The following is a 72089-nucleotide window of genomic DNA, read 5'->3' as shown; positions in this document are numbered from 1 at the left end:
TATACAAAAGAAATGTAAGTAAATGGAAGCAGATCATCTGAGCTAAGCCTAAGGGCCACAGCCACTGAAGCAGAGGTAGATCACCTCATGGCATTGGTTGGCACTTGGAAGGCCATGTTTTCCACGTGAATGCAAGATATTCATGAATTTGGGAGACAGAAATACTATAATACTTCATAATGAATAGGTTATTAACATGCTTTGTACAGATGTTTGAGTTCCCATGGCTTATGCATCCATCACATGGGCTACCCTAATAATTTTCCCCTCTGAAAAGGTAACATAATTATTTTGATAAACCTTATGTAAACTAATAGCTGTGGTACTTCACCTTATATTTTAGGTCTTTGAGGGCATCAATTGCTTTAGCACTATCAGCAAATCTGCCAAGAATTTCATTAGATTTGACAGGGTCATCCCATAGGTTGCAATCAAATAATATTTCTCCTGCTTGATCCGTCTCACTTCCTTGAGCTCTATTGCTATTGGTGCTGATATCTCAGCTCAGAGAACAGCATCTTCAATCTTCTTTTTCAGTGAAAAGAAACCGAAGTAAATTCACCACAACTCTTGACTAGAAGTTATAAATGCAAAGTAGGACTCTACGATACAACCATTGTTATAGACTCATAACATTTGCAATTTATATATTCTTCTGTAATAAGATTTTGCATGCACTAATGAGCAATAATTATCAGCTAAAGTCAATGATACACTAAACTAGCACGTGCCTTAACAACCTGCTTTCAAGTTCCCTTTTCTGTTTCTCCAAACACATTCAAAAAAGAAAGGAGTAACTTGTTCATAAATGTGGAAACATATTGGTGAGCTAGGCTATGGTACCATGTCATAAGAAACTAGTTCAATCTGAATTTTGTAGCATGCTCAAGCATATGCTGATGAAAACACATTAAGATTTTAGACGCATGCATTAATCTCTCAAATTCATTCAGAAAAATTCTTCTGTTTAACAAGAACAATAAATAAACGAAGTCATTTTGCCTACACACAAATATATAAAGACGGCAATTTTGGCTTATAAATCAAGTAAAGCAATTACACTGCCTATTTTTAATTTTTTTTTAAATACTTTAAGAAATTCAATTTGAAAATTTAACTTATAAAACAGAAGGCAATTCTAAAATTAGTCGCATAGTCTATTTGTATTTTTTTTATCATACAAAGGTACTTCTGTCAAAAATCCAACTCAAAGGTGGACTTAAATTAGATGAAAAAATTTTCAACAATTTTCTCTTTCCAGTTACCTTTAGCTTTCTCAGGAACCAATCGGCCGGCAAAGGTACTAACTGAGAATCATTGTCAAACAGTTGGCATCAGTTGGCATCTTAACAAAAAGTCAAAAACCCATCTCACTTACGCTACAATTAGCCAAACCCATATCAAATTTGAAGTCCCACTATGATATTAACTGCTCTCAAAACAAAGAAAGGCAAAAAGAAACAAGTGTTAATACATTCAAGTATACAGAGAAAGGCAAAAGGCAGAAAGGAAACACACCTGGTTGTTTGTAGACCTTGTTCTCGTCATCCATGGAATGAGAAGGGCGAATTCTCGAGTATACAAGAAGCTTAGCATGGGATTTATTGGTATTTCTGGTAGAAGATTGCCATTTTAAGCAAGTACAAGCTGCTCTACTTAGGAATGCGGGTTCTGCCAGCATTTCCCACTGTGCTCTGCTGCCTTATCCTCCCACGATGCTGTGCGCAAGTGGTCTACCCCACAGCCTTTGCTCTCGCTGTGCTGCCCTGCTGCTTTCCTTTTAGCACCTGAGGTTGCTCACAATTTTCTTTAGTCCGCTGGACTTTGTGAATTTTTTGATATTTGGCGTGTTTTTTTTTTTTTTTTCAAATTCTAAATTTTTTTAATCTTCAATATAAATTATATATATATATATATATATATATATATATATATATATATATATATATATATATGTTAGAATTTTTTTAAAATTATAATTTTATTAATAAAATTTAAAAAAAACTTAATAGATTATATTTAAATTAAGCTCATATAAGTAAGTCTCCCTCGTATATCTAACTTAAAACCCAAAATATTAAGTAAAAAAATCTAAAAGAACATCAAACAAATAAATATTACATAAAAAATTTGAAAGCTCAGATCAAAAAGTGAGACTAGTATAAAATATAGCTATCCTAATCAAAGAATGAGATGTTATATTAGCTTGTTACCTGATTCAAGTTAAGGTCCAATCAGACCTTCTATCTTAAGATAAAAGTTGTTTACAATTATAATTATAGACCAATCATTATAAATTAAATGAATAACATCCACCATAACTTTAGTATACATATCAATAACAACATTACCAATATTGCTATTTTTCAACCAAAGAAGAGCCTCTCTAAGAGCAAGAGCTTCAGCTAAACTTGGTAAGAAAATAGTACCTTAGAATCCTGTTAAACCTGATATGAAGGAACTGTTTGAATCACGCAAAACAGCAGTATAAGATGTGCAATAATTCTTCTTATGAATCGGCGCATCAACATTGCACTTGAAACATCCCTCCTCCAAAGGCTTACTCCACACTACATGTTGTGCAAACATTGGACCAAGAGAGGCATTGGTGGTAGCATGAGTTAACTGCCATTTATCCAGCAATTGCAACCCACCCTACGCAATGTGTCACCCCACAAATTTTCACTCCCGTAGAGGTCCAATTTTTTTCGCAAGGTGGCCTGCAGAGGGAGGTTCAGTGGGCGTAAGTCCTTGCGGGGCAAAGGGGATGGTACGCATTGTGTGGCAGGCAATGCGGGCGGAAAATGAGGTTTACCGGCTAAACAGGCCCATCGGGTGAGCTGGAGAGCAATTCGGCAAGTGCTGGCCGAAATGAGGTTCAAGCTGCCAAGCCGGGCCCAAAATGAGGTTCGTGGCGTGCTGGAGGCTCTTTGGCGCTGCGGGCATCTTTGGGAGCTCCGCGGGCCAAAACGAGGTTCATAGGCCTGGCGGTGGGCACGAAGGCCTGCAGGGCGCGCGAGCTGCGAGGGACAGCGCCGAAATTTGGTTCGGGCGCGCGCACGGGAGCGCGGAGCACAGCGCGCGGGAGTCTGGCCGAAACGAGGTTCTTCTGGCGGGGCGCGCGCGCGGAGCGCGGGAGCAGCGCGCGGGCTGCGGGACGAAACGAGGTTCACCCGCGAAGCTTCTGGAAGCGCCTGGAAGGCGCGCGGAGCGTCTGGGGCGCGCGGGAAGCGTCTGGGCGCGCTGTACGGGCCCGTAGGCAGGCCAAAACGAGGTTCACTGCTGGAAATTTCCAGAACAGCCCAGAATCGCCCAGAAACGCCAGAATTGGGCAGAAACGCCCAGAATGGTCCAGAAACTGCCCAGAACGTGCCCAGCTGCTGCAGAAGGCTTTTTGGGATATTTTTGAGGGAAATGTGCTAGAAACTTCCTCCACTAGCACCAGAATTTTCCCAAGGCAAAATCCCAACCCTCCATCCAAAATTGGTGATCCCAAGGCACATCTTAGCCATCCAATTGGAGGAGCAATTTCAGCCACAAGTTTGGGCAGCCACCACACTATAAATAGGGGGTCTTGGCACACATTTGGGACATCCAAGAAGACACCAACCAAGCATAGAGAGTTCCACAATCCTCCTTGTACACTTAGCCAAATTTTAGCTCACTTGTGAAGTTTTAGGCTTGTAATTGCCATTCTTCTTGAGTTATAAAATTACCTTCCTTTTGCCCAAATTCTTCCCATTGTTATCTTTGTTTCCTTTTGTACCTACTCACTTTGGGCATACTTTTGCCACCCTTATTAGTCTATTACTTAGACTAAGTGTGTTGGAAGGCTGACTTAGTCTTGGGGGAAGACTAAGGCCGCACGGGTTGCTTGAGTTTGGGGTTGATCAACTCTCAGTCCGTGACAAGTGGTATCAGAGCTTTGGTTGCTCTAAGGGGTGATCATGTCAGATCCTAGTGAGATTGTTCCAGGTACAAGTTGTGCTCCTACGGTTGTGGAGCAAGGCAGCAGGAGAAGGAGGGGCAAGTCCAGAGATCCCAGCCGAGCCAGGGAGGAGCTTGGGGACCTTGAGACACGGCTTGCCAAGGTAGAGCTACACTTGATCGATGGAGATGAGAAGATTGAGGAGTTAGACACCCGCATGGAGGAACTCGATAGAGGGATGGAAGAGTTCCGAGAAGAGATGCAAGGGGCCCTCAACCAAGCCATCGACAAGATAATGGGAGAAGGTGAGTCTCTCAAAATTTCCTTCTCTAATGAGGTTGCTGCTTTAAGGGAAGAAAATAGGTTCCTACGGGAGGAACTTGATAGGGTGATGGGGAAGGTCAAGGACATGGAGGAGCAAATGTCCTTGGTCCGAATGGCTATACTGCAAGGTAGTGTTGTGGGTGCTGCCACTACCTCAATTGCTCCCACGGCTAGGGTGGAGGTACCTAAGCCGAATGCGTTCCATGGAGGAAGGAATGCAAAGGAGATTGATAATTTCCTGTGGAGTTTGGAGCAATACTTTAGGGCGCTTGGGATTACGGAGGATGCCAGGAAGATCGATCATGCCCCACTATACCTGGCAGACACCGCAATGGTCTGGTGGCGCAGGAGGCTACTAGACATTGAAAGAGGTACGTCTTTAAAAGAGAGTTAAAGAAGCAATTTTATCCGGAGAATGCTGCACACGAGGCAAGAGCCAAGCTGAGGCGTCTATCACACAAGGGCAGTATTCGGGAGTATGTGAAGGAGTTCATGGAGACCCTATTGGAGATCCCGGACTACCCAGATACGGAAGCTCTCTTTGCCTTCACTGATGGCCTGCAGAATTGGGCAAGGTTGGAGATCGAGCGGCGTGGAGCACGAGACTTAGCCACTGCTGTCTCCATTGCTGAGTCCCTCATAGAGCTCCATAGGCGTGAAAGGAACCCAAGTCCACGAAAGGAGAGGAACGAGGGAAGCTCCAGCCATGGCAAAGATGGAAGCTACAAACCGTACAAGCCGAGGGAAGGGCACCACAAGGTTCAGAAGGAAGACCAAGGTATGCAACGCCCTCCTCTTTCGTGCTTTCTTTGTGATGGACCCCATAGAGCCCGGGAGTGTCCGAAGAAGAGCAGACTCTCGGCATTGATTGAGGAGAGGGAGGAGGACCCTCGTCCCCAAAGAGAGGCAACTATAGGCTCTTTGCAGTTATGCGCCTTGAAGGTAGAGGGGCAGAAAACTGAGAAAGCTAGCAAGGGGCTGCCTTTTGTCCAAATGAAGGTAGGAGGACAGGAGGTGCTAGCACTGATGGACACAGGGGCGTCGAACAACTTCCTGAGGGAGGAAGAAGCCAAGAGGTTGGGTATCCCATATGAGAGAGAGATGGGATGGTTGAAGGCGGTCAACTCCACACCCAACTTGGTGCATGGCGTAGCCCGAAATGTCAAGGTACGCATCGGTGACTGGAAAGGTACCTTAGACTTCTTTGTTGTGTCCATGGATGAGTATCAGTGCGTGCTTGGGGTCGACTTCGTGGATCGGGTCAAGGCGATCCCAATGCTGTTTGCCAACAGCATATGTATCACAGAGGGAGGTGGTACATACATGGTTCCTGTGTTGCGGGGGAAGCCCTCACCGTCGAAGACCCTTGCAACCATGCACATGGAGGTGCAGAAGCCATCATCAACCACTACTGCTGTCGTCCAGGGGAAGGAGCAGCATGGTAAGGGAGGAGGTACTCCCAAGAGTGGATCAAAGGAGTGTAAGGAGGGAAACACTCCTAAGTTGCTAAAGGGGCATCCACCAAGGAGGAAGGTGGACTGTGCACGAGGGAAGTCAGTGGCCAGAAGTCCAGGGGATGTGGCATCGCCAAGGCAGGGGAGTCCGAGGCAAAATCGCTCACGGAGGAGCAGATGGAGGTGCAAAGCCGAAGGGAGAGCTGGTGCACCGAGCCACAAGGACGAGGAAGGCACTGAAGCACAGTTGGAGCAAGCCCGAGGCAACCAAGTCGAGCATGGACGGAGACATGGGAGGAAGTCCAAACGACGAGGGCGTCGTTGGGATTGAGTGGGGGAGAATGTCACCCCACAAATTTTCACTCCCGTAGAGGTCCAATTTTTTTCGCAAGGTGGCCTACAGAGGGAGGTTCAGTGGGCGTAAGTCCTTGCGGGGCAAAGGGGTGGTACGCATTGTGTGGCAGGCAATGCGGGCGGAAATTGAGGTTTTTCGGCTAAACAGGCTCATCGGGTGAGCTGGGGAGCAATTTGGCAAGTGCAGGCCGAAATGAGGTTCAAGCTGCCAAGCCGGGCCCAAAATGAGGTTCGTGGCATCTTTGGAGGCCTCATGGCGCTGCGGGCATGCGGAGCTCCGCGGGCCAAAACGAGGTTCATAGGCTGGCGGCGCGAAGGCAGCGAGCGCGAGAAGCGCCGAAATGAGGTTGAGCGCGCGGGAGCGCCAAGCAGTCTTGAGTCCGCCAACGAGGTTCTTCTGGCGGGGCGCGCGCGGGCTGCGGGACGAAACGAGGTTCACCCGCGAAGCTTCTGGAAGCGCCTGGAAGGCGCGCGGAGCGTCTGGGGCGCGCGGGAAGCGTCTGGGGCGCGCGGGAAGCGCCTGGGCGCGCTGTACGGGCCCGTAGGCAGGCCAAAACGAGGTTCACTGCTGGAAATTTCCAGAACAGCCCAGAATCGCCCAGAAACGCGAGTGGCGCGAACGCCCGATGGTCGATCGCGCGGCGTGCCGGTGCTGCAGAAAGCTTTTTGGGATATTTTTGAGGGAAATGTGCTAGAAACTTCCTCCACTAGCACCAGAATTTTCCCAAGGCAAAATCCCAACCCTCCATCCAAAATTGGTGATCCCAAGGCACATCTTAGCCATCCAATTGGAGGAGCAATTTCAGCCACAAGTTTGGGCAGCCACCACACTATAAATAGGGGGTCTTGGCACACATTTGGGACATCCAAGAAGACACCAACCAAGCATAGAGAGTCCCACAAACATCCTTGTACACTTAGCCAAATTTTAGCTCACTTGTGAAGTTTTAGGCTTGTAATTGCCATTCTTCTTGAGTTATAAAATTACCTTCCTTTTGCCCAAATTCTTCCCACTTTTATCTTGTGTTTCCTTTTGTACCTACTCACTTTGGGCATACTTTTGCCACCCTTATTAGTCTATTACTTAGACTAAGTGTGTTGGAAGGCTGACTTAGTCTTGGGGGAAGACTAAGGCCGCACGGGTTGCTTGAGTTTGGCGTGGATAGACTCTCAGTCCGTGACAAATGTCACTTGCTATCAAAGACTTAGCTTGCCAAACCATTATATTTCTATGGTTGCTCATGCTCCATAATATGGAACAAATCTTCTCTATGATACTACCATCAACACCTCCAACAATTATTAGCAACAGGACAATATAAGAAAACATGAAGATCATTCTCAACACAACCACAAATAGAGCAATGCACATTAATATCAATGGCTTTACTCCTTAAATTTACTCTTATAGAAAGAACACCTCTTAAAGCCCTCCAAAGAAAATTTTTAACTTTAGGTGGTACATGAAGCTTCCAAATCTTTTTCCACTCACCTGGAACAACATAATTGGATAATTCTCCATTAGAATTAATAGCAACATGGTATCCTGATTTCACACTGTATTTACTTGACTTGGTGAAATGCCATATTCTCATACCCACACGTCTAGACAAACTTAGAGGCTTACAAATAATATTATGAACATGTTGGGGAAGAAACAGTTCAGACAACAAATCCACATTCCAACTCAACCCATCTTCATTAATTAAAGTTGAAACCTTAAAATCATCTAGGTAATCAATATGAGTAGCAACATAAAAATCGTTATCATTTTTAACCCACAGATCACCCCAAACATTGATACTAGAGCCATCCCCAACTCTCCACCTAACATAATTAGATAGCAAATCCTTAGTCTGTAATAAGTTTTTCCACACATAACTTAGGCTATAGCTCACTCTGCACTAAGAAAATCCTATTAAAAAAGCATTAGGGTCAGTAATAATTCTTCAACTCTGCCGACCAAGCATAGCTAAGTTAAAATAGTGCAGGTTACGGAAAATCCATACCTCCAAACTCTTTTCTTAAATACATTTTGTCTCATAATAACCAATGAATTTTCTTGTGCTCATCCTCCACCAGAAAAAAGTTCACCATCCTCTGCAATTCTTCACATAAAGAAATGGGGATGGAGAACACAAAAAATGGCTTATAAAAATAAAGCCCTTAGCTTAATAATAAATTGCTCTATAACATATTAAAAGACTATTTAAAAAATAATAAAAATAATTTATTAATTATTTTATTTTAAAAATTTAAAATTAATTAAATAATATATATCTTTTTGTCATTTATCAAATAAAAAATTACATAATTACTATTAAAAAATTTATAAATTTAAGTTATATTATTAAAACAAAATTATGATTTTTGCTCTTAAAATTAATAATTAATAAATTGACACATAAATTTTGATAATTTTGATCATATTCATTGATAAAATTTTGGTGCCTTTCTATTCTTAATGGTAATTGGAAAATTTTAACATATAAATTTTTACTACTCCATAATACATTTTAGATCTTTTTTCTCCAAAAAAAATCATGGTTTTTTTTTTCTAATTTTTCTTTTAAAATTATTTCAATTGCTTTGTTATTTTCAACATATTTGAAATAAATTTGTTATTTAATATTTTTAATATTGATCTTATTCCACACTCAAAATTTAATTATTAAATTTTTAGTTTCACTAAATATTATCAAGTTTAATTATTAGAATATAATTGACAAAATTAATAAAATTGAGAATGCATATTTAACCTTTTATCATTAAAGATTCTTTGGTAATTCGAATATTTTTATTATTAGATAAATACTTAACAACTAATTATTCATCAATTACAATGTGTAAAAATTAGGCTTAATAGTAAAAAATTTAAATTTTTTCAAATTTTTACAATTAAAATAATTTTTTAACTTTTTACGGTTTTATCTTAATTTTAAATTAAAGTTTAAACTAATTTAAAATCTAATTTAATGTTGAGATACAAATATAATTAATCTTCAAAATTAAATTAAAATGATAAAAAATAATTATAATAATAAAAATTCAAAAAAGTAAAATTTGTAAAATTAACTCTAAAAATTATATAAAATTGAAATTATACCTAGTGATATAAAATAATGTTTCATGTGATAAAATTTCATATAAAAAATATTCCTATAATATAAAATTTAAAATAAATACTAAATTATATTATTGAAATAAAATAATAAATATCACGACTCAACCTATGGGCCGGACCGGCACTGGGACCTGGGCCAGCCTAAAGCCCCTGAGGCCTGTAGTAAGCCTAACTATTCCTTAACCCAACTCTAAGGCCCATTTGGGCCCAATTTCAAGAATTCAACCGGACAGAGTCCGGCCATAAAATGGACCTTTCAACGGGGAGTTTTTGACTCACCCGACCTGTAAACACAATATATAATCAATTGGGGAGCTCAGCTCACCCTCCACATACTCAAATGTCATAAAAATAAATGGGAGCTCAGCTCCCTCATCCAGTCCCTCAAACATACATAAAACAATAAGTTTACAGGTCCAACATGGTAATTATATTACAACTCAAATCAAATGAACATTTCTGACACATGCGGAAATTTTAAAAGTTAACAAAATTATACAAACATTAATAAATGACCTGCGAGGGAGAAAAGCAGGTTAACCTCAAAAATATCCTCCTGTGGCCTGGAAAAATATTGAACAGGAGTGAGCGTTCTATTCAGAGAGTAAAATATCAATTTTAACCATAATCTCTATAACTATCTAAAGCTAATGCACCCTGTAGAATGAAATGCAACATTAGCAATATTTTTATATCATGACAGTAAAAAGGTAATTTAGAGCACTCACACACCCAGTAATATCAATCATAATATATGGGAGCTGATCCCCTATACAGCTCTCTTAAATCCAACCTGTTCCAGTGAAGAACTCAAGCCAGACTTTCGCTTAATAAACCAAATCGAGGTCCCAGCAAAGAACTCAAGCCTTGACTACCCCGAAGGACCGGGTCCCAGCGAAGATGTCAAGCCGTGACTACCCGTCCTATCCATAGCCAACACCACATCACACGCACGCCAATGCACGTACACTGCTCCAAATTACCACAACAACATCCATGGCACTTTAACAGTTATGAATACAACATAAAACGTGCCTAGAGTTTAACTACATAGATATATACATATAAGTGATGCATGGGCATGCTTAAACATATAATAATAGTGAAATTACAATTAAAATTAATATTTTACTCACAGACTTGACAGCGGTCATTGAGGCGGCTGGGCGGAGGAAGAAGGCTGTCCTGGCTCACCTGACAATTTTATTATAATTATTTAATACAATTGACTCAATACAAACCAAGAAAAGAACAAATACATCCTAAGTCATGCCGAAAATCCGACAGAGTCTCCCCTATACCTATGACCTACCCAACCTACAAAAGGGCTCAAAACGCACTTCTATATTCACAATTCATACACTCACAACTCAATCATATCACACAGCCCCTCCTGGGCCCATCCAAACAGTCCTCAATCACAATATGTAAATTTACAGTTTAGTCCTTATAATTGATCATTTTTGCAAAACTGCCCCAAATAAGCTCTAAAAATTCTAAAACTTTGCCCCGCGGTCCTTAGCAATATTACTAGGCTATTGCAAAAAGAATCAAAATTTTCTGAACTACCACGAATATTTTATAGATTTTTAATCCCATTTAAGCACTAGAAAATTACGAAAAAGTAAGGTTCGGGTTTACCTATGCCGATTCTAACTCCGGGGACGCACTCAGGACGTCTGACAATGGTGGGGTAGCCAAAACCTCGATCCAATTCGGAGACTTTTCCGGTAGCTGGTCTGTCTGGCCAGAAATTCACACACTTGGACAACTATCCAATTTCCGGAAATCGAAGATACCTACACGAAGCCCACAACACGGGGGTTAGTACATAAATTTTACGAAATTTTCTAACCTCATTTAATGCTCAGAGAAACACTGCGAAGTTCCGTGGGACCCACCGAAAAACGGTGTCGGAAAATTTTGAAATTTATATCTTCGTGAAGCTCTCGACGAGTGGAGCGCTCTGGTACTCTCAGTTTTCTCGTGGGGTTCACGGTTTGCGAGAAATCTAGCCCAAAATCAAAATGGGCTAAAACTTTCCGAACAAAAATTGGACAAATCGCTTGATGGATTTTAGTGTTCTTGATGTCTACGGAAAGCTCTTGAGGTGTAGATGGGTTTAGACACAAGACCCGGCCTAATCGGTGGCCGGATTTCGATCGGAAAGACGAAGCGGCGCGCTTGCGCGTCGCGTCGCTTCGTGCGACCCTTGCCGCGTACGTGGTGAGCTAGGGTGGTGGGCGGTGGCCGTGCAGTCGGGTGGCGGGAGGCGGTGGCCGTGGGGTGGGAGGAGAGAGAAAACGGGAGAGAGAGAGAGAGAGAGAGAAAGATAGAGAGAGGAAGGAGAACGCGCGCGGGAGAGGAGAAGAAGAAGAAAGGAGCCGGCCCGATTTGGCTGGTTCGATCCAGTCCTGTTCGATTCAGGATACAAAATTTTAAATTTTTACTCTGCCTTAGGAACGAAAACGAGGCCCAAAAATTCTGAAAAAATTTTAGAAAACTCAGAAAAATTTGTAGACTCCAAATATATATTTAGTTTTGCCACGTGGTCTTTAAATTAATTTTTAAAAATTATCAAAGTTTTTATTTTCGGAAATTCGAACCCGATTTCTAAAATCCAAAAAAATTTCAAATAATTTCCTAAAATTCAAATAAAATAAAACATCAATATTTACCCAAAAAAATAAATTTAAAAATTAGGGGTGTTACATTCTCCCCTCCCCCCCCCCCCTTACAGAAAATTCGTCTTTGAATTTTACACAAGGCAGAATAAAGTACAGGATTACACATTGAACAGATAATGGTACTTGCTACGCATGTCCCGTTCTGACTCCTAGGTGCACTCTTCCACTGATTGGCTCCTCCACAAAACCTTAACCATAGGGATTCGTTTTGATCTTAGCTGTCTCTCTTTGGTAGTCCACTATGGCTACAGGTTATTCCTCAAACGTTAAGTTCTCTTTTAGCTCTATTACATCCGGCTGTAGTACATGAGAAGGATCTAGAATGTATTTCCTGAGCATGAAGATGTGAAACACATGATGAACATGAGAAAGGTTGGGTGATAGCTCCAACCGGTAGGCAACTGCTCCAACTCTATCAATAACCTCAAAAGGTCCAATATACCGAGGTGCCAACTTGCCCTTCTTTCCAAATCTCATGACTCCCTTCATTGGAGAAACTTTCAGGAATACGTAGTCGCCTACTGCAAACTCCACATCCCTTTGTCTGGGGTCTGCATAACTTTTCTGCCTACTGAAAGCTGTTTTCAATCGTTCCCTGATTAAAGAAACCATCTCTGAAGTGTACTGCACTAGGTCTACATCATGCACCTTCGCTTCTCCCATTTCCATCCAACACAGAAGAGACCTACACTTTCTTCCATATAGTGCCTCATAGGGTGCCATCCCTATGCTGGAGTGATAACTATTGTTGTAGGCAAACTCCACCAAAGCTAACTGATCATCCCATTGACCTCCAAAATCCAAATCACTCATGGGAAGCATGTCTTCCAGTGTTTGGATTGTCCTTTCGGACTGTCCGTCTGTCTGAGGGTGGAAAGCAGTACTAAAGTTCAACTGTGTGCCAAGTGCCTCCTGCAACTTCCTCCAAAATCGAGAAGTGAACTGGGGCCCTCTGTCAGATATTATGGAAGCAGGAACTCCATGCAATCTGACTATTTCTCGAATGTAGAGTCGAGCGTACTGTGCCACAGAATATATAGTCTTCATAGGCAAGAAGTGAGCTAATTTAGTTAGGCGGTCTACAATTACCTATATCGAATCATATCCTCGCGTGGTACGAGGAAACCCAATCACAAAATCCATAGTAATCATTTCCCACTTCCATTCTGGGATAGGGAGCTCTTGCAACTTCCCTGACGGCTCTGGTGTTCAGACTTCACCTTCTGACAAGTCAAGCACTTAGACACAAAGTCTGCTATGTCTCTCTTCATGCCATTCCACCAATAGTTATCTTTCACATCATGGTACATCTTGGTGGAGCTTGGGTGGACACTATACAGTGTATAGTGTGCCTCTCGCATGATTTCATTTCTAAGATTGTCCACATTGGGCACACATATCCTAGAATCTTGCACTAGGGCGCCATCATTGGCAAATCCAAACTCACCACCTTCACCTTACTGTACTCTTTCTATGATCTTCATCAATTGTCGATCTCTGTGCTGGGAAACTCTAACTCTGTCTCGCAAGTCTAGCCTCAATGAAAAATGAGCCAACAATACCCCCTAATATGAAAGATCTAGGATTAAAACTTGATCCATCAACTCATGTACTTCCTGAATCAACAGTCTCTTCTCTGCTGAAATGTGCGCCCAGCTGCCAGAAGATTTCCTGCTCAAAGCATCAGCTACTACATTGGCCTTCTCAGGGTGGTACTGGATGGTGCAATCATAGTCCTTCAGAAGCTCCATACATCTCCTCTGTCTCAAGTTTAAATCCCTCTGTTGGAAGATGTACTTCAAACTCTTGTGGTCGGTGTATATCTCGCACACTTCACCATTCAGGTAGTGTCTCTAGATTTGTAGTGCAAAGACTACAGCCGCCATTTCTAAATCATGGGTGGGGTAGTTCTGCTCATGCCTCTTCAGCTGCCTTGAAACATAAGCCACTACTTTTCCATTCTGCATCAAAACACACCCTAAGCCAACTCTGGAGGCGTCACAGTACACGGTATATCCATCACTACTCATAGGTAGTGTCAACACAGGGGTGGTGGTTAGACACTCCTTAAGCTTCTGGAAACTCTCTTCACAGTCATCTGTCCAAATGAATAGAACATTCTTCCGAGTCAACTTAGTTAGGGGAGCTGCTATTCTGGAAAAATCCTGCACAAAACGCCTATAGTAGCCAGCTAGGCCCAGAAAACTTCGCATCTCAGTGACTGTTGTAGGGCTAAGCCAATCAGTTATAGCTTCAATTTTCTTGGGATCCACTTGAATATCTTCACTAGAAACTACGTGTCCCAAGAATGAGATGCTTTCTAGCCAAAATTTACATTTTGAAAATTTGGCATATAGCTGGTGCTCCCTCAAAGTCTGCAACACCATCCTCAAGTGCCACACGTGTTCTTCCTCGGTCTGAGAGTATACCAAAATGTCATCCATGAATACGATGACAAAACGGTCCAAAAATGGCTTGAACACCCGGTTCATCAAGTCCATGAAGGCTGCTGGTGCATTAGTGAGTCCAAAAGACATTACCAAGAACTCATAATGACCATATCTTGTCCTGAATATCGTTTTGGACACATCCTCATTCCTGATTCTTAACTGATGGTAGCCTGATCGCAGGTCTATCTTGGAAAAGAATCTAGCCCCTTGGAGCTGATCAAACAGATCATCGATCCGAGGAATTGGATACTTGTTCTTCACAGTTACCTTGTTCAGCTATCTATAGTCAATACACAACCTCAATGACCCATCCTTCTTTCTCACAAATAGAACAGGAGCGCCCCAGGGTGAAGTGCTCAGACGTATGAAACCCTTGTCCAAAAGCTCCTGTAGTTGCCCCTTTAACTCTTTCAATTCTGCTGGTGCCATCCTGTAAGGCGACATTGATATGGGGTTTGTACCCAGCACAATATCAATGCAAAACTCTATTTCCCTTCCTGGTGGCAACCCTGGAAGCTCCTCAGGGAAAACATCCATGAATTCTCTGACAACGGGAACATTTTTCATGTTAACACATTCTACAGATGCATCTCTCACCAATGCCAAATACCCTTGACATCCACTCCTCAACATTTTTCTAGCACTAATTGCTAACACCAAATTATATGGAGCTACGCTCCTGTCACCATCAAAACTAAACTCTTCCACACCAGGTATGTGAAAATACACCTTTTTGTTCTTACAATCTAAAGTGGCATAATGAGTTTCCAACCAATCCATCCAAGATTACATCGAAATCTATTACTGGTAGAGGAACCAAGTCTGCTGGGAGGATCTTTCCATCCACTACCACAGGGCTACCTGGAAAAACCATATCTACATCTATGCTGTCACTAAGTGGGGTAGCTACAGACAAAGGGCATTCTAAAGTTGTAGGGTTTCTACCCAACCTCATGGCAAACACAGGGGAGACAAATGAGTGCGTAGCACCCGGATCTATTAAAACACAAGCCTCATAGGAACAGACTAGAAGAATACCTGCCACAACTGCATTGGAAGCCTGAGCATCCTGGTGGGTCAGGGTGAAAACCCGAGCTTGACCCCTACCCTGAGTGGCGTAACCACGATCTTGACTTCTACCTCCTGATCTGCCTCCAAATCCACGTCCCCCTTGTCATCGCCACATCGTTGGATCGGCCCACTGCCATGCTAGAAGCACCAGGATACAACTGACGAGGAACATTTGTAACAGAACCTTGTGACCCCATCTGTGGCTCGCTGAACACGGGGCATTCCCTAGCAAAGTGACCTGGTTGGCCACACCTGAAGCATACTCCTGAGCCCATGATACAAGGTCCTGAATGTCCTCTTCCACACTATGCACAAGGTGCAAAGGAGGATCCTGAACCAGACCCAGAACTGCTGTACCCCGAACTATGATCACTGCTGGATCCGTACCCTGGCCTGAACCCTCGAGGTTTGTGTCTAAAACTACTCTTCTTGTTCCTTCTTCTCCCTCTGTAATTACTCTGGCCAGCACTATCCGGAGCACCCATGTGGGGAACACCTGAAGAACTCTCTGCTCTATTTTTCTTTGCCCTTTCGCTGTCATCCACAGCATAGCTAATCTCAATCTATCTGGCTCGATCAACCACCACATCAAAAGACTGATCCGCCATCATGGCCAGGTTTGCATACCTCCTGTCAAGCCCCTTTAGGAACCTCTTCACCTTTATATTTTCTGTAGCTACTGCGGTAGGAGCATACCTACTCAGTTCCAGAAATTCTGAAGCATATTCATCTACAGACCTGCCATTCTGCCTTAAGGCCTCAAAGGCCCACTGCTTTTGATCTTTGAAACTTTTTGGTACAAACCGGTTGATGAACAGTTCCACAAACTGAGTCCACGACAAGCCCTCCATCTGAGGTAATATATAGTCATTTATCCATTGTCTAGGCATAGGCCCCATGACATGCTGCATACACTATATAAGTCTTCTATCAGTCAACTGTAACTCTGTTCCTGCCTGTCTGCAGGAATCCAAAAACTAATATGCATCGTCTGACACATCATAAGTACCAGGCACCAACTTCATAAAATTGATTATCTGTTTGTAAGGTTCCCCTCTTGGTGCGGTGGACTGCTGCTGCTGTGGAGGGTGGACCATATACTGTGTCATCATATCGATGGTTCTCTGCAAACCAGCTAGAGTAGCTGCCATTGGGTCCATGGGACCCTGTGCCATAAAAGACTGATCCTGTACGGGTGGCAACTGCTCTTCTACTTGAGCAGCTCTAGGCCTCCTACCCCGCCTCCTTGGGGTAGGCACCTCATCTTGTGCCGACACCTCGTCAGGCACATCTGGTTTTGGTGCAGTAGCAGCTCTCCTGCTTCTACGCATTTTCCTGAAATTTAGCAGCATTAGCCCACAAAATTCAAAACAGCATGTTACATAGCTCTATAGACTCATATTACTCACAATATATGAAGCAGAAACTAGAAGCAAAGATGATAATGCAAGACGAATGTGGACTCTATTTTCCGCATGTGACTCCTATTAGACTCTTCCCAACACTTTAGACAATTATTCCCTATGAATCTGGAGCCTAAGCTCTGATACCACATTTGTCACGTCCCAACCTATGGGCCGGACCAGCACTAGGACCTGGGCCAACCTAAAGCCCCCGAGGCCCGTAGTAAGTCTAACTATTCCTTAACCCAACTCTAAGGCCCATTTGGGCCCAATTTCAAGAATTCAACCGGACAGAGTCTAGCCATAAAATGGACCTTTCAACGGGGAGTTTTTGACTCACCCGACCTGTAAACACAATATATAATCAATTGGAGAGCTCAGCTCACCCTCCACATACTCAAATGTCATAAAAATAAATGGGAGCTCAGCTCCCTCATCCAGTCCATCAAACATACATAAAACAATAAGTTTACAGGTCCAACATGGTAATTATATTACAACCCAAATCAAATGAACATTTCTGACACATGCGGAAATTCTAGAAGTTAACAGAATTATACAAACATTAATAAACGACCTGCGAGGGAGAAAAAGCAGGTTAACCTCAAAAATATCCTCCTGTGGCCTGCAAAAATATTGAACAGGAGTGAGCGTTCGACTCAGAGAGTAAAATATCAATTTTAACCATAATCTCTATAACTATCAAAGCTAATGCACCTTGTAGAATGAAATGCAACATCAACAATATTTTCACATCATGACAGCAAAAAGGTAATTTGGAGCACTCACACACCCAGTAATATCAATCATAATATATGGGAGCTGATCCCCTATACAGCTCTCTTAAATCCAACCTGTATCAGCGAAGAACTCAAGTCGGACTTTCGCTTAATAAACCAAATCGGGGTCCTAGCAAAGAACTCAAGCCATGACTACCCCGAAGGATCGGGTCCCAGCGAAGATCTCAAGCCATGACTACCCGTCCTATCCATAGCCAACACCACATCACACGCACGCCAATGCACGCACACTGCTCCAAATTACCACAACAACATCCATGGCACTTTAACAGTTGTGAATGCAACATAAAATGTGCCTAGAGTTTAACTACATAGATATATACATATAAGTGATACATGGGAATGCTTGAACATATAATAATAGTGAAATTACAATTAAAATTAATATTTTACTCACAGACTTGACAGCGATCACTGAGGTGGCTGGGCGGAGGAAGAAGGCTGTCTCGGCTCACCTGACAATTTTATTACAATTATTTAATACAATTGACTCAATACAAACCAAGAAAAGAACAAATACGTCCTAAGTCGTGCCAAAAATCCGGCAGAGTCTCCCCTATACCTAGGACCTACCCAACCTGCAAAAGGGCTCAAAACGCACTTCTATATTCACAATTCATACACTCACAACTCAATCATATCACACAGCCCCTCTTGGGCCCATCCAAACAGTCCTCAATCACAATATGTAAATTTACAGTTTAGTCCTTATAATTGATCATTTTTGCAAAACTGCCCCAAATAAGCTCTAAAAATTCTAAAACATTGCCCCGTGGTCCTTAGCAATATTACTAGGCTATTGCAAAAAGAATCATAATTTTCTGAGCTACCACAAATATTTTATAGACTTTTAATCCCATTTAAGCACTAGAAAATTACGAAAAAGTAAGGTTCGGGTTTACCTATGCCGATTCCGACTCCAGGGATGCGCTCGGGACTCTAACAATGGTGGGGTAGCCAAAACCTCGATCCAATTCGGAGACTTTTTCCGGTAGTCGGTCTGTCTAGCCAGAAATTCACAGACCCGGACAACTGTCCAATTTCCGTGAATTGAAGATACCTACACGAAGCCCACAACACGGGGGTTAGTACATAAATTTTACGAAATTTTCTAAGCTCATTTAATACTCGGAAAAATACTGCGAAGTGCCGTGGGACCCACCGAAAAATGGTATCGAAAAATTTTGAAATTTATATCTCCGCGAAGCTCTCGACGAGTAGAGCGCTCTGGTACTCTCGGTTTTCTCATGGGGTTCACGGTTTGCGAGAAATCTAGTACAAAAGTCAAAATGGGCTAAAACTTCCTGAATAAAAATTGGACAAACCGCTTGATGGATTTTGGTGTTCTTGGTGTCTATGAAAAACTCTCGAGGTGTAGATGGGTTTAGACACAAGACCTGGGCCAATCGGTGGTCGGATTTCGGCCGGGAAGACGAAGCTGCGACGCTTGCGGCGCTGCAGGCGGCAGTCGGCAGTCGGCGAGCTGAGGCGGATGAGGAGGTGCGCCAGTATGGGAGTGGCGGGTCAGGGAGGAGAGAGTGGGAGAGAGAGAGAGAGAGAGAGAGAGAGAGGAAGGAGAACGCGCGCAGGAGAGGAGGAGAATAAGAAGAAAAAGGAGCCGGCCCGATTAGGCCGGTCAGATCAGTCCGGTTTGATTCGGCCGGTTCAATTCGAGATACAAAATTTTAAATTTTTACTTTGCCTTGGGATCGAAAACGAGACCCAAAAATTCCGAAAAAATTCTAGAAAACTCAGAAAATTTGTAGACTCCAAATATATTTTTAGTTTTGCCACGTGGTCTTTAAATTAATTTTTAAAAATCATCAAAGTTTTTATTTTCAGAAATTCGAACCCAATTTCTAAAATCCAAAAAAATTTCAAATAATTTCCTAAAATTCAAATAAAATAAAACATCAAATACTTACCCAAAATAATAAATTTAAAAATTAGGGGTGTTACAATAAATAATTCACACATTATATAGACAATGTCTCGTTGAACTTTATTTAATATTAATTTTACATCAATATTCAAAAATAAAGAAAATAAATATAATTTCTTTAACCATGACAGAACTAGGTGAAGACTTGAGGGTCTTCGTCCCCATATGTTTTTAAAATTAAAAATTTATCTCTAAACTTTAATATATTTTTAAAAGAATTACTATTTACCCTCTAAAATATTTAAATTAAAATTTTATTTATAAATTTTAGTATAATTTTTTTAAAAATTATTGTTTGATCTTTTAATATTTTATTTTTATTTTGATCTCCATACTTTTATGTAAATTTTATTTGTATTTTTTATATTATTTAATTTTTATTTTTTAATTCTTTCTAGTGAAAAAAAAATTAGGATGATTCTTTTACTTTTAATTCTTTTTGGAACAAACCAACTTTGTATTATTTTCTTTATTTCAATAAAAAAAATATTTTTTTAATGTTTATATTTTATTTTACTTTAATATTTTTATCAAGATTTTATTTAATTTTTTTAGTATTTTTTTTTACTCTCTAAATATAAACTTTTAATTCTGCCTGTCTTTAATGTACGCATTCTTAATAAAAGTAAAAATTAAAAATTAACAGTTCTTATATTAATATTTCTGATTTATTTAAAACTTCATTTTCTGTGAGAAAATTCTTATTTCTCCTTTTTTTTTTTTAAAGAAAAATCTATTAGAAGCGAATTAGTATTGCTTAACCATTTTTCTTTTCTAAAATAATATATTCCTCGTTTAATTTATTCATATAAATCTATTAAGCTCATTTATAATAAATTTGGAATACCTTCATTTAAGTTTGATTTTATAAAAGAATGAAAATGAAATGAATAATATTAATTTTCTATTTGACCTTCAATTATAAGAAAATTAAATTTTCTTTTTTTAATTTTATGTATATGATTTTCACGCTCAGATCGAGAGTGATGTTCAGAAATTAACTACACACCACTAATCCAACCATTTATTAATGAAAATTAAATTAGTTAAGTAAAATACTTTTAATTTTTATTAATTTGTACATATTAAAGAGGATGGGGGAAGAGATAACATTTCTCTACTTTCAATAATTTACATTCAAGGAGTTTGGAATTTCTTTTTTTTTAATAGATAGAACATAGGAATATAGAGGTCAATAATGGAAATGGACTATTATTAAAATTATGACAATTTTAATAGAGTCCTTATTCTTATATAATTCACACACACCATCTACACTATAGATGAATGATATTTAAAATGAATATTCAAATTCACAAAAAATCTGAATTTAGATACTATGGCAAAATTATTAGTCGAACATTTGCTTTATATTTTATAATATAAAAAGTGAATAAATTTTTCTAGCTTCTCCCTTTAAAAATTTATTTCTTTCAGAAAAAAAAAAAAGCAAATGTTTTAATTTTTAAATTAATTATTTAAATCTTTTGATTTTAAAAAATTTTAACCAAAATTAATTCTCCTTAAGATTTTGTGAAACAAAATTTTAGAGTGTTATGGTAAACTACAGATACATGATCAAGCGAGATTTTATCAATCAGTTAAAATTTCTTTTAAATTAAAACGTTTACATAATTAATTTAAAAATTAAAATATTTGGATAAAATCGAAAACTTGTGTAAACTCTTAGATTCTTTGATCCAATTGGCCAAAAATTTAACATGCTTACCATGCACATATGTTTAGACGTTGAACATAGTTGACAACAAATTGCTTAACTTAAAAGATTAATGAATGCTCAAAAAGTAGTTTATTATCTCTAACATGCAGGCTCATGCAAAGTTCACTGGGCATAGAACATGGATAAAAGCATATATTCAAGATGAAAGGTCAATTCTTGCCCTACAATAAAAATTCTTAGCATTATCATTCAGATAAAACAGGCCTTCACAACATGTTAAGAGTTCTCTTTTTTAAACAAAATATTTTGAATTCTGATGGTCTTTTCAGATTGAAATAAGAATTCCATGGATAAATAATAACATTTGCTTTTGCCTAGAGTTTTCTTTCTCTGCACAAAAGCAAGAAATGGAAAAGGGGGAGAAAACAAATTTACATTCTCCTACTTGTCCAAACCTCACTGCAAGTTGTGTAGTTTCCTCACAAGGACTCAGCAAATTGAAGTGCCTGTAAATCCAGCTCTTGTTTCATGATGCAGTTTATCAACCAGTCACTGCTGAATGTCCGTATCCCTTTCTTTGCAGCTGAGAATGCTTCTTCCATGTCTTCTTCACAAGCAACAAAAATTGTTTTTGATGCTTCATTTACTTTGTCCAATCCAGAAATTATCTGCATGTGTTGCAGTTGTTAGCAGAAAGGATGCTAATTCAGAAACAAAATCCATTCTCATACAAAATTTGATAGACTCACTAAACAAGATGTAGACCAAATTTTACCGTTTATTTCTTAAAAAGTTTGTGTTATGATCATGATTTTCTTGAGCATCATTTCAAAACTTAAAATACTATCAGTTTTGACAATTCCTACCACACGCGTGTGGTATATTTGGGATATTGAATGTCAAGAATACAGAACTAGAGCATGAGACAGTGTTCTACCATTAGCAGATCAATATAAATGTTATTGAATGAGGATTCAGAATACAGATCTTAGCAAGAATCAAAGAACTTACATTCCCACCAGCAGACCTGACAATGGTGGATAGAGCTTCAACTGGAGGTTGGAGACATATGTTATACCCTTTAAGCAGAGCTCTGGGTCTGGCTTTTGCTCTGAAAACTGCATGTTTTAACTCAGTTCCATACCTGACAATGTGTTCCTCATCATGCAAAATATATGGCAATTCATCTGTACATTAGATGGATTAAGTTAAAAAGATATTAATGATTTTCTTGATGAGTGGTTCAGTTTCTCAAAATTAAGACATTTACTTTACACTTGAACTCACCCACAAATTTGCTTTTTCGGAAGCTTTCTTTTAACCAACTTGATGAGACTATCCAAGCACTGGTAAAGGGGTCATCACATATATCAGTGTTATTGTTCATATTTTGTGACCAACACATATATAAGAGTGCAAAACCACATCCATGTCAAAGCATTTTATGAACCAACATAAAAAAAAAAAAAAACCCTACATCTGGCATAGCTTACTTAAAGGCCAAATTATTTAAAAATCCAAGACTTTTGAACCTTTTTTTTATTATTATTTTAGCCTGACCTTATAATTTTAACAAAAGCCAAGACCTTTAATTAGTAATACAATTCCGGTAAGAGATGGCCTCTAGAGAAGCCTTTCCTCCATATCTTGCAAATTGAAACTGAAGCATGACAAACTATAGCAGTAAAATTTGTCGCTAGTCAATACAAGTCACTTATTGAAATTTCATTTAATAACCATCTCACAAAAGACAGTGACATATCTTTTTTCCCCCCATAAAAACAAAATAAAGACAAATGAATTGGTGATGTTGGGTCAAACAATACATAAGCATCAAGAACAAATATGCCCCCACTGAGACAGAATCTTCGATCTATCTTTGATGAGCATAAATATGAGGCTTTGGCCTCAATTATTGTATGAAAAATCAAGGTTCATGACTTGTTCTTTTAAACTTATGACTTTGGAAAGTCTAAAAATGAAAGAATTCAGTGCAATTGAATTTTATTTGAACATTCTCATGTTTGGAAAGTTAAAGTTGTTAGAATTCAATTCTTTTACTTAGAAAAAGATCATTTTTAAATAAATGAATTCACACCAAAAGTGGTATGATTTTGCAAAATTTAATTTCATAATGGTTTCTCCTATTGAAACCCAAAACGCCCCTACTCAAATTATATGTTCCTTTAAAAGTAAGGGCAAAATAGAAAATAAGTGCTTTCAATTATTCCAAACAATAGAATTCAAATGAATTCTGTCATTTTAAAATTTCTTCCGAACACATGATTTTCTTATAAAATCATTTGAATTGAATTTTTTTCTAATAGAATTTAATTGAATTCTAACACAAGAATCTTTGCGAACAGTAAAAATGCATAGAGAGAAAAGCCAGGGATATGGAAATAATTTGGCTGTGTAAACTATAATGCGTACAAATGAAAAGAAAAATAATTCCAACAGGACATACTTAAAATATGATTTCAGAATAACAAAGTGAATTTTTAAAAATATAACTTTTGTTTACATCCAAATTAAAATATAAATAAAAATAATAAAAAATAAAAAATAGAAAATAAAACTCAGGAATAGATTAGCATTGAAAATTTGACTCTTCATAACTGCATGACATACTTTAATTGGAAAAATATCCATTCAAAAAAGAAGATAAATACACTGCTTAACACACAAATGATAATGACTGACTCAAACATATCTCATAGAAGGTAAAAGGCAAAATGGTGGAGCAACAACAGCAAATTATATGAACTAAAGCAGCACAAAAGTACATGGATCAGATTAAGACTCACCCTGAGCAGAGAGCATTGCAGAAATTGATAGTTTTTCTTACTTTTCCTGTGACTACATGTGTGCTTTCACTTCCATCAGATGTAACAATACCACCAAGAATTTCAATTACCTATAAAGAAGAAGTTAGTTCTCAACAGATACAGGTAAAGAGAAGTATAATAGGAAATCTGAAGTATGATACAGATTATACTAGTATAATAGGAAATCTGAAGTATGATACAGATTATACTTCAGAAAAGTGGAAAAGAATAGTACAATTTCTCGTGTAGAATCTTAGAAAGAAAAATAAGAATAACTGGAAATTTCTGTTGGTCTTGTAATAGAACTTACAAAAGTTCCATCCATAATAAAAGTTGGTAAAAGGAAAGCAGTCATTATGGTATTTCATATATAAACAATAGCATCCATCTAGATATCTCTCAGTCTATCTACTTGTGCAAATTTATGCTTGTAGACTTCCCTGTAGACTATTTTTTTTCTCCTTATATGAGGAGCTAGTGCTAGCCTTGGTAAAGAAGGGCTCATCAGAAGATAGTTTTTAAGTGGAAACAATAATAGGAAGAATTTCCCATAAAGTCATAAAATAGGCATGAAAAGATGGCAACATTTTGATCTAATTAATATTTCAAAGTATCTTTTGAATGAGAGCAGTAAAAAGTAATAAACCACAAAATACCAATTACATCAATATGTGATTTACCTTAAAATGGAATAAATAAATGGGATATACCTTTGAAAGATGCATTTTCTTAGTATCATCAGCAATATTCATCAACATGATTCTTACGCCTTCTCCCTTGGATGGAAGTTCTTTGCTGACCAGAGCTTCTGATGCCATGTTAATTGATCTACCTTCTTTGGCATTATTTTCCATGCAATTACTAGTCAAGGGATTTGTAGGAGTAACCCCCACAAAATAACTACTTTTTGAAATGCCCAAGGAGCACTCATTAAAGCAACGATCAATTCTTTCACTTCCTGATCCTGAATCTAAACCCATGATAGATTCTGTTTCACAATCAATTTGATGACTTCCCTTCACTCTTTTTGACTTCAGTGAGGATAATGAGGCTTCCCAAGCCCTCTTTGTACCTTGTGTATGACAGGAACAGCATTTGACATCAATATCAGCTTCAATCTTTTCCAATTCTGCACCATTTGTCATCTTGCTGCATTTCTGTCCCTCAAATGGAGCTGGTTCTTTGCATTCCTGATTCCAAGAAAAACCTGCTGAAAACAACCAAAACAATTGAAGGCCTGTAACAACCTCAGAGAACTTGCTTGCAAAGATGGTAGAGATCTAAAAATGTAACACCTAAACACCAAATAAAAATGAATCTTTCAACTTCAACAGCATTCGAGTGGGATTATCCCAGACATAGAAATATCAATAAGATCACTTCGAGATTTCAAATATGCGACCCTTTTGTTTGCAGTGTTAGTCTGGTAGGGAAATCCTTCTAATGATTTCATCCAAACTGAATGATGATGCACCAACACCATGAATCTAACGGAAATTCCCAAAATTAGAAAACTAAATTTCTTTTACCATCTAAATTGTTATCTTCTCCAAGAAACGCATCCCCTATCATTCTTTCAGAATGAGAACTTTTTGCCATTTGATTTTCTGTGTTCAAAGTATTGCAACCCTCCTCAGGATGAATAGACACAGCAACAGCTGATGAAGGCTTCTTATGAGGTTTTAGTGGAAAAAGGAACTTCAATGGCTCTACATAGTTAGCTGAAGTATCCTTATTAAGATGTGAAACCATAAGGATTGAACCACCAGGAAAGCATAATGCTCTACGGATATCAGCCTTAATGGGCAGCCTGCGACAAGCTCTACCTTTTTCGTCCACCTCTGCTATGGATTCAAAACCCTGCGTTTGTTTAACTCAAACATTAAAAATAAAATAGCAAATTATTTTTTCAAAGTGGAAAACACAAATTTTACAATGACTACAAAACATCAGAGCTAGTATGAATGTAGAATTATGGAAAACTTCCTTATACATGTTAAAAGAATAAAAAACCAATAGGTGAAAAAAAGTAGCCTCATTTCTCACCGATGTACATAAGTCATAATATTAGCCTTTATAAAAAAAACTCATCTGGTATAAAATAAGCAAGAAGTTACGATACCCATATTTCAGTTTTCCAATTCCTGCATTACCTGTTTAAGCCAAAAACCCTCAGATTCCTTATCTCCCCAACAGTATATAGTGCGGACACCAACACTCCAAAGTCTCTTCCTCAATTCCATGTACAAGTAGTGACCAAAACCCTGGATATAACTAAGTTATGGCAGTTAAGTAGAGGATGACTATAAGCAAACAAACATAGGCATGACCCTGCACAAGGCTTAACACATTCATAGTGAACAAGTACATAAATATGAGATACAAATTATACAATTAGAATAATTATGATTAACTTTAACTCTATGTTCAGCATGATATGAACACTGAAGTAATAATTTGTTCATAGGTCTTGAAATATAAGATCACAAATAAATAAATAAATAAAGCCTTCTCAAGGACTAAAATCATTCATGTAAAACCTTCTTTACAATATGCTCTACTTGCGTATCTTCATATATGGTAAGAAAACTGCATTACATTGTATGAAAACCAAGATAAGATATAAAATGGTATCCAATAGAAACAGAAAGCGTAAAATAGACCTTGTGTTGGTGGATTGAACTAACAGCAGCAAGAGGAATCTCAGCATACTGGGTGTCAGAAGGGACTATTTGATATGTAATTGCAGCTATAGCCTGCAGAACAATGTGAAGAATATGGTTACAAGGAGTTTGTGAAGAAATAACCAACAAATTTCTTCACAGCAGCAAATTATGCATAATTCACAGTGAAAAAGCACATTCTGCCCTAACTTCATCATGGCTTGGATGCAAAAGTAAAATTGAGTGAGGGATAGGGCAAAATGGGCAGAAAAGCAGGAACCCTGCATGTCACAATTATTCTATTATAGAACACACTTCTTAAATAAATAATTTTTTTTCCACTTTGGCTTTAATGGTAAAAGTATGAAGTTGACACGCATGTTAACAGGTCATAGATGCAACACATGAAGACAGAATATAAACTATTAATGGTGAATATCAATGTTTTCAGGAGTAAGATACTGCTTTCAATAACAAGTTGTTCAGTCACAGATCTGTGAGTTGCCAATATTGTTTTCAACTTTTAATAATAACTGGAAACCAAGCAACATAATGAAGAGATAAAGCGAGCATACTTCTTCAGAACTTTCACCAGACCTGGATTTCAAAAGCAGTGAGCAGTATTTCCTGCAAAATTAATCAGTATATATCAAAAGGTTTATCTTACAAAATTGATCATCAGTAATACATAGAATAATGTGCATGCAGCTGGTGCACCACAGAGCTTTCAAGTTTCAACAAACTTATTAGAAAAGACTAGGAAGTAAGGAAAGCACTTTGAAACAAGTATGGGAGCAAAGCGATAATAGAAAAAAATGAAAGAATTCTGTACCCATTTGAGACACATTTTTCTAGAAACATTGATTGCTTTCCAGTATTTGCACTATAATTCATTGCAGGTAATTCTATGGTGTATATCTTTAACGCCTCCTACAAAATTCAAGAATATGCACACTTAGGAGAATGTGGCTAAAAGTAGATTAAATAAAACTATAAATAACACAAGACCAAAAAAATATAGTATGGAAAATTGACTAAATGAGAAAGCCCACTGAAAATAGTATAGCAAAAGAGAAGCAGAGTGGGATAATGTACCTGAAGATAGGATTTGCTACAGCTATCAGAATCTTTTGAATTTACTAGGACAAAAATATACTCATCCCCAAGAATGGAAGCTCTCCCTGCTTCAATTATTTAAAAGAAAAATTACGAAAAAGCAGAAAACAAATGCTATTTTTACAAATAACTTATCATGTAAATTAGATGTATACTCACCTTCTCCTTCAGCTTTAGATTCCCAAATATCATCACTGCATCTTCTACTGAAGTCTTCCCTCACTGTCCCAAAGAATAAAATTTAGCATATCATGTAATATATCTATACAAAATCAACCCACTAATTCAAAATGCATTTTGTCTATTTTATGCTTTATATAGAAATTAGATATATAAGTAAGCGATGGAACTTAACAATCATTCACTTTCCTTCAGTTTCTCGGCATCCAAACAAAGAAAAGATAGAATCCATTGCGAAAATCCTGAAAAAGGTTGAAGAGAAACCTGAAATTTTGATTTTTGCGCTTTTGGTGAGAGAAATTTGGAGGCTGTTGGGATCTGATTGGCAAGTGAAGTTGTGTGCTTCTACAGTGACCTCGCAATTACCTGCAGAAATGGGGAAAAAAATAAGAATTAAAGAAATTGAGGATTTGATTTCTAGGGTTTCTGAGAATTCTCGTTTTGTTTTTACCGATTAGGATTGGAGAAGCAGACGATGAGGACTTCTTGGGCGCCATGATTTTGATTTGGCTTTTGGAAGTGAAACTGCGAGAAGTGGCAAAGCGAGAATACTTAAAAAGAGGCGGGAAGAAGGGTGTTCCTGTAATTTTGGCTAAATGTCAACATGATCCCTAAACTTATTTAATTTATAACTTTTTTTTTATTTTATTTGAAAATTAATATAGCATTGCTTATTTAATTTTAATTTAACGTTTGATATAATGTATATAATGTAATGTAATATATCAAAATTACAATATAATGCAATGTATTAGTATTTTGGAATATATATATATATATATATATATATATATATATATATATATATATATATATATATGAAATGTAATCAAATTAGTAATAAAATTTTAATATTTAATATTATTTTATTAAATATTATTTTAATTTAAAATTATTAATATTTTCACTTGTATCACCTCATCATCGCTAGGCTGTGGTTAAGCTAAGTGATACTGGGGTGATAATGGAAGGGGTGGTGCTGTTGGTAGCAGAAATCGAGTGGTGGATTAATAAATAAAAACAAAGTAAGTAATTAAGATTATATTATTTTTATATGTGATAATAATATTATTTAAAATATAATTGTTATTTTATTATATTAATTATTTTTACTATATAAAACAAAATAATTGAGAAGTCACAATTACATTTTACTTTGATTACTTTACATCAAATATAACCTTAATTCAATTACGTTTTTATTTTTTTTATTTCAATATATTGATATAAACCAGTGTAATTTTTTTTATTTGCTTTCTATATTTTTTTAATAATATTTTTATTTTTTATATAAAATTATTTTATTTCTTCTATATAAATTCTGCTTTTATATTCTTGAAGATGTTGATTACTTTTAAATTATTATTAATTTATTTTATTAAATAAAAATCAATTCTTAAAATTACAATAATTAAAAAAATCTATTTAATTAAAAAACCATTCGAAAATGATCTTAAGTAATAGTTTTTAATGATCATAAGTAATATTTTAAAAACTTTATCTTACTTTAAAAATTAAATCATAATTTTTGACACTTTCTTTTATTTAAAAAATTAATAATTAAAATATGGCTTTCCAAAGCACCTTAATGGATGACATCACTCCTTTATATGGAAAGGAAATTGCATAATTAAGTTATTATTAGTAAGCTCGGTTAGAAAAAAAAAGAAAAGAAAAGAAAAAAAAAACCTTAATTCTATTTATATTAATTATTACTAATTTATATTAATTACTAATTTTATTTTATTATTTCTGTTTTCCTAACTATTAAGCTGATTTCTCCATCATTAAATTCCATTTAGAACATTATCCGAACTTTTTTTCATATGGTATTTATATTATTCTTTTATTTAAATTATTTATATACTTTTATTTTATTATAAGTTAAATATTAAAAAATAAATAATATTTTAAATTTTAAAATTATAAATTAAAAAATATTTATTTATTTGATAACTTATTTTTTAGTTCCATTAGATTAAAAAGAATTTAGTTGTAATATTAATTTTATGCATAAACATTATTATTAATTTTTTTTTAAGTGTTACAGTCACATGTTATTTAGTCTCTGTTTATTTAAAAAAATAATTTGTATAAGAAAAATATTTTATATGAAAATTATTTTTAAAAAAATATTTACAAATATTTTTTATTAAAATATTTTTTAATTTAACAAAATTATTAAAATTATTTTTTAATTGACTTAATTTTTTTTATTAAAAAATATTTTTTATTGACAACTCTAAATATTAACTCAACTCAACTCAACTAAGTTTTTATCCCAAAAATTTAGAGTCGGCTATATGGATTCTCTTTATCCACTCTAAACGATTTTAAGTTGAATTCTCAGAAATATGTAATCCTAGATCATGTTTGTACCTAATAGATGCTCTTTTTTGTTCTAACACTCTCCATAAGACATATCTTGGAATGTTATCATAAGCCTTCTCTAAATAGATAAAAACCATGTGTAGATATTTATTTACATTTATATATTTCTCTATCAAGTTTCTAATGAGAAATATCGCTTTCATAGTTGAACGATCGGGCATGAAGCCAAATTGATTGGGAGAGATACAAGTATTATGACGTAGTCGATGTTCCACAACTCTCTCCCATAATTTCATAGTATGGCTCATGAGTTTAATTCTCCTATATTTTGAGCAACTCTATATCTCTCCCTTATTTTTAAAAATAGATGCTAAAATATTCATCCTCCATTCATCAGGCATTTTCTTTGAATTTATAATCTTATTAAATAATTTAGTTAACCAAGCTACTATCATATCTCCCAAACACTTTCATACTTAAATTGGTATTCCGTCGGGTGCACAGGCTTTATCCACTTTTATTCTCTTAAGTGATTCCTTTACTTTTAAAGATCTAATCCTTCTAGTATAATTCACATTCTTTTCTATTATTCTGTAGTCTATATTCATGATATTACCATTTTGACTATTATTAAAGAAATCATCAAAATAATTTCTCCATCTTTCTTTAATGTCCTTATCTTTCACCAATATTTTTCCTTCTTTATCCTTAATGCACCTAACTTAATTGAGATCTTGACATTTCTTTTCTCTCCTCTTTGCTAATCTATAAATATCTTTCTCACCTTTTTTAGTTTCAAGTTTCTCATATAACTTTTCAAAAGCTTGTGCTCTTACTTGACTAACTGCCTTTTTTGCTTCTTTCTTTGTTATCTTATACTGTTCATATGCCTCATTATTATCATACTTAGGTAATTTCTTATACCATTTTCTCTTTCTTTTAATTGCCTTTTGTACTTCCTCATTCTACCACCATCTCTCTTTTGAGGGTGGTCCATGTCCTCTAGACACTTCAAGTACTTTTCTAGCTACTTCCCATATCCAGCTTCTATACTTCGGACTCAAGAAGTTCAATTTTTAACTTCACTTCCTTTACTTCTTAACTATCACCACTTTGTTCGAGCTATACTATTTCTTTTAATCTTACTTGAATTATTCTTAAACCTGATATCTAAGACCACTAACTGATATTGACTTGTTAAAACCTCTCCCGGAATGACCTTGCAATCCTTGCATAAAGCTCTATTTGTCTTCTTGATTAAGAGAAAGTTAATTTAACTTCTATGTTGCCCACTTTTGAAAGTCACTAAATGTGACTCTTTTTATAAAGTAGGTATTTGCTAGTATTAGGTCGTATACCATAGCAAAATCTAGGATGCTTTTTCCCTCCTCATTTCGGCTGCCAAAATCAAAACCTCCATGAACATTCTCATAACATTGCCTATCACTTTCTACATGTCTATTCAAAACTCCACCGATGAAAACATTCTCTTCATTCAGTATGCTTTGCATTAGATCATCCATATCTTTTCAAAACCTTTATTTACTCTCACTATCTAGTCCTATTTGTGGGGCATAAGTAATAATTATATTTATTATTTCTCCTTCTAGTACTAGCTTTACTAGTATAATTCTATCTCTTACTTTTTTTTTATAGCTATTACAGTATCTTTCAATATTCTGTCTATGATTATGCCCACTCCATTCTTGTTTCTCTCCTTTCCAGTAAACCACAGTTTGTACTCTGAATTACCCACTTCCTTGCTTTTCTCTCTTACCCATTTAGTCTTATAAATGCAAGCAATATTCACCATTCTCCTTTTCAAAGTACACAAGCTCTATTAATTTTCCTGTAAGTGATTCAATATTCCAAGTACCAACTCTGATTCTCCTCCTATCATGTTCTTTCCTAATTAATCTCCTTCTACGATATCTTCTATGTTCTCTATGCCTATCTTGCATTCTATTCCATTATCTATTTCACTATCTGTCCTATGGACTAACTTCTTTACCTACACCCGTCCATGATGTGGGAACCCTTGCTCATTTAACACCACACTCGGGTTCCGGTATGGTGCATCGCTTTTGGTGAATGCCCCACACTTTTGCATATTTCTTACTATACTCGGGCTCCAATATAGCACGTTGTAAGTAGAGAACGCTCAAATGTTTATATCATTTGAATCCATATCATAAGGTGTGACAAAATTTTTACACTGGTTGTCACCTACCGCATCACTCTTCATTTATCCAGGTTTGAGACTAGCTAGCTAAGCGCAAACTACTTATGCGGGACAACTCTAAATATTAAAAATATAAAAACTATTTTTATATTTTTATAAGAAAATATTTATAAAATAAACGAAACTAAAATATAAACATAATGCAAAGAAAGAAAGAGAGTAGATTATTACTTCTAGCCCTGATAAAATTGCAAAATGATTAGATTTATTATTATAATTTAGTGAATACATTGTTATGTAATAATAAGATCAATATATATATATATATATATATATATATATATATATATATATATATATATATATATATATATATGAAATGATTTAGACTCCAGTTGTTTTAAAAAAATATATTTCTTTTAAAAAATATTTTTTATATTTTTTTAATGTTTAAAACATTTAAAAAATTAATTAATGAAAAATATTTTTCTAATTAAAAAAAATTAAGTATTTTTAAAGAAAATGACTTATATTTTAAAAAAATCATTTTTATTTTTTGAACTTTAATAATCTTATTCAAATATGAATGAATATAATTATACATATATGAAATAAACATATATTATTAATTTAATATTTTTGAAAAACTTTTTAATATATAAATTATTTTTTTAAACAAATAAAAATTTAAATAAATAATTTAACAGCCTATATAAAAATTAAAAAAAAAAAGCCAATATCAATAACCAGTTAGAACTCCATTTGATAAGTAACAATCATCTAAGTATTAATCAAATTTCACTTAAAAGAATATTAATCAAATTAAAATTACGGCCCAAAAAAAACAGCGATAGCCGCTAATAATATGTCGGATGCTAATCCATAATAAATTTTAAGTTTTTTTTTTTTTTAATTTTAATTTTTTTTAGTAAAAAATAATTTATATATATATATAAATTTATAAAAAAGTATTATTTTTATATAATCTGAATTGTAATTCAACCCAAAAATTTTAAAATTTTAAAATTGACCCAAAAATTTCAATATTTTACGCTACAATCCACGGACCTCTATAAGATCATTATAGGATATTCGAAAAACAAATTTTTCGAAAGAGAAATTCTTTTCTATGTTACTCTTTTCTTTACTGTGTTCATCGGCCTTAAATTCACATACCTACTATAACAAAAACAAATGGACCTTGGTCGAAAAATCCTTGGTCGCAAGAATTTTCTTTTTATAAAATATAAATATAAAATATTAAACGTTACATGTTGCAAAAAGAATAATTTAATTAAACATTTCATGGTAGAAGAAAATATTGCAAGTACCAAAGAGCATCATCCACACTCACGTATCTCCACTTAACCATACTCAAAATACTCACACTCACCTTACCCATCCTCATAACTTTCCCACCACTTCCTCTCCTACTACAAGACCCAAGCTTAATGTACCATCCCACTCCTGGAATCGCTGTTGCAACACCCTGGAGATGGAAGCTCCTCTGAGAACGACCCATCACCGTCTTCACCAATTCTCACTTTCCCCTCGCAATCCAACATCGTAAACACCGCTGTCGACACCATATTTTGGCCGATCCCCCAAAATTAATAAACTTTGAAGCCGATCCCCAACACAGTCCCCTTTACCAACCGACCACACTTCCGATCTCCCCACAAAAAGAATTTAATTAATACCAAGTCTCCAGGTCATTTAAAGCCTCACCGATCCCTCAAACCAATTCTCGAGTCCCCCGATCATTTAATTGTATTTTCGATCTTTCTTGTCAAATAAAATTGAACCAACATAAGGCCTTCGTAACACCAGTCTTGTTGCCGGTCTCTCATTTAAAATTTGAGAATGATAAGGGTTTCGACTCAGTTTAAAGATGATCCCGATCTTAAGTGTTCAAAGCCAAATTTCTAATTTTAATTAAGTCCCGTTTCGTAATTGATCTCATGCATATTGTGTTTTCCGATCTCCTATACTTAGATTAATGATCACTTTCAGTTGTCATTCTAATATGTTCAAACAATCGAGTGCTTACGCAATTTAGAAATTTTCCGATCACAATCAATCATTGAACAAAAGGGGAACTTTCATTGCATTTCATTTCAAGATTTATACAAGTCATTCGGCTGGGGGATCGCCCCCAGCCTGAACTACATGTTCATTTTCTCTCTCACCTTCAGCCTCCCCTTCGCTATCCTCACCTTCGTCCTCGGGAGCCAGGTTGGCCATCCAGGAGAAGTCCTCCTCAGGATAACGCTTCTTGAGCTCAGCCAGGAGATCTCTATGAGCATTCACATAAGCGCCAACCACTCCAGTCACCATTTCTTCTTCTTTCGCCTTGAGCTCCTCAGCAAGATGAGCGAGTTGAGCAGCTTCATCAGCTCGGAGAGCCTGAACTTCCCTGAGAACACAATCTCGCTCGGCCAGAACATGAGCTTGTTCGGCTAGCTTGTCCTCATAAAACTTCATCCGTCCCTCAATTTGAGATACGTAGTCCTGAGCGGACGAAAGTTGGGATCGGAGAGAAGACACTTCATGACCCATCTTCTCGACCTCTATACCCAGGCGATGAGCCTTCTCCCGGACAATGTGCTGGTTCACCAAGCACTCCACGTTCAAGCTCATAGATCGGGTCAGGATGCCATCAAGGTTGTCTGAGGACAGCCTGTCCCGATCTTCCTGAAGACAGATGGAAGCCCCCAAGACCTTCGCCAAGCCCGGATTTTCTCGAACAGTTCGATTCTTCTCCAGGGAATGGATTAGAACTTGAGCGCCGCGGGAAAGAGGCCTCACAGTAGTTTGGGAAGGGCCCCCTTCCGCAGTTGGAGTGGCCGGCGGAGGTGGAGGTGGCTCTTCTTGGTGAGGAGGAGTTCAGACCACTTCTATGATCGGTGGTCCGGAAGGTTGAGACGAGCCTTCCTGTATTTCCTCGGGCTCATGACCAAGTGTTTGAAGCAGCTCGGAGCGCTTCATCTCCCGTACCTTCCGGGAGATCTCTCTCTTCCACTTCCGGCTCTCCTTAGAGGCTTCGCCGCTTGCCATACCTATACAAAGAAGAGGTCAGTGAGATCGCTTAGGTCCAAAGATCTGAGATATAGAAAATACCGATGCCGAGATCAGAGAGCTGAAGCTCGCGATCTTGACCGGTGACCAGCTGCATAGTCCAATGGTGTAGCTCGGCCGTCACGGCATCCAAACAAGAGAACTTCTCTCTGGACGCCTGTTCCTTCAACTCCATCACCATTGCCCCCTCTTCCCTATTTAGGGCGATGTGCTTCGCAAGCAAAGGACACGATGCGGCCAGTGCGGGAAGCCCTCAAAGCTGTTCGAAATTTTGCTCCTCAGGATAAAGAAGCGATTCTTCCAATTCTTCAGGGAGGAAGGTAGATCGGTAAAAAGCCCACAATGGGGTTTTGCCTGGAAGAACCAATACTCGTCGTCCATGCGACGAGTTAACTGGTGCAGTTCAGCGAACACCTTAACCGTGGGTCGGAGCCCTTTAGCTCAGCATAGGCCTCGGAAAGCTACCAAGATCCGCCACGAGTTCGGGTGAACTTGAGCGATGCACACTTGGTGATATTTCAAAACTTCCTTGAAGAAGTCGTCCAAAGGGAACCGCAGACCGGCCTTTAATTGTTCTTCGTAGACCACGATCATATCATTCTCCTCGAAGAAGTGATCGGTGCGAAGATCGCCGTGACACTTAATCAATTCGTAAGAATCAGGCCGGATGTTGTACTCCTGGCTGAACGGCTGCAGGTCAGTTTCTTGCAAGATTGATGGCAGCTCGTCCATGGGAAGATTTTCCCTTCCCGAAGAAGGCACATGCATTGATGGTGCTGGTTGTCCCCGAGCTGGAACGGAGACCCTAGGAAGTTCAGGCTGCGCGCTTGGTCCTACCACCTCTACATTATCGGACGACCACGAGAAATGAATGGAAGGGGGGCTTACTACTCTCTGACCTTCGGCACCGCTCATTTTCAAAGGAAACAGAAAATTTAAACTAAAATAAAGATCAAAACCCTTACCGGAGCTTGATCTGTGTCGGAGAAACTTGAGAAAACGAGAGAATTTGGAAGTTATTTGCGAGAGACTGAAAATGACATGAAGGAGCAACTGGCTAACCCCACCCCTATTTATACTCGTCCGAGCATTTAATGCTCACGATGTTCCAGGTAGTGCATCGGATAGCGGGACTCGCCAGCTGTTCTGACACGTCTCACGAATATTCCGGAGATTCCATAAAGAGATCGGTTAACTGTACGGCGGCAGATTAAGGTGTTTTGAATTACGGATCGGATAAGTGTCATTCAAATTAAGAGTCGGATCGGATAAATACTTCAGGGATCGGAAAATAATCAATGCAATAATAATAAAACAACAGTTGTCAAAATAAATTTTATTTCCAAAAAGATCTGATTACATCGTTTGGACGATATCGGGAGATCGGATTACATTAAAAGTCTAATCACATCATTTGGGCGATCTCTAGAGATCGGACTACATTAAAGGTCTGATTAGATCATAAGAGCGACCTTTAAAGATCGGTAGAAGGGAGACCGGCATGAAAGATCGAAAGAGAGCGTGTCAGGAAAGATCGGAAGAGAATGTGTCAGGAGAGATCGGAAGAGAGGAACCCGGTATGAGAGATCGAAAAAGGATCACGTTGAAAAGACCGGAAAAGAGGGGAGGTCGGAAGACAAATAGAATAAGACAGCTCCTGTCAATTATCGTCATAATCAGAGCAAAGGTAGTTAAAGCGTTGCAGGAGAAATCTCAACCGCACGCCCCAGAATCGCCCGCATTTCTGACATGCGCCAGAGTACGTCAGGACAGCGCTGTACATCCTAATCTCCAACGTTGATCTTACTTGTAAGGACGAGCTCAGAGCCCTCGGATCGAAGAAGAAAACGACAAGATCAGCGCCTTTCACTCCCAGCCCTCGGATCGCCCCGGACAAGAGAATTTGGGACCGTCATATTAGAAGAAGAAAATGATAAATATTCTGAAGGGGATCTCAGCCGTCCGTTCTGATCCTCTTTAATTCCTGAATCTCAGATCATGTCCTTCGAAATCCTGACCCTCCATCTCCCTCAAAATAGATCTTGACCCTTCAGGAGAAGCACCCGGTTCCTATACATACCTGCATGAAAACTGTTCAAGGGACGGGCAAAAAAAAGGAGAAATAGTTACTATAGTGGAAGAACTCTGAAATTTAATTCAGTTTGTTACTCTGCTATTTTTAAGTTTGTGATAAGGAAAAACTTTTGAAACCAGTTTTCTAAAGTGTTTTCTTGCAAAAGGGATTCTTGAAATATTGGAACTCTCCATTTTCAGTTCTTTCATTATCCTGTGATGCCCTTACTTTCAGTTCTTTGTCATCTTTATTTTCATTCTTATTTTCTCAGCTCAACTTGCTTGTTTAAACCTGACTGCCGTTTAGCTAAGCATCCTTCATTTCTAGGTGAGCTTCAGCCTTCAAGCTAAATAGCTTGCGCCCCTATTACGTTCTGCGATTAGTTTAGTAGGTTCGGCTCCTCACAGGTGAGTGTTTATATCTATGTTTCACTAAAAGCTCTTTATTTTACGCATTCCCTTTACTTTTATGTTTGTAATCTTTGCCAAGTTTATATGGTGTAATGAAGGTTATTCCTGAAGTTTACTTTCTTTATCTACTGGTCCATTCTTTTTGTTAAGCTTTGCTACTTCTAAATGCGAAAGTCCTCATCTCAAGTAGCGTATAAGTAGTTCGGTAAAATGTAGGTAGCCGTGTCTTAAGTGCTTCTTTAAAATAGAAGGCCTGAATAATACGTCAAGAAAATAATAGAGTTGCATCACTAGGCTAACATAGAAGGTGATTCAGTATGACGTCATAAAGCAGAATGAAACTAAATTTCAGGTAAATAAACAGAACGGATTATGTATAAAAAGGTACTGGTAAGGTAATTACATAGGAGATCGGTAAAATTTAGTCTGGCATCCTTTGTCTGGTCACAAGGTATCAATCAGTTAAAAGAAGCCTTATTCCGACCCTTGGCATCTTTGAATGCCGAAACTCTTAGTCTCAGGTTCTTATGATGCGTAGCTGTAATTAAACCTTGAGAGATCGGAAAAGTCCTTATCCGGTCCCCATTTAAATGTTTAATAGAGGTCGGAGGAGAGTTCTTACATGATCCTCGCCCAAAACTTCCATAAATATTTAACAGAGGTCGGAGAAGAGTTCTTACCCGATCCTCGCCCAGAGTTTCCATAAATATTTAATAGAGGTCGGAGGAGAGTTCTTATCCGATCCTCGCCCAGAATTTTAATAAATATTTAATAGAGGTCGGAGGAGAATTCTTATCCGATCCTCAAGCTAAAAATTTTAACAAATATTTAAAGGAGGTCGGAGGAGAGTTCTTATCCGATTCTCAAGCTTAAAAATTTTAACAAATATTTATAAGGAGGTCGGAGGAGAGTTCTTATCCGATTCTCAAGCTTAAAAATCTTAACAAATATTTAAAGGAGATAGGAGGAGAGTTCTTATCCGATTCTCAAGTTTAAAAATTTTAATAAATATTTAAAAAAAAGGAGATCGGACGAGAGTTCTTATCTGACCCTCAAACTTAAAAATTTTAATAAATATTTAAAAGAGATTGGAGGAGAGTTCTTATCCGATTCCCAAATTAAATTTTAATAAATATGTAAAATGATTCTCCCTGAAATAAAGTTAATACACAACCGCAATTCACTAAGGTCGTCTCATTTACTTATGTATCTGGGTAATTCGGATTAGTGAAAAATCAAACATTCCTTTCGGTCAAAAGGATTAACATTTCCATTCAAGCCCTCCTAACTATGAAGAATGTGAAATTAAATCTGCTTACCCTCGTTGAGGGACGAGGTGGGGTGCCTAACACCTTCCCCACCCGTTCATGGACCCCGAACCTAGAATCTCTGTTTTTGAAGTGGTTTTAGTGTAACTTACTTTCACAAATGGTTTTCTTTAATTTCCCTTAAAATTAAAGTGGCGACTCCTCACTTTTCCCACTTCGGTGAGTGTTCGTCCAGGCGACTGCAAAACACCTTGCGACAGCCTGGCGACTCCACTGGGGAAGTTAAAACTTAACCCCGGTCTAGAGGTCCAAAAGTATATTTAATTTTGCGATCAAATCATAGTTAGGTGGGCTCACTCCTCAATATTTTGTAGGTTAATTATTGTTATTCCTGCTAACCATTTTTTTTGTCTTGCTTGTCTTATTTTCTACAGTGCTCTTCATTTAAAAAAAAAAGGAAAAATAAAATCCCCCTGAATTGGGAAGAGGTAAAGGTGTCCCTTCACACACTGAACACTCACACGATGTCCTCACACACTTCAGCCCTATACCCGGGCTTTCTTACCCTTTTAGGAAAGTAGGAGGGAGTCATGTAGCGGTACCCATGGGTCTTACCCCGTTAGTATCCGTGAAGGCTTCTGCTCAAATTGAAACTCGTTCTATTTACTGTGATACCCGTGGAATTTTCCCGACAGTATCATGGGGGATAGAATGGGGCTCCACTGTTTATAGTGGGGGCAATTTGGGAACCTATGGCTTTTAGAAAATTAGACCCTGAGCTAAACTATCACGATAGTTGGAAGCCGTAGCAAGCTACCTTGAAAGATAGAACTGTCCAACTAGATAGCACCCAGCCGGTATTAGGACTTTCCTTTACTTTAAGACAAAGGGGACATACTTACTCTTACCCTATTCCGTTTATTTTATTTTGTTCTTATTTTTAAGAGTAATCTCGAATCATACTGTTAAGAAAACCTACACATTTTTCTACTTTGATAAATGTGTAGGCGTCACTCTGCCAACAGTATAATTCAAGATTACCTGAATTTATCCCGCTAACCAGTTTTTCCTGCAGGCATCACCAAAATAAGGTCTGTAAAAGGATAAGCATCATTTTTAACATGGCATCCTCGAGTCAGTCGGCAGAAGAAGTTCTTAAATCAGAACAGAATGCTAAACCATGGCCTGAATCGTCTCATAGCTCAGTGCCCCCACAAAGGGATATTAGCTCATTACCTCCATTGGACCTGAGCAACATTGAAGTCAGGATGAACAGTCTCGAAGGTCTGGTCAATGGTTGGAAGTCGTTTCCCGATCAGGTCAAAGCACAATTTGAGAAGAAATATGGGAGGATTGCAACCTTAATGCAAGTTAGGGTCCAGGTCCCGGCCCTAAAGGCCATGTTGCCAGTTTGGAACCCTAAGTTTGGAGTATTCTCTTTCAACGACATCGATACTGCTCCCACTATCAAAGAATATCAAGCATTGCTAGAAATCCCTTATGCGGCGTAGAATTGGATTTACCTACACCTTGAACATAGGCAGACCTGGAAACGGCTTGTACATATGCTGAGGATCTCACCAGAAGAAGTAAAGGTGAGAGAAACCATCAAAGGAAATACGCATGGATGGTATTGGACTTACCTCAAGAAAGGGTTGGATCAATGCATCCAAGATCAATAGTGGGATCAAGCTTCATTGATGCTCACTTTAGCAATTTATGGCTTGATCTTGTTTCCTGGGCCTTCCGGAATCATAACCTGCGGTGTTGTGGAAATGTTCTGGGCAGTAGAGAAGCAGAAAATCAATCCAGTACCGGCAATACTTGCCGAGACTTTCTTAACCCTCACTTACTGTAGACAGCAAGGCAAGGGGTCCATTAAGTGTTGTTCTCAGCTGTTGCACCTCTGGATTATTAGTCATATGTGTCCGGTGGAGACAAAGGGACTAACTTGGTATCTTGATCAGCCTCTCATCGAGAAAATGACCCGATTGGTAATTAGTCCGAAGGATGAGCCGCAGTGGCAAGAACGGATTTTGAGCTTCAATAGCCATAACTATTGTTGGAAGAAATTGTGGACGTCAAGTCAATCCATCTTAATCAGCATGGGGAACAATCAATCAGTATCCCTAATCGGAGTGACTGGGTACACAAGTTACACTCCGGCCTTAGTAATGAGGCAAATTTGGCTCAACACAGTTCAGAATCGGTGAAGAAGAGTGCCACCAAGGTCACTTCTACCATGAGCTCAAGGAAGAGGAGGGGTTGAAAATAGCTCGCAAATCTTGGGAAAACATCACTCTGATGGAGAGGTCGCCTAAAGGTCCGAGTGCCACAGGCGACTATCTTAAATGGAGGGCTGACAGGGACCAAGAACACTCGACTACAGAATTCGAAAACAGCGACGCTCGCCGAAACATCCTATCGGAAGAAGCTAATAATTTGGCTGACTCGCTACAAAAGGCAAACACCGAAAACTTGCGACTGCAAGAACAAATAAAGCAGTTAGAGGACCAACGGCAGAACCTTAAAAGAAAAGTGAGAAGACTCAGGGAAGAGGCAAGGGCCGAAAAGATGGGCTTCGAAGAGCAAGAAGCACGGTGGGAAAAGGAAAAGGATTCTCTCCAAGCTGTGGTAAAAGAAGTAGAAGGGCAGAATAGTAAGCTTCAGGAAAAGATGAAATACCAAGAGATACTCGTAGAAGAGTATAAACAAGAAAACAAAAAGAAGAAGCTCGAATTGAAGGAACAGGCACTGCTCATCAACGATATCCTGAAAGAATGTGCTAAGGAAAGAAAGGAAAAAGAAAGACAAGCTGCTCTCTATCAGGAACTGAAAGAGAATGTTGGCCAGCTAGAGAGAACAATAGCACAGGGAAAACAAGAACTCCTTCCTGAATCCGAGTATGCTCTGAAAGCATTCGACCCTGCCAAACAAGAAGAAAGGTTATACGAGTATCTCAGAAAATGTCATCTCATTATAAAGAGCCTCCCTGAGCCTAGGCCGATGTAAAGAATGCTGTGTATAAATATTCGATTAATGGAAAACTTTTTGGGCCATTGTTTAGCAAAATTGTGAATGAATAGTATAACTCCCGTAGGAACCCCCTCGCTAGGGTTATGCGAAAAATTGAATATGCCATATGAACAGGTATCATAAACGCGCATTCAATCCAGTCATTCACAGTCAGACTATCGAATGATGCCATGATAAAATTGATGCAACCATCCTTCTGCAGATTTCATTTTGGCTTCCAAATGCCACCGTATCCTTCGTCTGAACCAGGACCTTTAGTTTTTTTTTACGAAATTCAAAATTCACTAAAAATTTTTATTTATCTCCTAACAGAAAATCAAACATTGCTTCAAACAAGGCAAGTCTAACCAAGCACACGGTTCAACCCAAGCGAGTGTACTTAACAAGATCTCGAACTAAGAAGATAATGGAAGATCAGGAACAAGTACAGAACTTACAAGGGCAAGTATCTGAGTTGAAGGACCAGGTCTCAAAACTCATGAGGCTAATGAGGGAGATGTCCCAAAATAAATCAGCTTCAGAACCTAACCTACCACTACCTCCTCCACCACCCATGACAATGGATCATCATCAGGCTTCAACCTCCTTTACCTTTCAGTCACCTATCCCGGACCCAACAGTCACTGTCAACCCGGCTACCATAAATAATGACCTACCTTTCTCCCATTACCCAGTCGTCTCAAATACTGACCCGTATCCTCTGGTTCACTCCACCCCTCATTTCCCAGCTGGGGGAGTATCTTTTGCAGCAGGAGAAAATAAGACCAGGGAAAATGAAAAACTATCTGCTCTGGAAGAAAGATTGAGAGTAATAGAGGGGCTGAACATGTATGGTTCAGTCGATGTGGCTTCACTGAGATTGGTGCCAAATGTGGTGGTGCCACCCAAATTCAAAGTCCCGGATTTCGATAAGTACACCGGGAACTCAGATCCCCGCATTCACCTGGCAACCTACATTGCTAAAATGTCTGCCCTGACGGAAGATGACAGACTTCTCGTCCACTTCTTTCACGAGAGCCTTTCCGGAGTAGCCCTGAGATGGTGCATTCAGTTGGATAGGAGCAAACTGTGCTCCTGGAAGGATTTAGCTGATGCATTCTTAAAACAGTACAAATTTGACTGTGATGTGGCCCCCACGAGGAGAGATCTCCAAAACTTGGTGCAGAAGGACAGGGAAAGCTTCAAAGAGTATGCCCAAAGATGGAGGGAAAAGGCTGCAGAAGTATATCCTTCGGTGACCGACAATGAACTCTGCTCCCTATTCATCGAAACACTGAAGGCTCCTTACTTCAACCTGATGATTGGGAATACCTCCAACAGCTTCTCTGACATCATCCAAGCCGGTGAAAGGATAGAAGCTAATTTAAGGATGGGACAGCTGCAGGAGTTGAATGAGAATCTCTGAAAGAAAATCGCGATTTGGCAAAAAGAAGGAGGGTGATGTGCATTCCATTACCCGTCAGAATAACTATTCCCCTCTTCCCCAAAATAACTACCAGCCATATCCTCCCCCTCATGGCCAAACAGTTGCCAACATTCCACCTCCATTCCCAAACTATCCACATACACGTCCACAGTATCCTCCACCTACAAATTACCAATCCAGACCGCCTCCTCCACCTGCCCAACCCAGACCGCCTCAAAATAACCCCAGACCACCAAGAAATCCGGATCCACCCCTTCCCCTCCCACTCAGTGAAATATACCGATACCTCGTTGGTATAAACCAGATAGTACCCGTTCCCCTAGACCCAATTCAGCCACCCTACCCCAGGTGTTATGATGCCACTGCCCGTTGTGAATATCATGGAGGGGCACAAGGGCATTCAACTGACAACTACAGGGCACTCAGAGGGAGAGTGCACGCTTTAATCCGGAACGGGTGGTTGAAGATTGAGGGAAATGGTTCCCTCCCTAATGTTACCTCAAACCCGTTGCCCAATCATAATGCGGGCAATAGAGTAAATATGATAGAACCGGATGGAGAGAGGTTGGCACCAGAGGTAGAAGAGCTAATTCCTCACTTTGAGGAAATTTTTGCCATGGCGATGAGGGAAGGTTACCTTTGCCCTTAGGTATCGGAATCAGAAAAAGGTACGGGATTCCTTACCATGGAGGGGCAGCTGATCATGAGCTGCGAGACTGTGAGGGATACTGGCAAGAGGTCCAGAATCTGCTGTCCCTCAAAATTTTAAGATGCCAAAGGAGATCAAAAGTGGAGGGCGAAGTAAATACCGCCAGGTTTGGCCGGAATGCCTCTACCCCCAATCCTAGATTAACCTTCTCTGTCCCCAATGCCCCATTGCCCTCACTACCAGTAACAATTATCCGAACCCCGCCTCAGCTCCCTGTCACCAATACCCATGCCATACCTTGGAATTATAACTTCTAAGTTTTCACTCAAGGAGCATCAAACAGTACGTCAGCTCCTAATCTTGCTACACCTCCGGCACCTCCAAAATCGTGCTTCACTCCCCATGAGCACTTCAGAATGACATATGCCGGACCTACCAGCAATACTACTCCCTAACCTAATCCTCAGCCGGTTGTTGCCACAAAATCCTCCCCACCTGAGCAGGAAGTCGAGTTTATAACTCGAAGTGGGAGATGTTACGGGAACGAAGAGAAAGAAAAGAAGAAGGGGAAAGTAAAAATGGGAGAATTACAGCAGAGTACAGAAGATGAGAAAACGGGGGAAGTAGAGCTCACCGGGCCTAAAGAAGAGGAGGGGCTGTTGCTCCAAATAATGAAGCAGAGTGAGTATGATGTGGTGGAACAGTTGAGAAAGACACCTGCCCAAATTTCACTGTTATCGCTGATTTTGAGCTCTGAGGTGCACCGTCAAGCCCTGCAGAAAATCCTGGATTAGGCCTTTGTGAACCCCGACATCACACCGAGGCAATTTGAGAAAATAGTGGGACAAATCCAGGCATCCAGTTTTGTTACCTTTTCTGAGGAAGAGATAGATCCTGCATGCTTGGCACACACTAAAGCCCTTCATGTGACAGTGAAATGCAAAGGATGTATAGTGGCCAAGGTCCTCATTGATAATGGATCAGCACTCAACGTACTGCCTAGTGCTACCTTGGCTAGACTACCAGTTGACCAATCGAATATACGTCAAAGTGCTATGGTGGTAAGAGCCTTTGACGGTACAAGAAGGGAAGTATTGGGAGATATTGACTTGCCACTTCAAATTGGCGCATGCACCTTCAACGTCACGTTCCAAGTGATGAACATTGAACCAGCCTATACTATGTTGCTGGGGAGGCCATGGATCCATTCAGCGAATGCCGTTTCTTTAACTTTGCATCAGAAAATAAAGTACATTATGGACGGCAAAATCATCATGGTAAGAGGAGAAGAGGCCATTTTGGTCACCAAGCCACAATCACTTCCTTATGTGGAAGCGGCTGAGGAGTCGTTGGAAAGCTCCTTCCAGGCCCTTGAACTACAAGAAACCAGAAATGAAGGGGCTATGGCTATGGTAGCCAAGATAATGTCAAGGAATGGGTATGAAGAAGGCAAAGGCCTAGGCGCCACATTACAAGGAATTGTTGAACCTATACCGGCTATCCAGAAGGTGGGCCGTTGCGGTTTGGGATATGAGGAAGATGCCCTCATGGATGGGCGATTCTAGATGAGGAATAGACTTCGGGATCAGAGATTCGACCAGAAGATCGGGAGAATGAAAGTAGTCCCGAGAATCACAGAGGTATTCATTAAACCGGTCATTGAAAATCCGGCTGAGGCTGAAGAATTACCCGATGAACCATCCATTGATGTCATCCACTTGGATTCCTTGTATGAGGCTCTGGTCTCGCCAATAGCTGAGGGGCAGGAGTTAGACAACTGGATAGCAGAGGACATCCCTATACTTAATTTCGAGTAAAGTACCTTTGGTTATCTACACTTGATCATTTTGTCCATGGTGGCAAGTGTAACATTGTAAATGGACCTTTTTCTTATGTCATAAATCTTAATGAATTAATAGTGTATTAATTTCCAATTCTCTTTTTCTTTCCATTTGAATTCCATCCTTATAATATATTCTATTTTCGTTCATTCAGGACCATCCATCAATTAACACCTAATAATTCAATAGACTCAGAAATTCCTCTGGTTAATTTTGAAATCCCCATAACTGCCATTACTTCAAGTGATTCTGAGGTAGAGCTCACAGAAGAAAGGGATGAACCTTCCCTAGTGCCTTGTGGAGACAAAACGCGCACTATAAACTTAGGCACGGAAGAAATGAAAAGGGAACTTAAGATTGTGGATAGTGAAGAATTGGGAGATATGATCAGTTTGCTTAAAGAATTCCTGGATGTGTTCTCATGGAGCTATGATGATATGGTTGGTTTGGACCCCCAGATAGTGACGCACAGAATTCCCCTAATTCCGGGGACAATCCCGGTGAAGCAAAAGCTGAGAAGAATGAACCTGACACACTGCTCAAAGTTAGGGATGAGGTCAAGAAACAGTATGATGCTGGGTTCCTGGAAGTAGTCAAATATCCCCAATGGATAGCTAACGTTGTCCCGGTAATGAAGAAGGACGGGAGAGTTAGGGTGTGTGTTGACTACAGGGATCTTAATAAAGCAAGCTTGAAAGATGATTTCCCTCTCCCTCACATTGATGTGTTAGTAGACAATGTTGTGGGATTAGGCCGGTGTTCGTGCATCGATGGGGCATCGGGATACAATCAAATCCCAATGGATGAGGAAGACAAGGAGAAAATTGCTTTTATCACCCAATGGGGGGTATTTTGCTATCAGGTCATGCCTTTCGGATTAAAGAATGATGGAGCCACCTACCAACGCGCTATGGTCACATTATTCCACGACATGATGCATAAGGAAGTGGAGGTGTATGTGGATGATATGATCATCAAATCCCGGGGAGAGGAGAGCCATGTACAAGTGATGAGGAAAGTATTCGAGAGACTCAGGAAATATCAGCTGAAACTGAACCCTGCCAAGTGCATATTCGGAGCTAGATCGGGGAAGTTGTTGGGATTCATAGTGAGCGAGAAGGGAGTAGAAGTTGATCCGGACAAAGTCCGAGCCATTCAAGAAATGCCATCCCCAAAAACAGAAAGAGAGGTGCGCAGCTTCTTGGGGAAGTTGAACTACATATCAAGGTTTATTTCCAATCTCACCGCTAAGGTTGAGCTTATTTTTAGACTACTCCGAAAGAACAACACCACTCAATGGGATTCGGTTTGTCAAGAAGCTTTCGAGAAAATCAAGCAGTACTTGTCAAATCTGCCAGTGTTGGTTCCACCAGTGGCCGGGAGGCCTCTGATTCTGTATATGGCAGTCCAACAAAGCTCAATGGGATGCGTTTTGGGGCAACATGATGACACCGGCCGGAAGGAAAGAGCTATTTATTACCTGAGCAAAAAGTTCAACGATTGTGAGTCAAGGTATTCTTCCCTAGAGAAAACTTGCTGCGCACTAGCCTAGACAGCGAATTACCTCAAGCACTACATGTTGAATCACAAGACATGGCTCATTTCCAGAATGGATCCTATCAAGTATGTATTCGAAAGCCCATTCATGCCGGGAAGAATAGCCAAATGGCAGGTCATACTATCCCAATATGATATTGTCTATATGACCCGGAAAGCGGTGAAAGGTAGCGTGATCGCTGATCTCTTAGTAGAAAACCCCATCCAGGATTATGAAGCTCTGGATTTTGAGTTCCCTGATGAGCATATTAATGAAGTAGACTGCGAAGAAGAAGAGCCAGCTGATGTTTGGGAAATGTATTTCGACGGAACCGTCAATTTATCCGGTAATGAAATCGGAGCTGTATTGATATCTCCAGATGGGAGACACTTTCCGATAGCTATCAAGTTGAGATTTGACTGCACCAACGACATCGCAGAATATGAAGCTTGTGTAATGGGTCTAAAAGTTACTATCGAAATGAAAATCAGAAAGTTGGAGGTGTATGGAGACTCAGCTCTGATCATTTATCAAGTCAAGGGAGAATGGCAAACTAAAGATCCGAAGCTAATCCCCTATCAGAAGTACTTCTGGGTGATTAAGAAATTCGAAGAAATCTCTTTCACTCACCTTAGTCGAGACAAAAATCAATTTGCAGATGCCTTAGCCACCCTGGCTGTTATGGCTCAAATGGAAGAAGGACAGACGAACCAGGTGCTAAAGATTAAAGCAAGAAGTGAGCCGGCTTACTGCTTCATGATCGAAGAAGAACCTGATGGTAAACCTTGGTACCATGACATCTTGCTCTACATCAGAACCAGAGAATTCCCCTCTGGGGCAAGCAAAAACGAAAAGAGGATGATTCGAAGATTAGCATTGGGATACTTCCCCAGTGGAGAAATCCTATACAAAAGGAGCTCCAACGGTGAATTGTTGAGATGTGTGGATGCAAAAGAGGCGAAGAAAATCCTTTTCGAGACTCATGAAGGGAACTGTGCCACCCATGCTAATGGGCATATGATGGCTAAGCAAATCATGCGATGGGGATATTTTTGGACTACCATGGAAAAAGACTGCATCGAGTATTTCCGAAGGTGCCATAAGTGTCAAATCTATGCGGATCCAATAAATGTTCCGCCTCACCAACTGTTCAATCTCGTGTCACCATGGCCTTTCGCAATGTGGGGCATCGATGTGATTGGTCCAATCAACCCTAAGGCATCCAATAGGCATAGATTTATCCTGGTGGCTATCGATTATTTTTCTAAATGGGTCGAAGCGACATCATATGCTCACATTATGCAGAACACATTCCTCGAATTCGTCAGAAATAATATTATCTGCCGACACGGTCTCCCCAATGAAATTGTCACTGACAACGCCAAGAACTTGAATGGCCCAAAGATCCAGAAGTTATGTGACCAATACAAGATTCGACATCTCAATTCCTCCCCATACCGGCCCCAAATGAATGGAGCAGTGGAAGCCACAAACAAAAATCTTAAGAGGATAATTCGGAAAATGACGGTCACATATAGGGATTGGCATGACATGCTTCCCTACGCTCTTCACGCATACCGGACTTCTGTAAGGACCTCAACTGGTGCGACTCCTTATTCGTTGGTTTATGGGATAGAGGCTGTATTACCTATTGAGATAGAAATTCCTTCTCTAAGAATTCTAAAAGAATTGAGGATTGATGAGTCAGAATGGATCCAGTCAAGGTTGGACCAATTAAATTTGCTAGATGAGAAGAGGCTAACGGCGGCATGTCACGGACAGCTGTTCTAAAGAAGAATGGCTAGGGCATTTGACAAAAGTATTCGCCTACCCGAATTTCAACCTGGGCACTTAGTTCTGAAGAAAGTATTGCCAACTCAAAATGATCCCCGGGGCAAATGGTCACCAACCTACGAGGGTCCCTATGTGGTTAAAAAAGCATTTTCAGGCGGGGCCTTGATCTTGACCCACATGGACGGCGAAGAATTTCCAAGACCTGTAAATACTGATGCCGTCAAGAGATACTATGCTTAAAAAAAAAAAGAGTAGGGGTGAAAACCTGAAATGGCGCTCCTAGCAAAATGTGTGAAAGAAGGCAAAAACCCTCGAAGGGCGCTTTCTGTAAAATGAGTGAAGGACGAAAACCCGAAAGGGCGTCCTGAAAAAGCGAGTTGAAAAAAAAAAAAAAAGAAAAAAAAAGAAGAAAAAAAAATCTAGGGGTGAAAACCCGAAAGGGCATCCCAAGAACCAAAAGGAGAAATATGGAACGGGGCAATGAAACTGAGGATGGAAATAAACCGTCATGGCATGAGGCTTCAGAGTACTTGAAATAATGGCAGTTAAAGGACTTCAAAGCTAACTACAAGGAATATGTGAGATCTGTCCTTATACCCTTCTCCTTTGACACTGTACCTTTGTTTCTAAAACCATAATAAAGTCATATTTTCCTATCTCTTTGCTTCTATCTTTCCTTCTTTAACATTGTCCTTCTTTAATCTTTTTACCTAATGCGCTATTAATCATTTAAAATTTTGCTATAAGATTAGGATTTGAAATTGATAACCTCACGTATTTTATTATGAGATTTGCAGGATATGGCCAAAAAAAAAACTAGAGGTGAAAACCTGGAAGGGCGCTTTTAGTCAAAAGGACGAAGGGAAAGTGAAAACCCACAAGGGCGCTTTTCGCAAAATAAGAAGAAAGTCAAGGGGCATCCGAAGAAATGAGGTCGTAGGCCAAGTCTTGTAACTTGTCTTCCATTAATCATCTACTTTCGGAATCCTGTTAAGTACACTTCATCGGGGAAGAACTTCTTGTGTCGAGATTAGGCTTGCCTTGTAAGTTGATTTTAATTTAAATTTCCTCTTATCAACCTCTGGTTCCTTGATCTAAGTTGATTTTAATTTCCTGCATTTAAATTTCCTGTTATCAACCTCTGGTTCCTTGATCTAAGTTGATTTTAATTTCCTGCATTTAAATATCCTGTTATCAACCTCTGGTTCCTTAATCTAAGTTGATTTTAATTTCCTGATTTTAATTTTGCTATTATCAACCTCTGGTTCCTTGATCTAAGTTGATTTTAATTTCCTGCATTTAAATTTCCTGTTATCAACCTTTGGTTCCTTGATCTAAGTTGATTTTAATTTCCTGCATTTAAATTTTTTGTTATCAACCTCTGGTTCCTTGATCTAAGTTGATTTTAATTTCCTGATTTTAATTTTCCTGTTATCAACCTCTGGTTCCTTAATCTAAGTTGATTTTAATTTCTTGCATTTAAATTTCCTGTTATCAATCTCTGGTTCCTTGATCTAAGTTGATTTTAATTTCCTGCATTTAAATTTCCTGTTATCAACCTCTGGTTCCTTGATCTAAGTTGATTTTAATTTCCTGCATTTAAATTTTCTGTTATCAACCTCTGGTTCCTTGATCTAAGTTGATTTTAATTTCATGTATTTAAATTTCCTATTATCAACCTCTGGTTCCTTGATCTAAGTTGATTTTAATTTTCCTATTGTCAACCTCTAGTTCCTTGATCTAAGTTGATTTTAATTTCATACATTTAAATTTCCTGTTATCAACCTCTAGTTCCTTGATCTAAGTTGATTTTAATTTCATGCATTTAAATTTCCTGTTATCAACCTTTGGTTCCTTGATCTAAGTTGATTTTAACTTCCTGCATTTAAATTTCCTGTTATCAACCTCTGGTTCCTTGATCTAAGTTGATTTTAATTTTCTAGCATTTTAATTTCCTGTGACCAATCTCAAGGTTTCGACCCAAGTGGATTTTAGCCTCCGGACTTTAATTTCAAATTTCAAATTTTAAATCGTCCAAAATATGGGTGTGAATCTTTACATAATTCCTACACGGGAAAATTTTTCCCTTCAATAGAAATTATGTAAAGAGAAGCAGCTGTCGACACCATATTTTGGCTGATCCCCCGAAATTAATAAACTTTGAAGCCGATCCCCAACACAGTCCCCTTTACCAACCGACCACACTTCCGATCTCCCCACAAAAAGAATTTAATTAATACCAAGTCTCCAGGTCATTTAAAGCCTCACCGATCCCTCAAACTAATTCTCGAGTCCCCCGATCATTTAATTGTATTTCCGATCTTTCTTGTCAAATAAAATTGAACCAACATAAGGCCTTCGTAACACCAGTTTTGTTGCCGGTCTCTCATTTAAAATTTGAGAATGATAAGGGTTTCGACTCAGTTTAAAGATGATCCCGATCTTAAGTGTTCAAAGCTAAATTTCTAATTTTAATTAAGTCCCATTTCGTAACTGATCTCATGCATATTATGTTTTCCGATCTCCTATACTTAGATTAATGATCACTTTCAGTTGTCATTCTAATATGTTCAAACAATCGAGTGCTTACGCAATTTAGAAATTTTCCGATCACAATCAATCATTGAACAAAAGGGGAACTTTCATTGCATTTCATTTCAAGATTTATACAAGATCCCCCAGCCTGAACTACATGTTCATTTTCTCTCTCACCTTCAGCCTCCCCTTCGTTATCCTCACCTTCGTCCTCGGGAGCCAGGTTGGCCATCAAGGAGAAGTCCTCCTCAGGATAACGTTTCTTGAGCTCAGCCAGGAGATCTCTATGAGCATTCACATAAGCGCCGGCCACTCCGGTCACCATTTCTTCTTCTTTCGCCTTGAGCTCCTTAGCAAGATGAGCGAGTTGAGCAGCTTCATCAGCTCGGAGAGCCTGAACTTCCCCGAGAACACGATCTCGCTCGGCCAGAACATGAGCTTGCTCGGCCAGCTTGTCCTCATAGAACTTCATCCGTCCCTCAATTTGAGATATGTAGTCCTGAACGGACGAAAGTTGGGATCGGAGAGAAGACACTTCATGACCCATCTTCTCGACCTCTATACCTAGGCGATGAGCCTTCTCCTGGACAATGTACTGGTTCACCAAGCACTCCACGTTCAAGCTCATAGATCGGGTCAGGATGTCATCAAGGTTGTCTGAGGACAGCCTGTCCCGATCTTCCTGAAGACAGATGGAAGCCCCCAAGACCTTCGCCAAGCTCAGATTTTCCCGAACAGTCCGATTCTTCTCCAGGGAATGGATTAGAAGTTGAGCGCCGTGGGAAAGAGGCCTCACAGTAGTTTGGGAAGGGCCCCCTTCCGCAGTTGGAGCGGCCGGCGGAGGTGGAGGTGGCTCTTCTTGGTGAGGAGGATTTCGGACCACTTCTATGATCGGCTGTCCGGAAGGTTGAGACGAGCCTTCCTGTATTTCCCCGGGCTCATGACCAGGTGTTTGAAGCAGCTCAGAGAGCTTCATCTCCCGTACCTTCCGGGAGATCTCTCTCTTCCGCTTTCGGCTCTCCTTAGAGGCTTCGCCGCTTGCCATACTTGCACAAAGAAGAGATCAGCGAGCTCGCTAAGGTCCAAAGATTTGAGATATAGAAAATACCGATGCCGAGATCAGAGAGCTGAAGCCTGCGATCTTGACCGGTGACCAGCTGCATAGTCCAATGGTGTAGCTCGGCCGTCACGGCATCCAAACAAGAGAACTTCTCTCTGGACGCCTGTTCCTTCAACTCCATCACCATTGCCCCCTCTTCCCTATTTAGGGCGATGTGCTTCGCAAGCAAAGGACCTTGATGCAGCCAGCTGCGGGGGAAGCCCTCAAAGCTGTTCGGAATTTAGCTCCTCAGGATAAAGAAGCGGTTCTTCCAATTCTTCAGGGAGGAAGGTAGATCGGTAAAAAGCCCACAATGGGGTTTCGCATGGAAGAACCAATACTCGTCGTCCTTGCGACGAGTTAACTGGTGCAGTTCAGCGAACACCTTAGCCGTGGGTCGGAGCCCTTTAGCTCGGCATAGGCCTCGGAAAGCTACCAAGATCCGCCACGAGTTCGGGTGAACTTGAGCGATGCACACTTGGTGATATTTCAAAACTTCCTTGAAGAAGTCGTCCAAAGGGAACCTCAGACCGGCCTTAAATTGTTCTTCGTAGACCACGATCATATCGTTCTCCTCGAAGAAGTGATCAGCGCGAAGATCGCCGTGACACATAATCAATTCGTAAGAATCAGGCCGGATGTTGTACTCCTGGCTGAACGACTGCAAGTCGATTTCTTGCAAGATTGATGGCAGCTCGTCCATGGGAAGATTTTCCCTTCCCGAAGAAGGCACATGCCTTGATGGTGCTGGTTGTCCCCGAGCTAGAACGGAGACCCTAGGAAGTTCAGGCTGCGCGCTTGGTCCGACCACCTCTACATCATTGGACGACCACGAGAACTGAATGGAAGGGGGGCTTACTACTCTCTGACCTTCGGCACCGCTCATTTTCAAAGGAAACAGAAAATTTAAACTAAAATAAAGATCAAAACCCTTACCGGAGCTTGATCGGTGTCGGAGGAACTTGAGAAAACGAGAGAATTTGGAAGTTATTTGCGAGAGACTGAAAATGACATGAAGGAGAAACTGGCTAACCCCACCCCTCTTTATACTCGTCCGAGCATTTAATGCTCACGATGTTCCAGGTAGTGCATCGGATAGCGGGACTCGCCAGCTGTTCTGACACGTCTCACGAATATTCCAGAGATTCCATAAAGAGATCGGTTAACTGTAGGGCGGCAGATTAAGGTGTTTTGAATTACGGATCGGATAAGTGTCATTCAAATTAAGAGTTAGATCGAAAAATAATCAATGCAATAATAATAAAACAACAGTTGTCAAAATAAATTTTATTTCCGAAAAGATCTGATTACATCGTTTGGACGATCTCGGGAGATCGGATTACATTAAAAGTCTAATCACATCATTTGGGCGATCTCTAGAGATCGGACTACATTAAAGGTCTGATTACATCATAAGAGCAACCTTTAAAGATCGGTAGAAGGGAGACCGGTATGAAAGATCGGAAGAGAGCGTGTCAGGAAAGATCGGAAGAGAATGTGTCAGGAGAGATCGGAAGAGAGGAACCCGGTATGAGAGATCGAAAAAGGATCACGTTGAAAAGACTAGAAAAGAGGGGAGGTCGGAAGACAATGAGAATAAGACAGCTCCTGTCAATTATCGTCATAATCAGAGCCGAGGTAGTTAAAGCGTTGTAGGAGAAATCTCAACCGCACGCCCCAGAATTGCCCGCATTTCTGACATGCGCCAGAGTACGTCAGGACAGCGCTGTACATCCTAATCTCCACCGTTGATCTTACTTGTAAGGACGAGCTCGGAGCCCTCGGATCGAAGAAGAAAACGACAAGATCAGCGCCTTTCACTCCCAGCCCTCGGATCGCCCCGGACAAGAGAATTTGGGACCGTCAGATTAGAAGAAGAAAATGACAAATATTCTGAAGGGGATCTCAGCCGTCCGTTCTGATCCTCTTTAATTCCTGAGCCTCAGATCATGTCCTTCAAAATCCTGACCCTCCATATCCCTCAAAATAGATCCTGACCCTTCAGGGGAAACACCCGGTTCCTATAAATACCTGCATGAAAACTGTTCAAGGGACGGGCAAAAAAAAGGAGAAATTGTTACTATAGTGGAAGAACTCTGAAATTTAATTCAGTTCGTTACTCTGCTGTTTTTAAGTTTTTGATAAGGAAAAACTTTTGAAACCAGTTTTCTGAAGTGTTTTCTTGCAAAAGGGATTCTTGAAATACTGGAACTCTCCATTTTCAGTTCTTTCATTATCCTGTGACGCCCTTACTTTCAGTTCTTTGTCATCTTTATTTCCATTCTTATTTTCCAAGCTCAACTTGCTTGTTTAAACCTGACTGCCGTTTAGCTAAGCATCCTTCATTTTTAGGTGAGCTTCAGCCTTCAAGCTAAACAGCTTGCGCCCCTATTACGTTCTGCGATTAGTTTAGTAGGTTCGGCTCCTCACAGGTGAGTGTTTATATCTCTGTTTCACTAAAAGCTCTTTATTTTACGCATTCCCTTTACTTTTATGTTTGTAATCTTCGCCAAGTTTATATGGTGTAATGAAGGTTATTCCCGAAGTTTACTTTCTTTGTCAACTGGTCCATTCTTTTTGTTAAGCTTTGCTACTTCTAAATGCGAAAGTCCTCATCTCAAGTAGCGTATAAGTAGTTCGGTAAAATGTAGGTAGCCGTGTCTTAAGTGCTTCTTTAAAATAGAAGGCCTGAATAATACGTCAAGAAAATAATAGAGTTGCATCACTAGGCTAACATAGAAGGTGATTCAGTATGACGTCATAAAGCAGAATGAAACTAAATTTCAGGTAAATAAACAGAACGGATTATGTATAAAAAGGTACTGGTAAGGTAATTACATAGGAGATCGGTAAAATTTAGTCTGGCATCCTTTGTCTGGTCACAAGGTACCAACCAGTTAAAAGAAGCCTTATTCCGACCCTTGGCATCTTTGAATGCCGAAACTCTTAGTCTCAGGTTCTTATGATGCGTAGCTGTAATTAAACCTTGAGAGATCGGAAAAGTCCTTATCCGGTCCCCATTTAAATGTTTAATAGAGGTCGGAGGAGAGTTCTTACCCGATCCTCGCCCAAAACTTCCATAAATATTTAACAGAGGTCGGAGAAGAGTTCTTACCCGATCCTCGCCCAGAGTTTCCATAAATATTTAATAGAGGTCGGAGGAGAGTTCTTATCCGATCCTCGCCCAGAATTTTAATAAATATTTAATAGAGGTCGGAGGAGAGTTCTTATCCGATCCTCAAGCTAAAAATTTTAACAAATATTTAAAGGAGGTCGGAGGAGAGTTCTTATCCGATTCTCAAGCTTAAAAATTTTAACAAATATTTATAAGGAGGTCAGAGGAGAGTTCTTATCCGATTCTCAAGCTTAAAAATTTTAACAAATATTTAAAGGAGATAGGAGGAGAGTTCTTATCCGATTCTCAAGTTTAAAAATTTTAATAAATATTTAAAAAAAGGAGATCGGACGAGAGTTCTTATCCGACCCTCAAACTTAAAAATTTTAATAAATATTTAAAGGAGATTGGAGGAGAGTTCTTATCCGATTCCCAAATTAAATTTTAACAAATATGTAAAATGATTCTCCCTGAAATAAAGTTAATACACAACCGCAATTCACTAAGGTCGTCTCATTTACTTATGTATCTGGGTAATCCGGATTAGTGAAAAATCAAACATTCCTTTCGGTCAAAAGGATTAACATTTCCATTCAAGCCCTCCTAACTATGAAGAACGTGAAATTAAATCTGCTTACCCTCGTTGAGGGACGAGGTGGGATGCCTAACACCTTCCCCACCCGTTCATGGACGCCGAACCTAGAATCTCTGTTTTTGAAGTGATTTTAGTGTAACTTATTTTCACAAATGGTTTTCTTTAATTTCCCTTAAAATTAAAGTGGCGACTCCTCACTTTTCCCACTTCGGTGAGTGTTCGTCCTGGCGACCGCAAAACACTTTGCGACAACCGCATTCCACCCTCTCAACACCACATGCCATGAAATTTTCAATTCTTCTAGCAGCACCTCATCGGTCGACGAAATCTCGTAATTTGCGTCAGCATTAAACTTAAACACTCCTTTAGGGTCTTGCTGGTCCAGTTTCTTGCCCGACTTTGCCGAGTTGAAAATGGGTTGGTTCTTGGTGCTTAGATCGATAACAAACATGATGTTGTCTAGAGAAAGCAGGGGCTTTTGTTTCGGCGTTTGGCGGCGATATAACCCATAGTATACAGGCGGTGAAAAGGGATCAGAGGGTTTGTGAATTTTAGTCAAAAAAGAGAAGGGTATTGAGTGTTGCAGAGGGACTCCCAGTTGTGATCAGAAGACATGGAAACGTACCACGACTTGGAAACGCACGAGGCAATGGCTTGGGTTTTAGGGTCTAGGTGGTGAGCGAAAAGAACAAGAACCTCCCATGGTGGTGGCGGTGGTCAAGCATCGGCAGTGGAGTTAGAAGACATTAGGTTGAGCTTAGCCAAGTTTACTTCTCCTAATCCGAGCAGTCCTTTGACATGGAGAGGGGTACTTTTTATGCAGGGAATGGGATGTTCTTGCTGCCGTTATGAACGAGAGCCACGTGTCATGGGATGGTCTTTTGCATGGAAGTTAGCTGGCACGTTAACAGGATAGATTGCCAACTGTGGCACGTGCATGTTGCTGGTACCCACACGTGGACTCAATTCTTAATTTTTATATCCTTTTAATAATGAATTTTATCCTAAGCTTTCAAAGTATTTTATTTCATTCTAATTAAAAGTTTATTTACGTACAATGTTTGTTTTTTCTATTTTTAATTGAAATTTTAGAAATAATAATTTGAATTTAAAATATAATTATTATTCATTAAATATATTATTTTTCATAATAATTCTATGTAATTTAGAAGTAAATATGTTGTCATGTTGACATTTTGAAAAAATTGAATTGGTAAAAAATTAAAATTTTAATCATTGTAAAGTATAATTTGTAATTATTATAATTCTTCAAATATATATTTTAAAAAAAAAAAAAGAAAATGCCATAAACACTTTACTGAGAATATTATAAATATTTTCTTAAAAATGCCATAAATATTTTCTTTTGAATATTATAACATTAATAAAATTATAAATTTAAATTAAAATTTATTTTAACTTGTGCATATCACTGCAAGAAATATAAAAAATAATTACAAAAATTACAAAAAAAAATTTATGTACCAAAAAAAAAAGAAATTAAGAGAATTAAAATTTAAATCAATGATATTACCTCAAGATGTAATTTTGTAAATAAAGGTGGCATCAAATATTAATGACAATGTTAGCGATCAAATAAAAAAATATTAATTGTTGTTAATTATCTATTAGCTCATATTTTGTAACATCCCTAATTTTCAAATAATTATATATATATATATATATATATATATATATATATATATATATATATATATATATATATATATATTATTCTAACCCTAGTATTGTGGACTTCGCGTATATAATTTCATTTCGTGAAAATTCGAACGTCACCCCGAATCTGCAATTTCGGGCCGAGCAGATAATCTGTTGGAATCATTTCAGAACCGGGTCAAGATTATAGGCTACCCCACCGTTTTTAGAGCCGGGTCAAAATATAAAATATTTGTGGATGATAAGAAAATTATGATTCCTATTGCAATAGCCTTATAATATTGTTAAGGACCGCGGGGCAGGTTTATAGAATTTTTAAAGTTAGTTTGGATAGTTTTTGAAAAATATTAGTTTTGAAGTCTTATAATTGAGTTGTCTGATATTGTGATTATTGCTTGGTTTGGAGGGCCCAGGAGGGGTCATTTAATGATGATGAGATATGGGTTGAGTTTAGAAGTGTTATTTGAACTATTTTGCAGGTTGGGCAGGTCATAGGTATAGGGGATACTCTGCCGGATTTTTAGAACAACTTATGATGTCTTTGGTCTTTTTTAAACTTGTATTGAGTCAAATATATTAAATAATTGCAATGAAATTGTCAGGTGAACCGGGATAGCCTTCCTCCTCCTCCCAGCCGCAGCAGTGACCTCAGTTCAAGTTTATGAGTAAAATATTAATTTTAACTGTAATTTCAATATTATTATATATTCAAGCATGCATATGCATCACTTATAAATATGTATCTATGTAGTTAAATACTAGACACGTTTTATATTGCATTCATAATTGTTGAAGTGCCATGGATGTTGTTTGTGATAATTTAGAGCAGTGTGTGTGCGTGGGGTGCGTGTGGTATGGTATTGGATATGGACAGAACGGGTAGACATGGCTTGAGAGACACTCACTGAGACATGATCCTTTGGGGTAGACACGGCTTGAATGACACTCGCTAGGACCCCGCATTTGGTTTATTAAGCGAAAGTCCGGCTTGAGAGACACTCACTGGCAAAGGTTGGATTAAGAGGGCTGTATGGGGGATCAGCTCCCATATATGTATTGCTTGACAGTGTTGGGTGTGTGAGTGCTCCAAATTGCCTTTTTGCTGTCATGATATGAAAATTATGACGATATTGCATTTCACTCCACAGGGTGCATTAGCTTTAGATAGTTATAAAAATTATGATTAAAATTGGTATTTTAATCTCTGAGTTGAACGCTTACTCCTGTTCATCTATTTTTCGGGCTACAGGAGGATTATTTGTTGTGGCTAACCTACTCTTCTTCTTTGCAGGTTCATTAATAGTATTTAATGTATTTTGTACAATTGAGTTAAATTTTAGACTCCGCACGTGTTAGAAGCACTTATTTTTATTTTGGGCTTGTATTATAAAAGATATGTTGGACCTGTAAAATTATTAACTGTATCCATGATGAGATTGGATGAGGGAGCTGAGCTCCTATTTGAGTTATGACATTTTGATTATGTGGAGGGTAAGCTGAGCTCCCCAATTTATTATATATTGTGTTTACAGGTTGGGCGAGTCAAAAACTCCCCGTTGAATGGTCCATTTTATGGTCGGACTCTGTCCGGTTGAATTTTTGAAATTAGGCCCAAATGGGCCTTAAAGTTGGGTTGAGGAATAGTTAGGCTTACTACGGGCCTCAGGGGCTTTAAGCTGGCCCAGGTCCTAGTGCCGGTTCGGCTCATAGGTTGAGTCGTGACATATTTGACCTACTAACTCATATTTGGTCAACAATATTAAAAAGAAAATTAATTAAAAATTTTTACCTAACTTTAATTTTTCATTAATAATTATCAATGAATTCAAATTTAATTGATAATATTAAAAAAATAAAAAAAATAAAAAAATAAAAATATATTACTTAAGAAAATATTTCTCCCAACGAAGTTATATTTTTCCGATAATATTAAGAAGAAAAAAAAAATTTAAAAATCTTATAAAATTTAACCTAAAAAAATTATTTGTCGGTAAGTATCAAGAAATTCATATTTGGTTGATAATATTAAAAAAATAAAAAATAAAATTTTAAAATAAATTACTTACAAAAATATTTCATTGATAATTACCAACAAGCCCGTATTTGGTTGATAATGCCAAAAAATAGAAAAAAATTTAAAAACATTAAAAAATATTGCCTACAAAAATTTTTCATTGGTAATTATCAACAAGCTCATATTTAATCGATAATATTAAGAAGAAAATAAAAAATAAAATTTTAAAATAAATTATCTATAAAAATGTTCTATCAATAATTACCAACGATCTCGTATTTAATCGATAATATTAAAAAAAATAAAAGATTAAAAAATTTTACCTACCACAAAATATAATAAGTAATTATCAACAAAATCTTTTATTAGTAATTACTAAAAAGCTCATATTTATCAAAAATATTACAACAAAAAACTAAAAAAAAAAGGATTAAAAATGTTACATATGAAAAATTTTCATCGATAATTACGAACAAATTCATATTTGGTTAGTAATATTAGGAAGAAAGTTAAAAGTAAAATTTTAAAATAAATTTCCTACTAAAATATTTTTGCTAGTAATTACCAATAATATAGTATCTGGTTGATAATATTAAGAAAAAAAAATTAAAAGGATTGAAAAATGTACCAACCATAAAAACATAATCAGTAATTACTGGCAAAATCTCTTATCAATAATTACTAATGAATTCATATTTGACGGATAATGTTAAGAAAAAAATAGAAAAAAAAATTAAAAGGATTAAAAAATGTTATTTATAAAAATTTTTCATTAATAATTACTAATAAGCTCATATTTGATCCATAATATTAAAAAGAAAATGAAAAATAAAATTTTAAAATAAATTGATTATGAAAATATTTTATCGGTAATTACCAATGACCTCGTATTTAGTGGATAATATTAAAAAAAATTTTAAAAAGGATTAAAAATTTTATTTGCCACAAAATATGATCGCTAATTACCAATGAAATCGTATTTCATTGGTAATATTGAGGAGAAAATAAAAATAAAATTTTAAAATAAATTACCTATCAAAATTTAGCTGATATGACGTTAAATGGGTAATTTGCCCTTTCACCCACAACAGTGATTTCTTCATTATCAGGACTTTTCAATGTAATTCTCTTTAATCGACAATCAATTATAGCTTGGTGACGTGACATCAAACTCATGAAAAAACAGTTCAATAAGGTCTGCAAAAAACTCATGCTCCTGAATCTTTAAAGGATAACCCCTATAGACCTTGTTTACCACTATACTATGGCCTAAAGGGTTAGTTACCAAGATATCCTGCTCGGTCTCATCTATTTGAATTCCCCTTTCCACAGGTAATGCAATACAAACATATAAATGCGTAGATCCTGGGTTTACCAATGCATGAACAGGCAAATCATAAAGTGAGAAAGTACCCCATATCACATCTAGTGCATCTTACTCCTCCTGAGCTCTCATAGCATAGACACGAACTGGTGCCCTAGCCTCCAGCCTCTCCACTATCTTAGAAGCAGCTTTCTGTGAACTACCTGCTGCCTTTATCCTGTTAGACCTCCTACCCTTCTGAGCTATAGGGGCAGGTCTCTTTGTCTGTGCTGGAGTGGTAGAAATACTCTTCCGAGGGAAATCTCTCTGGAAGTAATCTGTAGTCGCACATCTGAAATAGGCCCCAGTCAGATACTAACACTCCCCTCTGTGCCTCTTGCATACAGCTAGAGCTGCTCCCCTGGCTACTGTCCCTAGGAAACTCGCTACTGATACTGCTGATTCTCCTCTCCGGGGCACTTTCTATGATCTGGGTCTCTAGGGCTGACTTTGGCTTAGGCCTAGGCCCTGAGGTCCCCTAGGCCTTTATTGGCTGCAAATGAAGAGCTAGATTACCCTGGTCCTCTCTTATACTGTCTATCTCGATGGCTCTGCTCATTATCTCTAACCCTCTCAACATTTAGAGCTGCTTCTACCATTTGAAAGAAATCTATAATCCTCAATGCTGTGATGTGAAGCTTCACATTATCATTCAATCCTTTCTCAAATTTACAACATCTGTCGGCCTCTGTGGGTACCACCTCGAGGGTATATCGACTCAACCATACAAATTCCCACTCATACTCAGATACTATAAGCTGTCTTTGTCTCAAATTAATGAACTCCCTCCTTCTGGCCTCCAGGTATATATGGCTGATATACTTCTTCCTGAACTCAGCCAAGAAATACTGCCATGTGACTGTTGTAGGTTGCACTACCCTGGATATAGTATTCCACCACTAGTAGGCATCCTCCTATAGAAGGGAGACTGCACCCTCTAGGCTCTGCTCTGGAGTGCAGTATAGCTGCTGAAGAATCCTTTCTGTCCTCTCTAGCCAATATTCAGTAGCTGCAGGATCATTCTCTTTCTTTCCTTTAAAGTCTACTGCCCCATATTTTCTCAACTTCTCCAGATAGGACTTCTATGGAGGCTGAGCCTGTGGGATGGCTCTTATCATTTGTCTGAAAAAATCAACCATCTACTGGAAGAAAACTTACTGTCGATGTGTAAGTGCTCCAGATGCCTATGCAGCTGGCTCTCTTACGCCTCTGTCCCAATCTCTAGTAGGGGCATGACTTTCTACTTCTTCCTCAACAGCTCTCTGCGATTCAAATTCCATTCTTTAACCTAAATAGATTTGTATTAGTACCACCTCAACTCTTAATGGATGTAATGCATGACATGTACTCTATGTTCTTCTATCTATCTAGGTCTAGGAACGCCAAAACCTTGATCTGATATCACTAAATGTAACACCCTCTTACTCAATCTACAGTGTGGCCGAGCAAAGAAATACCATATTCAATGTCCAAGCACCTAATCTTATCTTATTCAATATATTGCTCGATTTCATTCTATTATAGTTTAATTTAAGAAATTTTTAACGAAGAAACTATAAGAGTTTCCCCGTATTATTAACGTTTGACCTGTTAAATAATCAACCTGTTTAAATATCTCAATTCAATAACCATTCGATATCATAAATCTCAACATACTCATTCACATAACCATTTCTATTCATGAATTTCTTTCATTTCATTATTTGCATGATGTCCATAATCTTATACAATTTAAAATTATAATTACAAAGTTTGTATCTAATTACAAAGTTTGTATCTAATTACAGTACATGTGAAGATACATCACTAAGAGCCAATGCGCCCTGCCAAAATAACGAGTAGAGGTTATAGTAACCACTCTTGCATATCAGCTCACAACTCCTTGTCCCAATGTCTATTGGACCTTATCACCAGAACTTGTGCAAGGAAAAATTATCGAGCTAAGCATTTCTGCTTAGTGGTGCACTAATATAATAAAAATACAATATACAAAGAAAATAATTTTCATGCCATGTGTAATAAGGATAATTCATATTTAACTATTCATAAATCATTTAAGAGAGAATATAGAATTCATAAATCACAATTTGTAGTCATTTCATTAGTTTCCCACATAACTATTTCGAATATCATTTATCATATTTTTCTCTTAATTCCATAATTTCATGTCCTTTGGAATGTTTATTTTCATGGAATCTTTTTGTTTCTTTAATCTTGATATTAAACTTCTTTAATTTGTTTCAGTGCCCAAGTAACCTTAAATCAGACTGTTTTGACTAGATATGCGGGTTTTACTGGTGCTGGACACTTGGTGCCTTGGGCTATCATACTATCGGATGCATCGGTGCCTACGGGGTATGCTATTTAATTAGACATAAAAGCCATCAAAGTAAACATGAACAAAGGATAACCACATCGGACACTAGGTGCCTGCCAATGGTATCCGGGCATAAAAGCCAAATGCAGTACTGCTAATCTCATCCCTTCTTGGCATGCCAATCTATCCAACCCTTATACTACTGTCTAGGCGTACTTGGGCTAATTATCATTGTTAACAATTCCACATTCTCAATATTTCATCATTATGTCATCATTTCATTCATTGTGGGAGCATAGGTCCCAAACATAATTTCACAGGTCATTCGTGTAGATCATGCCATTGGCATTAAATACCATTAACAATTTAATCCATTATATTAACATTTAATAGTTTTCAATTTTTTTCCTCAAATTTCTTAACAATTTTGACCAAGGTATAGCAGGAATTAATCCATACCTTCTTCATGAGATTTGTAGATCTATGTTTTAGGTTTATTTTGGCTTTGGAATCATTCAATTTGCATATGTGTAGCTCAAGTTATAGCTATTTTACCAAAATTGGTCCAGTGACCAATTTTCAATTTCTAGGCTTTCTAGAATTTAGGCAGATTCTAGACCCATTTTGTCAAGCTATTTTGGATCAGTTGCAGTCATAATTTAACTTTGTGTTCCTACCATGAATTGTTCCCCTATGTCTTAGGATTACACAGTTTAAGAATCACTTAATTTAGGGTTTTGTAGAGTGAGTTATGGCTAAAAAATCAACCCTGGTTCATGGATGCAGTACCTTGCAGATTCTAAGTTTCCAGGTTAATTTTGCACTCAATATTTAAGTGTCTTACACCGAGAATTTGAGCAAGGTCTCTAAAACAAAGTTGTAGATCTATATCTTAGGTTTCCAGAACATCTTGAATCACCTCAATTGGATTTATACAATGAGATTTATGCCCTATTTACTACATGGGGGTCACAAGGCAATTTGCTAGAATTACAGGAAATTCCCGATTCAGTAATTCTAGTTTACTCTAGAAGTTCAACCAAGTTACTCTAAGAATTTGGTCTGGGTCAAAACACAAAACTTGTAGGTATGGGTTTCAACTTTAATTTGTCTTTAGTTTCACAACAATTGAAGTTGTGTAACTCAAGTTATGAGCAATTGAAGTCATTGGACTCAAGCTATCCAGAATCATTTCCAAGGCACAACACTACATTCACTCAATTGGTTTGCCATTTCATCAACATTTCACAATAATTACATACCAAATGGTCTTAATTTAGGCATAAACATATCAAATAAGTCACAAGAATTGAAAACCCTAATTTCATGAAACCCTAATCCAATTTACCATAAACTTTAAAAACAATAAGTTCCATTGCACTAACCTTGTGTACAAGCTTTATTTAACTTCAATCAATCTTCCAATCAACTAAAAACTTGATCTTCCAACTTGTCTCACCTAAGCCGATATTCCCCTCCTTCATTACAATCCATAACTTCAATTAATTCAAAAGAAAATCTCACAATCAAGCTTAAAATTCATGAATTCACCATTAAGTAAGCTTAGAATATGGCTTATCTTTATTTGGACACACTTCCTTTTCATCAAAACTTACAAATTTCTTAAATTTCTTGTGTACTCTCTTCAAATTAGAGCTCAATACCAAATTTTCTCTCAATTTCCTATAGGATTAGTGGAAGGATTTTAGGGTTTCAAGCTTGGTTGTATGCTTTAATGGAGGAACAAAGTGAGAGAGAAATGGAGAGAGAGTGTAGCCGGCTGATTTGATGAATAAGATGACTTTTTATTAATTTTTGTCTCTTTAGTTGATATTTATATTAATTAAATTATATAATGGCAAAGTTGTAAATAATAAGAATGGCAAAATTATAAATATTTGAACATTAATCATTAGATTTTGACTACGCAACTAATTATGATTAATTTTTATAATCCTAATTAATTAAATTAATCCTACTTTATTAATTTAATTACTCTCACTTTAAGTCAATGTTAGACCTTTAAATTTAATTGGCCTAATTTTTCTCTTACCGGGTTTATGTTCATCTTTTCCATAATACCCGTTAAGTCCTTAATTTCATTTTTCACTTTAGCTTTTAATTTGCTTATTTGTGCTTATTTCTTTTCATTTTTTTGGCTTATTAATTCATAGAAATTCCTCAATTAATTCTTAAACAAAAGTCTCACAGGATTCCACATGAATTTGGAGTAGCAACTAAATCCACAGTCACTTCCCAGTGAGGTTACCCGTCGTTGTGTCTTGTGCTTATTTAATCGATTTGTATTCCATTTTTTTTTCTTCAACCTTAATTAATCTTTATTTAATGTAATTATGACTCATCACTCTAGTTTAAATGTAGTTCCAGACATTGTAGCTGCCCCAACAAACTTTAGTCACTGGAACAGTGAAATGTACAGAACTGCTTAAAGTGAGGATGTTACAGCTATATTTTTTATTATGCAATCAAGTCATGGCAATTTTTAGGTATAGTCTTATCTACATGGAGCATGTTCTTCTTTAACATGTCCTGTGTCATTTCACGTATACTTTAACATGCCCCATGTCATTTCACAAGTCTAGCAACACAAGGTATTTTTTGATACTTTTGGGATTTCTTTTGAACATAGTCACTTATACTTTCATGTTTATATCTTTTTGAGCAACAATTTGCTTATCCATTGCACCTTAAACATTTTGAGTTCCTAATTGTACATATTTTGAGCTATTTGTTTATTCATATGCTCTTTTGCCATTTAATTTGAGCCAATGAGGAAATTGTCTAAATTGAGTTTGGGCATGGGCCAAATATTTGCAAAAATTTTTGCCTTTTTGGAGTATTTACATTAATTCATTGCTTTTCATTCATTCATTCTTAGTTAGTTTAAACATATGCATATACCTATACACGCATACAATTGCATATACTTACCATATAGATTGCATATAGTGTTTATTTAATTTTTGCATTCATTTTAGGATCGTGCATAGCATAAAAATAATTTTTACCTAATTCTTAGAAGAGTGAGAGTTGCTTTGAAGAGCAATTAAGCTTGCCTTTAAAAGCTTTTGATGGATTGAAAGTTCTAGATAGGTGCAAGGTTCTGAAATTCTTACCTAGGTTTATATCTTCTTAGCCTAGGGCCACCCAATCAATTATATTGAGTTTGAGTGCTTAAAGAAAACTTTAGGGTAAGAAGTAGCTAATTGTGTCTCACCAATGCTAGAATAAGTCTTCTAGACCTTTTGAGGCGAAATCCTAGCACGCACTTGAAAGAGAAATATTTAAGCATTCTTTTGGATTTTAAACCCACATTTTAGCCTTAACTAACTCTCACTTAAAAGTTATCCTTTGTAACCCATTTGAGCCTACATTTATCCCCTTTAGTTCCTTGGTACCCATAATTTCACCTAGCCCTTAACTTAAGCACTACCTACCTTTAATGAGAATAATTGTTTAAATGATAGATACACTACATAAAAAATAAAAAAAAAAGTAATATATATATATATATATATATATACATATAAGAGATACTAAGATGAGAGAAGTAACTAAAGTAAAAAAATGGTAGCTATTGAGTGATATTATGAAAAGAAACTCACCATCCAACTATATAAAGAAATGAGTTTGGGGGTGAATTAAAAGGGACAAATGAATTCAAATTCAATGTTATTTATATAGTCCCTCAAAAATTCAAAATTGTTATGCTAGCATTGTTGATTCATTGTAAAGTTCTTCCTCCCATTTGATTCAAAATAAAAAAGAAGAAGAAGAAGAAGAAGAAAAGAAAATATATATTTGTGTTTCTTGATCTTTTAATAATTTAATTATTCTCATACTTTGTTTCTCTTATATTCTTTCTTTGTTAGTCAAATTATTACCCCTTAGTCCCATTACAAACCTTAAAAGACCTTTTGATCTTTTGCTTGTGTATTGCTATATTAGTGAATATTGGAATAGTTGATTTGCTTATGGGATTAGAAAATATTCATCCATTCACCTATTTCCATCATCAATATAGAGACATTTTAGTTTATGGATGGTTCTAGAGTCTATTTGGGCATGAGTTCTCTTTGAAATTAATTGGTTTGGGTTTGATGAGAATGATAATTGACCCAAGGTTAAACGGTGATAACTTTGATGAGAATTGAATTTCTCATACCTTGACTGTGAGCATATGATCTTTTGGTGGCTAGAGGTAAGCTTGAGAGATTATATGAGTGATTTTCATGATTCTTAGAAGAAGGTACCCCAATTGCATATTTTATTTTTAATTTGCTTGAGGACAAGCAAGGGTTTGTGTTTAGGGGAATTTAATACACATTTTGTATAGGCATTTTAGGGTCATTTTGCATCCATTTTGCCTTTTTATTTTAGTGTTTTATAGCATTTTAGTATTTAATTTAGTTAAATTGATAATTTTAATATTTTATATTTGATTTTTGAAATTTTCATGTTTTTAATAGGTTTTAAGGTGATTTAAAGATAAAAATGTGCAAATGGAAATAATTTGGGCTTAGAGTAGTGAAAAAGTCAAAAAAAATTTTGCTTGGAGGAAAGCCAAAATTTCCTTGAGAAGTCCCACGTGGAATGCTACTTCTCAAGTTTAGCAAAGGCAAAAAGTTAAGGGAGGTAGCAATTTTCAGACAAAGTCACATGCCCTATGTGACTTCACCAGTTTTTCCACAAGAGGCATGTTGAAATCCAATATGGGGCATGTTGCCTGGCAGATTTTTATGCTGATGAGGATTATTTCTTACACCTCACCACTTTTGTACCTTTTGTTCTTATCCCCTTTTAAGCTATTTTTGGGCAAGTTTTTAGAGACATATAAATTCATTATTTTCTCTTTTTAGAAGTGGGAAAGCCAAACAAGAACAAGCCATAAAGAAAAGAAAAGAAAAGAATAAGAATAAGGAGGAAAGGAAGAAAAAGATCATGACAAAGTGAAGAAAAGGGAGACACCATTTCTGGATTTTCTCCTGCAAAAGTGACTTACAACTGCAGATTTTTTGAGCTTTGGGACTTTCCTCATATGGGCTTTTCTACTCTTAACTCTATTTCATATTTCTTTTGCTTATTTTGAGAGATTCTATTATAAATGTTTATTTGGCATTGAGTTTAGAAAGTCAAAATTACTTTTCTAAATAAAAGTATCATTTTAAATGTTAAAAAAAGCAGTTTAAAAATTCTAACTAGTATATTTAAAAAATAATTTTTTCAATGGCAGTTCCAACAGTAGTGTCAAATAGGCCCTAAATATCACTATGAGTGAGTAGATTTTCTAAGATTTCAGAGTTGGATTGTAATATTTTGAATTAATTTGTGAATTTGAATGGGTTTTATTCAGATTTATGATATTTATGAGTTTTGATTCATTCCTTGTGTACTTTATTGACTTGCCTAGTATTGGATCCCATTGGGTATAGTTTTTAATATGGTTTTTAATCTTTGAGTGAAGGATCGAAAGGTGAAAATCATTAATAGATAATCAAGGTTTTGAACTTAATTACCTAGTGTTAGAGATAAACTAGGAATTAAGAGGATTAATTGGTTGATTAAAAAGTTTAATGGGTTTTGGGTAAGTCAAACATCGTACGAGAGTAGGGTTTGATTTTCTTAAAACTCTCTTTGTTTTGCTTGAGAAAATTATTAATAGATAATTAAGGATTTGAACTAAATTACCTAGCGTTAGAAATAAACTAGGGATTAAGAAGATTAATTGGTTGATTAAAAAGCTTAATGGGTTTTGAGTAAGTCAAACATCGTATGAGAGTAAAATTTGGTTTTCTTAAAGTACTCTTTGGTTTGCTTGAGAAAGAAATCAACGGAGATTAGAATTAGCCACCTTCAAATTATGGATTTTCTTAAAAATTGGATGAACCTAGCCAAATCCCACTTGGTTTAAAGTATGAACCCCAACTATGAAATCACTTTTATCATTAATTAACTTTTGTTCTTGTTTATTCATTATTAATTTAGTTAAATTTTACTTAGTTAAGAATTTATCTACATTACTCATTGGTTATTTTCTTTATTTTTCATTTAAATTGCCGCATTTAGTTAATTTAGTTCTCCTATAAATGTTCATTAGTCTAAATAATTAAAATAACTATAGTTTAGTATTCACACACAATTTCTCGTGGGAATAATACTCTATTACTTGATATGGCCCGTGCATTTACGAAAAGTGCACATCAACTACAAAAGTATTACTTCATATTTTTCACAAGTCTAAATTTTCAAAACACTTTGAGTTTTAAATGCAATTGGTTATTGATATTTAAAAAAAGAAAAAAAACTTTTGAATTATTTCTAGAAAAAAAGTGTAATTTATAATTTTTTTAGTTAACTAAACATTGATCAAAATTAAAAAAAAAAACTTCCATATTAACTCTTTTTTTTTTAAATATGAAATTTTATATTTAAATATTGTTGTTATAAAATTTTATTTTGAATTAAATAGATGTTAAATATAAGTGGGGTAAAAATTTTAAACTTATATAAAAGTTAAAATTAATTTAAATCATGAAAATTATATAATTATAAAGAATATAAAAACTCAAGAATATTCTTAGCAATCCAAATATAATATAATATTACATACTATTTACATTATTAAAAATTTGAGAGGACAAAATATATAAAATAATACATGATTTTATATATGTAGTCTTTTGGTTTCTTCGATGACACTGTTGCAACAAATTAGTTGGTTTCAAATTATAGGTTGAATGTAGTGTTTAAATCATTAACTTCGTTTATATACTTGTTTAATTCGATTTTTTTAGATATAATCATTTTTGTTTTTTTAGATAATATTTATAATTTAACTATATGACTTATGAATTTATAAAAATTTTTATGTTATAATGATCTTTAAAATTAATTTTAAAAATGAAAATATAATTATAATTAATAAATAGATTAACAATATTTTTTATTTTTCATTTATAAATTTCTTATTTTAGTTAATTACTTTTTATAAAATTTTATATTTAATGGAAGTTAAGTATAAGTAAATCAATAATTTTAAATTTATATGAACTTTAAAATTAAGAATTTTAAATTTATATAAACTTTAAAATTAATTTTAATTATAAAAATATTATTATAATTAATTTTAAAAATGAAGGGCAATTGGGCAAAGTTTGTGTGTATATATATATATATATATATATATATATATATATATATGTGCGTGTGTGTGTAATGAAAAAAAAAATATTTTGTTTTAATTATTGAAATTGATATATTTTTTAGAAGGTTAATGTTATTATAAAGTTATATAATTAATTTATTAATTTTATAAATAATAAATGTAATTATATATTATTTTATTCATATATATGTTCCTTTTCATTTATATTTTTTACATATTCAAATTTAAATTAATCTTTTTTAAATATTAATTTCTGATTTTTTTAAGACAGCGTACGTATAATTTAATGATTTTAATTAATTTTTTATAAGATTTTGTTTTGAGTTATATAAATATTAAAAATTTATAGTTATAAATGGATAGTGAAGTAGTATAATAGAAGAGTTTGTTCATAACAACTAGTTGGATAAAAATTTTAATAATATGATGATGCTATTAATGACAAAAACTATTAAATTTCTATGTAATTTTCTATTAATTTCATTCTTTAATTTAACAGATAACATTCCTAAAAAAAAAATTAAAAACTCTTTAAGATTCCTATTTCAATGCAAATA

At 37.3% G+C, this 72089-nt stretch overlaps 2 protein-coding genes across 7 annotated transcripts in view; both read right to left on the bottom strand.

Moving 5' to 3' along the window:
- The window catches only part of LOC110661262 (peptide chain release factor PrfB3, chloroplastic-like), a 4158-nt gene extending 2351 nt beyond the window's left edge, over window positions 1–1807 (bottom strand). For all 3 annotated transcript variants that reach the window (XM_021819859.2, XM_058143940.1, XM_058143939.1), the window contains exons 1-2: window positions 1519–1807; window positions 1266–1307 (exon numbers count right to left, since the gene is read on the bottom strand). In XM_021819859.2, coding sequence (XP_021675551.2) covers window positions 1266–1307; window positions 1519–1681 — 205 coding nt within the window. In that variant the 5' untranslated portion in view covers window positions 1682–1807. The remainder of the gene's footprint in view (window positions 1–1265; window positions 1308–1518) is intronic.
- A 19627-nt stretch (window positions 1808–21434) lies between these two features.
- Window positions 21435–28529, bottom strand: LOC110661261 (uncharacterized). Of its 4 annotated transcripts, none has more exons than XM_021819854.2 (14): window positions 28457–28529; window positions 28270–28371; window positions 27985–28047; window positions 27805–27893; window positions 27542–27639; window positions 27285–27336; window positions 26710–26802; window positions 26200–26310; window positions 25576–25906; window positions 24757–25256; window positions 24026–24135; window positions 22506–22564; window positions 22230–22405; window positions 21435–21886 (listed from the first exon to the last, which is right to left on the bottom strand). In XM_021819854.2, exons 1-14 carry the CDS (start codon window positions 28500–28502, stop codon window positions 21698–21700), a joined length of 2019 nt encoding a protein of 672 aa, XP_021675546.2. In that variant the 5' UTR covers window positions 28503–28529; the 3' UTR covers window positions 21435–21697. The 4 variants fall into 4 exon arrangements, with proteins under 4 accessions (XP_021675546.2, XP_021675547.2, XP_021675548.2 ...); XM_021819855.2 differs by having other exon boundaries at window positions 24757–25253; XM_021819856.2 differs by having other exon boundaries at window positions 27805–27890.
- Window positions 28530–72089: the final 43560 nt, after the last annotated feature.

Source organism: Hevea brasiliensis, chromosome 3 (genome assembly GCF_030052815.1).
Source record: "Hevea brasiliensis isolate MT/VB/25A 57/8 chromosome 3, ASM3005281v1, whole genome shotgun sequence".
NCBI classification, from domain to species: Eukaryota; Viridiplantae; Streptophyta; class Magnoliopsida; order Malpighiales; family Euphorbiaceae; genus Hevea; species Hevea brasiliensis.
The sequence above is the reverse complement of the archived record's forward strand: the minus strand, read 5'-3'. Positions and strand labels throughout refer to the sequence as shown.

Excerpts from the sequence above, each read along its gene's own strand:
- LOC110661261 (XM_021819854.2), bottom strand. The coding sequence starts at position 28,502 with ATGGCGCCCAAGAAGTCCTCATCGTCTGCTTCTCCAATCCTAATCG. Across the intron at positions 26,803-27,284 it reads CTGGTGAAAGTTCTGAAGAA|GCTATAGCTGCAATTACATA; the intron begins GTATGCTCGCTT and ends ATTGTTCTGCAG. Across the intron at positions 25,257-25,575 it reads AGAAGATAACAATTTAGATG|CAGGTTTTTCTTGGAATCAG; the intron begins GTAAAAGAAATT and ends GGTTGTTTTCAG.